The sequence below is a fragment of the Crassostrea angulata genome, chromosome 2 (genome assembly GCF_025612915.1).
Source record: "Crassostrea angulata isolate pt1a10 chromosome 2, ASM2561291v2, whole genome shotgun sequence".
In the NCBI taxonomy this organism is placed as follows: domain Eukaryota; kingdom Metazoa; phylum Mollusca; class Bivalvia; order Ostreida; family Ostreidae; genus Magallana; species Magallana angulata.
The window spans coordinates 3,365,940-3,438,028 of NC_069112.1; the positions used below are offsets into that span (position 1 = coordinate 3,365,940).

Consider the following 72,089-nt stretch of genomic DNA (forward strand, 5'->3'; position numbering starts at 1 on the left):
ACTAATTACCAGGGATGGGGTAATTTAAAAAAGTATTTGTAATTGAGTGTAATTAATTACATTTTTCAAAGTAATTGAAAGTAATTGGTAATTGAGTCTGTCTTCAATTACAAGTAATTGAATGTATTTAAATACATTAAAAAATATTGTGTATTTTCAATTACTTTTCAATTACATCTCATTGACAATTACTTTTCTCCAAGTTTAAGATATAATAAAGGTGTCTTATAATGATAAATAGATTTTATACATGTTTGGCATGGACTTTTGTTTATACAATAATTAAATGTCCCATAATGTTTCATATGTTTATACAGTATGACACACTGCCCAGAGCAATAGGTAAAGATCTAATTTTTTGGAGGTGTGAACTCCTCCAATACCCAAGAACCCCAATTGATTTTAGACTGAACTGATTTTAGACTCAAGAGAATCAAAATATCTCATTCTTGTGAATTATAGCAATTATTATTTATATACTGATATGCTGTACTGCCAAAAGTTGTACTTTCTCAATAAACATAGTTTTAATATGTGAATAAAAATTAATTCACTATAGAGAAAATATTATTCAGAACCAAAAATGAACTCAATGGTACTTAATGAATTTAATGTAGAGAAAATTTTCAAGAAATCTGAACTGAACTGAACTATACAACCTTTAAAAAAATAACCGTACATAAAGCATTGTATATCTTAATGTTGTTAATATATGTATATGTTCTCAAGATTTAAAAAAATAAAACTAAAGTAATTGAAATGTAATTAATTACATTTATCAAAGTAATTGAGAGTAATTAATTACATTTTAAAAATTCAATGTAATTGTAATTGCAAGTAATTGATAAAATTGTCAATGTATTTGAAAGTAATTAATTACTTTTCAAAGTAATTGACCCAAACTCTGCTAATTACTGGCCCATCAACTGTGACATGTACATTGTCAATATAACGACCTTACACTAATTACTGGCCCATCAACTGTGACATGTACATTGTCAATATAACGACCTTAAACTAATTACTGGCCCATCGACTGTGACCTGTACATTGTCAATATAACGACCTTACACTAATTACTGGCCCATCAACTGTGACATGTACATTGTCAGTACAACGACCTTACACTAATTACTGGCCCATCAACTGTGCCATGTACATTGTCAATATAACGACTTTAAACTAATTACTGGCCCATCAACTGTGACATGTACATTGTCAATATAACGACCTTACACTAATTACTGGCCCATAAACTGTGACATGTACATTGTCAATATAACGACCTTACACTAATCACTGGCCCATAAACTGTGACATGTACATTCAAAATGACTGTTTTTTCATTTACTCGAAGTTTCATTAAGGAGTCTCGGGGGAGAATGTTTCAAACATATGATTTCCTTTAATTTTTTTACAGTGAAATGTCAACTTACGAGTAAACTATGTGCAAAATATAAAGTAAATTGACCGGATAGTTTATCTGTTTGTCGCGCTCAAATTTTGGTCATATGTCCGATTCATCACCGACATTAGGATTAGGATATAGGATTATACAGGAAAATGAGGGTTTTCATTTTCAATTTCATATTAACAAAATTACAAACATACGATTTTCTTTCAATTTTCAGCGATGGAAGGTTAACGTATAAGTAAACTTTTTGCCAAATTAAAAACGAAATTGACCGGATGGTTTTTAGGCTATCCGTCCTCATAGATTGATCCAATAAACGTGCCGTGCCAGCCATTTTACATTATAGAATTGTTTAAAACAAAGGAATGTTTACGAATCAAATTTAATTTCATTTGTATTAGAAGAAAAAATACATTTCCACTCACACAGAACGTAGAAAGGTCGCGTATATGTTTTTATTTTGCAAATTATAGTTTTGATTTTAATTATTGACGCTGTAATAGAAAATGCACGACATTAATTTTACTGGCCCATCAACTGTGACATGTACATTCAAAATGACTGTTTTTTCATTCACTCGAAGTTTCATTAAGTTCATTTGAGAAGGTTGGGTTAGGTTAGGAGAAGGAAAGTTATACATTATTCAGCCATTAACAAAGATATGAATTTTTATTGCAAAGGTTTGTAAGTAACATGAAGACGAATGAAAACAAACCTTAACTTCATTCTATATACAAGACAAAGAGATTTTCACAGATTCATTCTCTACACAAAAAAGTCAAAAACTGATAAAGCATCACTTTCTACTCCGACAGTCAGGCATCATGCGACTTAGTTCTTGGATACATTCTGAGAGTTCACTCTCCGCGCCACAGACATTGTGATACAGGCGAGGAATGAGTTACCTACCTTAGATTTCTCCATGACGGAGTCCAGACATTCGAAATACGACAGGTCGGTCACTGGCTCATTGGCACTCTCCAGCATAGATTTCATCATCTACAACAATACAGCATCACAGCATTAAAAAAATACAGCATACTGAGCATAGAGAAGCATTGTACAGCATAGATTCTTACACGGCTCAAATATTTATAATAAAATACATATCTTTAATATTTTCACTTTCTGTTTGGAGGAGAAGAGGAGTATAAATCTGAGGAATCCTCTATAGATAATGATTTTGCTATGAGGATGAAGGAGTAATTCTTCTAATGTTAAATCAGAAGGATGAAAAGGTGGTTTTTAAGGATAAGTTATGTGATTTCTGAATCATACTTACAACAGTGTCATAAAGCCATACTCTACAACTTCTTTCTCACTCTTATCGTAATAATATTCTGAGGGCGTTATCACACTCCTTCTGCCCTTGGTTATATATAAACTACATACACATTGGAGGGTGTTACTGACCTGTATTTGTCTGAGGGCGTTATCACACTCCTTCTGTCCTTGGTTATATAAACTACATACACATTGGAGGGTGTTACTGACCTGTATTTGTCTGAGGGCATTATCACACTCCTTCTGCCCTTCGTTATATATAAACTATATACACATTGGAGGGTGTTACTGACCTGTATGTGTCTGAGGGCGTTATCACACTCCTTCTGCCCTTGGTTATATAAACTACATACACATTGGAGGGTGTTACTGACCTGTATCTGTCTGAGGGCGTTATCACACTCCTTCTGCCCTTGGTTATATATAAACTACATACACATTGGAGGGTGTTACTGACCTGTATCTGTCTGAGGGCGTTATCACACTCCTTCTGCCCTTGGTTATATAAACTACATACACATTGGAGGGTGTTACTGACCTGTATCTGTCTGAGGGCGTTATCACACTCCTTCTGCCCTTGGTTATATATAAACTACATACACATTGAAGGGTGTTACTGACCTGTATCTGTCTGAGGGCGTTATCACACTCCTTCTGCCCTTGGTTATATATAAACTACATACACATTGGAGGGTGTTACTGACCTGTATCTGTCTGAGGGCGTTATCACACTCCTTCTGCCCTTGGTTATATAAACTACATACACATTGGAGGGTGTTACTGACCTGTATCTGTCTGAGGGCGTTATCACACTCCTTTTGCCCTTGGTTATATATAAACTACATACACATTGGAGGGTGTTACTGACATGTATCTGTCTGAGGGTGTTATCACACTCTTTCTGTCCTTGGTTATATAAACTACATACACATTGGAGGGTGTTACTGACCTGTATCTGTCTGAGGGCGTTATCACACTCCTTCTGCCCTTGGTTATATATAAACTACATACACATTGGAGGGTGTTACTGACCTGTATCTGTCTGAGGGCGTTATCACACTCCTCCTGTCCTTGGTTATATATAACTACATACACATTGGAGGGTGTTACTGACCTGTATCTGTCTGAGGGCGTTATCACACTCCTTCTGCCCTTGGTTATATAAACTACATACACATTGGAGGGTGTTACTGACCTGTATCTGTCTGAGGGTGTTATCACACTCCTTCTGCCCTTGGTTATATAAACTACATACACATTGGAGGGTGTTACTGACCTGTATCTGTCTGAGGGCGTTCTATCAGACAAAATGTAGTAAAAGTTTAAATATCAAACAATGAAATTGAAACAAAACCCCTAAAATCCTTACTCAATTTAATTATTTCATGCTTTACAAAACTACACATAATTAATGACTCCGGGGCTATAAACTTAACAAAAGTTAAAGATAAAACTCAAACACATTAATGATTAGACTATGTAGAGTAACTCAATGTAATATTGGATTATATAAAGGTAATATTTGAGTGCCTACCTGGCGGCCTGCGAGAGCAGATTCTTGGTGTTGGGAGCGTTTGGATCGGCCGACACAGACTTGGCGGCCAGCAGCAGTTTACTGGAAACCATGGAGACGTTCTTCAGTCCGCCCACAATCTGGTTCTGTGTGTCTCCATCCTTGGACAGACCTGGAAACCGACCAATCAAAATCAATCACAGGTACCTACATTCTACAGTAATGTCACACCTTAAGCCTCGCGTCTGTTTTGATCAAACCTTAAATTTTTAGTATCTGATTTTGTTGGAATCTCGCTCTCACTGACCTGCCATGGTGAGTCCAGATTTGATGAACTCTGAGTAAGACGAGCTGTACTCGCGAGATGACTCGGCAAGTTGTTTGGGTGTGCCACGAGATGCGGTGACGATGTCACTGGCGGCCTGGTTGAGATTGACAGCGGCGTTGTTGTTCTCGATATGGATCTCCTGGAACGTGCGGTCTGTGCTCGGGTACTACAATGTACAGGAACGAAAAATTAAATCAATTCCTAATAATGATGCATAGATGAAGTAAATTTGTTAAGATTACTTTTTATGCGATAAGGATTTCTATGCATATGTGAAGTAATTTAATTTTGAAAGAATGAGAACTATTTCTGTTAAAAAGGTGATTTTTTATGAGCCAAGTTAAAATTTGAGATGAAGCTTGTGTATTGCTGACATAAGGTTGCCTATTCGTCTATTTCTAAGATAGATGTAACTATCTCGGTGGATGCCATTTGACTCTTAATCCACTTATTCTGAGATCAAATCTGCTTCCGACTTAAATTTTGTCTATTTCTGAGATAGACTTTGTCTGCTGAACAGACAGATCTGCGTACCTTGGTGGACGCCAGCTCCTGGCTCGAGTCTGTGATCTGTCTGATGGCGTTATCCACGTCTCTCTGTCTGGGAAGGGCGTTCACACAGCTGTTGAGCGCACTCGACACAGCCTTGGCCACCTGGTTAAGTCTAGCCTGGTTCTCAGGGTTTTCTGGGTCGTTCATGGCTCGCTTCGTCTCCTCCAGTAGATGCGTCGACTTGTCGATGACGTCACGGGCGCTGTCGATCACTTGCCGTCTGACCTTGATGTCTTCTGAGGTTGAGGCGACACCGCGTGTGGCTTCTGTCAGCACGCGGAGGGCGTTCGCGGTGTCCCTGGCTGCTACACCCAAGTAATTTTCATTGCCTTGAAAAATCACCATATAGTGGAAATATATTATATAAATAAATATATAGATAAATAAAATCCAATTCCCTGAGAAATGACCACAGGGAAGAATGTGTGAAGAAAAGTCACAACAGAATGAAATCATGTCATATATATATATCATACTGTTCACTCCGTTTTTTCTTCTATCACAAAAATTACAAAAATGGGGGTAAATACGTTACTTTTTCATTTGCATCAGTCATCTTGTTTCAATTTTTGCGTATCATATTTTTTGTGATGTCTTATTTTTTTACAACGATCATCTATTACCTAAATATATGAAATGCTCTATATATTCTACCAAATTTCTGTCTCCATTATACATTTATCTGTGTTTACCTGTGAGGCAGCCGTCAGTAGCTGAGCCATCGCCGATCCCACGTCCTTAGAGGTGGAGCCAAGTTTCATGGCCGACGCCTCCACCTAAAATATGTAACAAAATCATGTATCAACTCCATTCCACCATATTACAATAGAAAACCATGATACAATATCAAATCTCCCATTTATATAATAATCAAAAAATATCTGACAGTTTACACCGTTTACTTACTTTTTTAGTAATGATCTTATTCACTAAATACATGCTACTATCATTAAATACTCATGACCTTTAACCCTGGCCTGAACATAATACGAATGATCCACTTCACTTTACATATAATCCAATTAACAAATGCACTATGTATACACATGCTACTATCATTGAGTATTCATGACCTTTAACCCTTGACCTGACTATAAAATCACCATGACCTTTTCCTCTTGGCCTTACCGTTTCACCGGGTAGTGACACAAGGTTACCGCTGTCGGCGGCTCTGCGGTACTCCTCCAGCTCGCGGTCGAGTTCGGTCAGCTGATCAAGCGCAGTGTCAACCTCCAGTGAGATGCACATCTCCACTGCCTTCCCTGAGGCGGTTCTCAGCTCCGCGAGCGCGGTGGTCATTGTCTTCACTGTCTGGTTCATGTTCATGCTTGCGGCTTGATCTCCAACTGTTGGGGCTGCGGTGTTTGCAGCGGATACCAGCTGACTGGCAGGCTGTCAGAAGAAATGTGGCCAGTGAACCGAGATGTGAAACTAGTGTCTATCATAATAGCTTGCACATCATATTATTTTGATAAAATAAATAAAATAAGTTAAATATAGCACAGAAACCTTAGTTTTAAGACATTTTCCTTTCTCCCCCAAACACTGCAGCGAGATTTTACAGACATTGTACTACAATGTTTGATTTTTTTTCTTGCCAAATGGTCTCCCTTACAATTTGTACTTTATACCTGTATAAATTCCTTGCTGGCATTGATCAGTTGTAGCTGGGCTGTAGGGCTGTCCTGGTTTGTCTCAGATCCCCGGAATCCTTGGATCAACAGAGGCAGCTGTTCATTCATGATCTGTAGAAGGAGAACAACACGTGATAGTCTCAGCCAATAAAATACAACAATACAAGAAGGACACACTATTATTTCCTTAGCCAATCATATATGGTTTTACAAACACTACAGTCTTAATCAGCCAATCATACAGCAGTATTTGGAAGACACAATACAATATTCTTAGACAATTAGACAATACTTTAATACTCTGGGGGAACAGAAAGAATGCAGATACAACGCTTAGTCATAGAACACAACAGGAAGATTTGACCCCGCGACCTTTTGCCAATCAGTTATAACCCAGCATTTATCAGTGTTTCAACATTCAGTGTGTCTTGTTTGTCATCTAACAACTTCTGTAATAAGAATTATGGTATGAGAAGTGTCCCCTGTTTACCTGGCATTGTTGAGACAATTACAGCAGGATTTAAACCAAGAACCTTTAGCTTACTGGCCAATCTACTATACCTCCCATAGCTAAGTGTTTCCACCATTATGTAAATTGAATTGGGACTTCTTTTATTGATAAGAATTATGGAATGATGTCCCCATCACTGCTTACCTGGCATTGTTGAGTCAGTTGATGTTCCGAGGTTTTGTTAGTGTTGGATTTGTTAGCGTTCTTTGAGGCGTTAATCAGCTGTGTGGTGGCTGAGGCGGTATGACGAGCGGCGTTCTACAAAACATAGATATAATCTCTTACAGTCCTATCACATGATAAAGTAGGATTGAAATACATCAGAATTACAATCCAATTAAATATCAAAGCATGGTTGTAACCATAACACACCTAAATGACACAAGTAAAGTCTCATCACAAAACATGATTGTAATATCAAGCCATCATGTCGTATATCATTTACTGCAATTAAATTACAGGTTCTAGAGATAATTAAACGACACTTAATGAGTCTCTGACCTCTAGCCTCCTGATGAGTTTCTTTTTGAGGGCGTTGCTGGCGGCGATATTTGTGGCAGCCCGGAGATCCTCTGCAGCGCCTCGTAGTCTCTTCTGCTGCTCCGAGTCGTTCGGACTCGACGCACAGCCCTGTAATATTAGAATATGACACTTTACTTAAATTGATTGAACAGATATAGCTGTTTACTGTAATACACAATTCTGTATCAAATATAACAATTTACTTCACAAATGTTTAACATGATATTGCATTCTACAGTTTCAGCTGCTTTATCTTTACCATCATATGCTCTGCGGCCTACAAATGTCTACATAACCAGACACAGAGTATACTATTACACTTCCCATCTCATTGTACAATGCACACAATTTTTCCTTACCTTGGCAGCTTCCACCATGTTCGCGGTGGCATCAGCGAGTTGTCTGGCGGCGGCCAGTAGCCGCTTCTGCATGTCCGAGTCAGAGTGGCGCTCGGCTTCTCCCCTGATGGCCCCAACCAATGAAGAAGTCGCCTGAAAACAACAGATATCAAGGTAAAAAAATAATGTCATAAACAAGTAAATATATTGAAACAGTCAACAGTCTTAAATTTCTGAGCCATGTAGGTGCTAACCCAATTTAGCATTGACTTTTATAGAATTGAACTTATGAGAGAGGTGTGAGATATTTGCGAGCTTACCTGAGCTAGCTGCCTGGCCTGTCTCACCATCTCGTGGGCGTCGCCCACACTACTGAACAGTCTGTCTGTCACAGTCAGGATCGTGTCCACTGCATCCTCGTGGGATTCCCCAGCCTGTCAATCAAAAACATACATTTACTACCTCACTGCACAGAAGAGTTCATAATCTCAGTATCATAACAATATCAAATCATTGTACTGTCATTATAACCAAAACTTCAAATGTCATACGGCTCATACCTTTCTTCATTTAATATTGTGTAACAGGAGAGAGAGATAGAGAGAGAGAGGGATAGAGAGAGAGAGAGAGAGATAGAGAGAGAGAGAATAAAAGCTTAAGAAAAAGAAAACAGTGAAAATCCCACTTACCGCGGTGGGTCCTGCCCCCTTCTTGATGTGCTGTAGCAGGTCGTTAAGAGCCTGAGTAACCGCTGTGGCTGCGGCGCCTAGGTCGGCCAGAAGCTTATCATCGTGGCAGGACTGCTGGGCCGCCTCCACGATTCCCTCCACAGAGTGAGCCACACCCTTTGCGGCGTCTATAAGCTGTTCCTGACAGGCCAGGCTACTGATGGTCGGAGCCACCACCTACAACATATATAGTGATACAATATAAAACGGTGTTAGTACCAACAAGCAGATATCGATGTTATCCTATGAGGTTATCATTCCAACCAATAGTACTTATTGTAACAAATGGATTAATTCAACCAATAGGACTTATTGTAACAAATGGATTAATTCAACCAATAGGACTTATTGTAACAAATGGATTAATTCAACCAATAGGACTTATTGTAACAAATGGATTAATTCAACCAATAGGACTTATTGTAACAAATGGATTAATTCAACCAATAGGACTTATTGTAACAAATGGATTAATTCAACCAATAGTAGCCACCACCTACACCTCAATGGAAGACAGTATTTGCACTTAACACACAGGATCAATAAAAATCCAAGGTCCCAACAAATAGAATGATTTCCATCCTACTGGATCAATCCTACCCAATAGGATCAATCTCAGCCTAAAGGACCAATCTCAGCCTATAGGATCATTCTCAGCCTATAGAATCTATCCCACCCAATTTGATCAATCCCAACTCAAGGGATCGGCCGCATTCTTTTGGGTAATTCTAACCTATAAGATCATTTCGAGAAGATTTTGTCAAGCAAACGGACCTCATGAATCAGTCCCAAAAAGTCAGATCCAAACAAATAGGTTAGTCCAACCAATAAATATCAATCATAAAGAATTCAATAGTCCAACCAATAAGTATCAATCATAAAGAATTCAATAGTCCAACCAATAAGTATCAATCATAAAGAATTCAATAGTCCAGCCAATATCAATCATAAAGAATTCAATAGTCCAACCAATAAGTATCAATCATAAAGAATTCAATAGTCCAACCAATATCAATCATAAAGAATTCAATAGTCCAACCAATAAGTATCAATCATAAAGAATTCAATAGTCCAACCAATAAGTATCAATCATAAAGAATTCAATAGTCCAACCAATATCAATCATAGAGAATTCAATAGTCCAACCAATAAGTATCAATCATAAAGAATTCAATAGTCCAACCAATAAGTATCTATCATAGAGAATTCAATAGTCCAACCAATAAGTATCAATCATAAAGAATTCAATAGTCCAACCAATATCAATCATAAAGAATTCAATAGTCCAACCAATAAGTATCAATCATAAAGAATTCAATAGTCCAACCAATAAGTATCAATCATAAAGAATTCAATAGTCCAACCAATAAGTATCAATCATAAAGAATTCAATAGTCCAACCAATATCAATCATAAAGAATTCAATAGTCCAACCAATAAGTATCAATCATAAAGGATTCAATAGTCCAACCAATAAGTATCAATCATAAAGAATTCAATAGTCCAACCAATAAGTATCAATCATAAAGAATTCAATAGTCCAACCAATAAGTATCAATCATAAAGAATTCAATAGTCCAACCAATAAGTATCAATCATAAAGAATTCAATAGTCCAACCAATATCAATCATAAAGAATTCAATAGTCCAACCAATAAGTATCAATCATAAAGGATTCAATAGTCCAACCATTAAGTATCAATCATAAAGAATTCAATAGTCCAACCAATATCAATCATAAAGAATTCAATAGTCCAACCAATAAGTATCAATCATAGAGAATTCAATAGTCCAACCAATATCAATCATAAAGAATTCAATAGTCCAACCAATTAGTATCAATCATAAAGAATTCAATAGTCCAACCAATATCAATCATAAAGAATTCAATAGTCCAACCAATATCAATCATAAAGAATTCAATAGTCCAACCAATAAGTATCAATCATAGAGAATTCAATAGTCCAACCAATATCAATCATAAAGAATGCAATAGTCCAACCAATAAGTATCAATCATAAAGAATTCAATAGTCCAACCAATTAGTATCAATCATAAAGAATTCAATAGTCCAACCAATATCAATCATAAAGAATGCAATAGTCCAACCAATTAGTATCAATCATAAAGAATTCAATAGTCCAACCAATATCAATCATAAAGAATTCAATAGTCCAACCAATAAATATCAATCATAAAGAATTCAATAGTCCAACCAATAAGTATCAATCATAAAGAATTCAATAGTCCAACCAATAAGTATCAATCATAAAGAGTTCAAATGAAAAAAATTATATTATCTACTTTATATTACAATATTTATAGTTTGATTGCAGCACTAATTTTCAACTCTGATATTCAATCTTTAAAACAAATTTCATAGAAATTAAATTCAAACTAACAGCAAACTAAGGTTTTTCAAATAAAATTGTGTTACCAGTCAGCATAGCACTCTACCGGTCGCTAAAGGGTTAACCCGCTAGCCAGCGCTAGTAGGAATGCCATATACTTGACTCTACCACATTGTCCCCCTCCAAGGAAAGAGGCGTCCCGACTCTCCTGGAGTGCCAATGCCTGTGGGCCAAAGTTCTGGAAACAATCTCTCTCACCCGCCAGAGAATACCCAGGTCCCAACATGGGCGCCAAATGTAACGGGATGGGAGAAATAATGACGGACCAGACCGGGATTCGAACCTGGGCCCCCTGAATCTATAGTCAGGTGCTCTACCAACTGAGCTATCTGGCGCCGGTATTCGAACCAGTCTGACCGTCACATAATGCCCCAACGTTGGCGCCAAATGTAACAGAAACACTTATTGCCTCTGCTGGGGTTTGAACCCAGGTCCTCTGGCACGCCAGTCCAGCACTCTATCGGTTGAGCTAAAGGGTTAAGCCACTAGCCAGAGCTAGTAGGAATGCCATATACCTGTCTCTACCACAAGTCGTACATAAAATTTGTAAAAATTGTGTTATTTTAACGATATATTAAAGAGTAGTCAACTAACTGACTTGAAAATTCACAGGGTTTGTCCTTTTACCATGCCAAATAAGTGTACGAAGTTTGATAAGTATCCCTGCAAGAGTTTTCTTTTCAACTTGTTTCCAATCTGAACACACGCACAGCAGCGATGCTATATCCCCTTCGCACAAAAGTTACGCGAGGGGATAATAACAAACATTCAAACACACATTAAGCTATTAACTCTATTAACTCACCGTAACGTTTTTCTGTCACGCTACTTTCGCTCTGGGTGATTGATAACTTTAACTCAAAAATTTCGATTGATAACTCGTATACAAAGTTGATTATGACATTGATTTAATGAAATAATAATTTGTAATAGTATTAATGGTTTGGAAAGGCACATGCATTTTTTATTTGTTATTTTACAGAAGTGTGCAATCTATGATAAACATTTTTAGTTTTGAACGAATTTTGTCATAATGTATGCCCCCCTCCTTTACAATGGTTACCTGTACATATAGCAGATTGTATGTATAATTCTATGTTACCTGTACCTAAAGCAGGTTGTATGTATAATTCTATGTTACCTGTACGTATAGCAGATTGTATGTATAATGCTATGTTACCTGTACGTAAAGCAGGTTGTATGTATAATTCTATGTTACCTGTACGTATAGCAGATTGTATGTATAATTCTAGGTTACCTGTACGTATAGCAGGTTGTATGTATAATTCTATGTTACCTGTACGTATAGCAGATTGTATGTATAATTCTAGGTTACCTGTACGTATAGCAGATTGTATGTATAATTCTATGTTACCTGTAGATATAGCAGGTTGTATATATAATTCTAGGTTACCTGTAGATATAGCAGGTTGTATATATAATTCTAGGTTACCTGTACATATAGCAGGTTGTATGTATAATTCTAGGTTACCTGTAGATATAGCAGGTTGTATATATAATTCTAGGTTACCTGTACGTAAAGCAGGTTGTATATATAATTCTATGTTACCTGTACGTATGGCAGATTGTATGTATAATTCTAGGTTACCTGTACGTAAAGCAGGTTGTATATATAATTCTATGTTACCTGTACGTAAAGCAGGTTGTATATATAATTCTATGTTACCTGTATGTATAGCAGGTTGTATGTATAATTCTAGGTTACCTGTACGTATGGCAGATTGTATGTATAATTCTAGGTTACCTGTACATATAGCAGGTTGTATGTATAATTCTATGTTACCTGTACGTATAGCAGGTTGTATGTATAATTCTATGTTACCTGTACGTAAAGCAGGTTGTATATATAATTCTAACTTACCTGTACCTGTGGAAGCTGGGAGAGGGCTACTACTCCATAGGATCTCCGTAATGGTGCAAGTGCGGGAGTGATTCACTCCCGCAACGATTTCGTCTCAAATCGTTAATAAATGACAATAACATTTGCATTTCTTACCTGAACTCGAACGTTGTAGATGTCTATGGCATAAATTAATCCAAAAATATCAAGTATAGTCCATATATCGGTTATTTTTCGTGTATGTCAACAACGAAAGTTGAATTTGTCCGCCATGTTTACTGACCTTGACCGGTTTTATTTTGGGACAGCCAATGAGAAGTCAGTAGGTTTAAACATAATTAACGCGGTAAATATGAATTTTCCATTATATACAATTTCCTTAAATGATGCTTTAGTGATATAACGAGGTAAGATCGATTATTTTCACTGACATTCACATTATCAATCCCATCAAAACTCCAAGTGTACACAGGCAAAAGTGGCTCGCATGAATCTCATATGAAATTCGCATGAAGTTCATGTGAATTCTTCGCATGAGAAAGAGACGAAAAGTAACACGCATGAATTTCATGCAAAAACTTCATGCGATTTTGACATAATTTTCATGCGAATATCATATGATTAAAATTTCGCACAATATTCATGCGAAAATTATACCTCATGTTTCATGCGTATATCATGCGAATATCATGCAATTTTCATGCAAAATACTATGCAGCTTAATTTAATAATCTTGAAATCTTTATCTCTCTTTATCTAAATTTGAGAATATAAGCCGTTATATTTTGAAAAGAAAACTGAAGTCCTAATTAATTTGCTTCATACAGAATTAACGTTAACAGAAAACAATGACAGTAATCTTTTTAGGAAAATCTTCTTTATTTAGATGAGAACAAAATTCAAATTTCTTCTTCCACTTCTTGAAAAGGCTTGTTAGTTCATCAATCTACAAGAAAATATACATAATGCAGTGTTCATGAAATTTTCCTATTGCTGAATGGCATACCGGTATCTATTTTGAATGTGAATTATTAATATTGGAAGATAAAAACAAAATTCATTGATATATGACATGCAGTTGGTAACATGATAAATGCTCGTTAAAGCAGATTTGATCAAATACAATAAATTTCTGTTTTCTACGTGTCTCAATGTTAAACTTTGAACCGCAACTGAAGCCCCAGTTTAGGTCTGAGGGTCATGATTTTTATAATTTAGAATCTTCACTATATAAGCAAGCTTTTGTGTGAATTTTGTCATTTTAGGTGCAGTTGTTCTTGAGAATAAGATTTTAAAGACAGGGACGTAGCATCGTTTTTGAAAGTGGGGAGGCCAGACTCATCCAAAAAATCTTGACAAGCAAAAAAAAAAAAGGGAAATTTTCAGTTTTCCAAAAATCTTCAAAATCCTAATCCGTAGGGGGTGGGGGGGGGGGGGGGGGGGGGCTGGCGTACTATAAATTTCAATTTCACTCCTCATTTCCTTATATTCATATCAATTTTTTTCATACTCCCAAAAAAGTGGGGGAGCCAACTCCATGATAATTCCATTTTTTTAAAAAATTGTTCCTGCGAGAAAAAGTGTGGGGGGGGGGGGGCAGGCCCCCCCTGATGCTATGTGCTTGAAAGACACACACCCTATACTCACTGTTTCTCAATTATCTCCCTTTGAAAAAGGGCTGCACCCTTCATTTTCATAATTTAAAATTCCCTTACCATAAGAATGCTTTTTATTAAGTTTGGTTAAATTTTGCCCAGTGGTTTTAGAGAAAAAGTCAAAAATGTAAAAAGTTTACAGACAGACGGACGGACGCCGGACAACAGGTGATCAGTAAAGCTCCCTCAAACCTTTTGTTCAGGTGAGCAAAAAAAAAACTATAGTAGAAAAACAGTGTTTATAATACTGCTCAAGGATGAACCAAGCTGCCATATTAATAAATGGTTTAATTGACCCTGGGTACTTGGAAATCATTATTTCTAATTTATTGTCGAGTAATAAAAACATATCATTGTGAATACAAAAGGACATTGTTACACTCAACTTGACATGGTTCACCTCAATAAATAATGCTCTAGTTCTTGTACCTAAAGTTACAGTATTGTCTGAAAACGTTGAACTGTTAACAATGGTGGAGTCTGATTAATCCGTGTCCTCATTTTGTACCATGTATTACAGTACTGCCTGACTATGAAAAAAGACAAACAATATGGATATGTTACTTCAAGTTTATTGACTTTTATCTACAGCTCGCTACATTTCCCCAAACATCATTTGTATACAGGTATTATATTTTTCATGGTAAGCGTAAACACAATAAAAATAAACATAATACTATATATACGTTATAAATGTATTTCATCACGTTCATTGTATGGGTAAACACCAAAAAAAATAATCATTCTTAAACTTACGTACAATATTTCTCCAAATAAATGACATTAACTTGAGTTGTCCTATCTATCTGGTCAACAGAGATACAGAGTGTGAGAAATGTGCTTAAACAACATTAACAAACACATGGGATTAACAACATGCCTTACAAATTGAGGTCATCATGACCTACTTTCACATTGATATATACATGAGTATATGACTTCTGGTATAATTAATGGTACATCATTTCTAAAAACACACGTTTAGTTTTTTTTTCAAATAGATATGTTCTAAAATAGTTTCACCATAAACTACCATAATTCTAATTGGGTCATTGTGACCTACTTAGCACAACAGGCAATATATGATGCACCAATTGATACACAGGCACAGCTCAAACTTAATGAATTAAAAACTAACATCAACTATTAATATATTGAAATTAAAACTACATAACATTGTATAAAAAACCATCTTAAACTTATCAAATTCTTATCAAAAGCTTATCAGATCACTTCTTTCCAAATGATCACGATATATTGTAAAAATACATTAACTGATATTCAATCCTACCAATAAAACTGTCAGGGATAAACACCATCAAATTCATTTCTCATTCTCAAGGGGAATAACTGTTTTTTCATCCTGACTGAAAAATACAAATTTTGAGTTACTCTCCTTTGAATATAATGTTTACTACAACATACAAGATTATTTGTGTAAAGATCAAAATTGAAAAAAAACAATATGTGACACATCGGCTACAATTGTAATGGACATCCCCGTCCTAGCACCGAATGATACCAAAAATTTCAGGAGCTTAGATAGGTAAAACATATTATATACTGACAAAATTTACACTAAGATTAAATTGATAAAAAATGTATGATAACAAATAAGGTAGAGTTCACGTACACAAAAAAACCGATTCCATTGATGATGCCTTATTCATAAAGAGTTTAGGTACACAGAGCACAGAGTCTATTGAGGATGCGTTATATATGTAGAGTTCACATACACAGAAACAGAGTCTATTGATGACGCGTTATATATGCAGAGTTCACATACACAGAAACAGAGTCTATTGATGACGCGTTATATATGCAGATTTCACATACACAGATACAGAGTCTATTGATGATGCGTTATATATGTAGAGTTCACAAACACAGAAACAGAGTCTATTGGTGACGCGTTATATATGCAGATTTCACCAAAACATATACAGAGACCATTGATGACGCATTATTTTTGTGCAGAGTTCACATACACAGCAACAGTGTCCATTGATGACGCGTTATTTTTGTTCACACAGATACAGAGTCCATTCATGAAACGTTGTTTATGTAGAGTTCACGCACAGAACACAAAGTCCGTTGATGTCGGGTAATTAATTGGCTTCTGTAACTCCATTGGAATTATGGGTAATCCGGGAAGGTTTTCTACTGTCTCCCCCTGAAGGCTTTTAAAAAGCAGCTTGTCTGCAAGAAACAAAAATAATTAATTTATAATTGTATTAAATGATTAATACCAAATTCTTGGACAAGAAGGAAAGAAAAAGTGAGCAAGCTCAAATACCCTACGTTCTCCCATTACTTGAAAACGCTACACATCATGAATGGCAGAGTATGCATTAAGGTGGCATTCTACACAACTTTTTGATGACCCAGTACGCAAAAAAGTAAATCTGGAAGCATGTAATTCTGGTACTGGCTGATTGCAACTGATGCGAATTGTATGGGGACCGCTTTTTTGAAAAATTTGTTAAATTAATAGAATAAATCAAAATTTTGATAAAATTCATTCTTTACATGTAAGGTGGTATGGGACACCTTCATGTTGTGTCATATTATTTATCGAAATAAACAATAAATCAAGTGTAATTTTATAAATAGTTTCTTTCCCATCATTGTTACCTTACAGCGCAGTACAGTGGGTTAGAGCGCTCACTACGGTCCTGTAAGTCACGAGTTCGAGTCCGGTTTGAAAAATTTATTACTTTTCCAAAATTTTCTAAAACATATTTTTTGGTAAAATATTGTGAAAGAAAATTCTAAACCAATGAAAGTATTTCAGTAGTAATGTACTTTAATCCACATTATTATTGACAGATGTTCCATACCACCTTAATTAAAGGGATGGGAGGGTGGCTTTGAATTTCTCTCAGGTTGGGATACATAAATCCTAATTATCTCCCCTTGAAAAGGAGCATGTTTCTTAATTTTCACAACTTTGAATCTTCTTTGCCTAAGGCTGCTTTGTGCCAAGTTTGGTTGAAATTGACCCGGTAGTTCTAGGGAAGATGTTGAAAATGTGAAAAATTGACGGACAGAGGACAGACAAACAAACAGACAGACGACAGACAAAATGTGATCAGAAAGGCTCACTTGAGCTTTCAGCTCAGTTAGCTAAAAATGATAAAGGGCATTACTAGCAAAACATCATCAGATCAAAACTTTCTGCAATTATGCATATATTTAATCATTTGTCTTAAACAACAACATACTAAATTCTAATGGTTCAAAATTTGAAGACAAAACATTGTAATTAAAATTTCCTAGAAATGTGCAAATCAACACATTGTGTTCTAACTACCTACCAAAAAAATCATTGCTAAATTCAACGTTTGGACAAAATTCTAAGTTCAATGGGGCTAAAATTCCTAGAAAGATAAATGAATTGGAACTTCCTAGTAATAAGCACATCTACACATTGTGTCCTAAATACCTTAAAAGTTTCATATTAAACATGATAAAATTCTGTGCAGCTGTTGAATATAAGTTTTGCTTAAAATCCAGGACTGAATGAGATAGGTCGAAGTCATTATTCTCTAACAATTCCATTACATGGGGTATAATAATGGCACAATTAGCAAAACAAAGATACATATTCGAATTGATAAAGATCCAACATTTACAATGTTTAATTGTTCAGTTTAACATTATAGACTTCATGTGGATATTTGTTTTATAATATTCCACATTCAGAAAATGAAACTTGTATAACATGATGTTTCTCACTCAGCAACAGACAGCCATGTTTGGATGATCACAAAGTGTGAAATAAACAGGAGTCAGTATTACAGTCCATGTGAATTATACACAGCTCAATTTCAGCTGCAGATGTTGAACAAAGTGACAAACAACATGTGTGGTTTTGAGAGCAGACTAGATTTGTACAGAAACATTTACAACCTGTCAATATCCCAGCTATCTCCATTATACGGCTGGTGTTGAGCTGGACATGAGGTCCTCATCAGGACGGGGTGTGTGATCATCTACAACATGGCATTAATTAGCTGTTAATTAATCCATTCCATACATTATATGTAATGACAGAGCTACATCTACAAATTAAAACTTTAACCTGATTACCATGATACTTGGTCTATTATTTGTCTAATTAATTAAATTAAGTCAATTAACATGTAACAAAACAACTGATTACAAATACATGAGTCAGTGAGTTTTACTTTCGTTTAGTTGATGAGTTGTTGTGATGAGGTGTCCTGTATCGGGTGTCTCCATCAGGACGGGGTCTGTGTTCATCTACAACAAGTCATTAATTAGCTGTTAATTAATACATACAGTATATGTAATGATAGAGCTACATCTACAAATTAAAACTTTTACCTGATTACCATGACAATTTCTTTTATATTTATCTAATTAATCAAATTAAGTCAATTAACATGTCACAACATAACCAATTACAAATACATGAGTCACTCTATATATTTCATAATTAAATACAGCAACCTGCTATTTCTATTCACTAAATACAATGACATGTAACTGTACATTTAATTAATAAAATAATGTATCTAATTTGTCTTTATTTTAGATAAACACTGAATCCCAATGACTGGTAGATACAGCTAACCCTGTAACAATGAGTTGTTTATATTGACAAACAATCACACAGATAAACATGTCTTACATGTATCTTATTGACTGATAATTAACACGGACTGTGTGTCTTAGTTATCTATATCTAATTAATGTGAATGATAATGACTCAGACTTACCTGTCAGAGCGTCCTGTCTGGTGATATACCTGTAGACACGCACCTTGGTGTGTCCCCATGATACGACACAGAGACGGTGAGTGTTGACATCATAACTCAGGCCGCATGGTCTACCCATCTCTTGTGATTTTGTCAGTAGATGTGACAGGAACCGACCGTCCTTATTTATCATCTGTACTGTGTTGGTACTGAGATCACACACCAGGATGTGTGACAGCACGTCAGTACAGATTCCCCATGGCCATAGTCGTGATCCTGATGGATGTCCTGTGTAAGAGAAACGATGTCTTCCTCCACGCTCTGTCACCACTACAGCACCAGACCCAATATCTATATAGTCAGACACCACGACATCCCCATTGTTGTTCTCTGTTATATAGAGAGGTGATCTATACAGTCCCCGTCCTGTGTTGTGGTACTGTATGGTTTGTGTGAGTTGTCCACTCTGGTTGTACCGGGTTACCTTGCCTGTCTTTGTATCATAGTTATACATCCCGACCAGTAGATCCCCAGTGGACGGGGACCAGTACACACACCGTGGTTCCCACGTAGAGTCTGTTGTCTCTATAAATGTGGTGGTTGTTTTCATATCCTTTGACAGTTTGTTGATGTTAAAATTCCTATCTATATAAATCAGTTCACTCTCACTGTTCACTGTGTGTATTCCATATAAACCACTCCATGAATCCTCCACACGATGTAGAGGGACACCTGTTGTGTCTGTCAACATGAGATTGTATCCATCACTGACCCAGACCCGGTCTGATGTCACACAGGAAATGTGATAACAACGACGGACACCTGTCACTGTGAGAGATTGATGGAGCTCAGCACCAGACGTCAGTTTCAGCAGACACTGGTTTCCTACGCGTCGGTTTCCTCTCTCTGTGATTTGGATTGCACTCAGTGACTCCATCACATCCTCCTTGTTGAGTGACTCAGTCATGGAGAGCTGGCTGGTGTGGAGTGTAAGATGTACCTGGGGGAGGGCTGTCTTTATGTCTTTACGGAGGGCTGTCTTTGTGAAGGAGAGGAATTGTAGCGCACTGAATGTGAATGCTGGCTGTACATATCTGTGTTCATATCTCCTTAGTCTGACAATATGTCTGATCATTTTTATCTTTTGTTTTTTACATCTGTGTTTGAAATCAAAGTAACATAACACATTGTTCAATAGATCATATACCACATAGTCAATGAGATCCTTCAGTCTCTGGGCCTTTGTTAACAACTCTGATTGAAGGGGTGAGAATTCTGTGTGACAGGTTTTGTCATCAGCTTTGATTCCTGTCAGGAGAACAGGTCTGTAAAAGAGAGCCTCACTTCTGATGGTGTGAATGGTTCCTCTGTGTTGTTGTCGCTTTGTTTTATAGGCTGTTGTAACATCTATCTGAGTGTGTTTTCTATGTGTTTGGCAATTATTACAGGCAGGAACTTGACAAGGTTCACAGTACTTTGTATAAACATGGCTAGGATGTCTCACACATATCTCTTGTGTTGGGATGTAGTTGATTTTATCACGGTGTGACACAACATCATGGTCTATTGTTTGGAGATCTTTTACATGGTTCTCTTTACACTGGGGACACAGATCACATGGACACGATACACAATGGTACGCTGTGTCCCCCGGACACTTAGAACATTGATGTAGTCTATATGAGGAGCTTGCTGTGGTGTATTGGGAGCTTGCTGTGATGTATTGGGAGCTTGCTGTGATGTATTGGGAGCTTGCTGTGTCCATGATGTGGGCGGTCTGGGTCATAACCTGTTCAATGAAAATAAAGAGTTTTAGGATTATTATTGTTTGTATAAACATTCAATGTCAAATACTAAAAGAAATATATTTGGGTTTTTTTAAAGATTAATATATTTTCTCTACTTGGATAATTGATGGTCTATTATTCTGGTTCTGATTATAGAGACACTCAACCAGTAGAAAAATACAACACAAGATTGATGAGTGAGAAAGAGGTGCTCTCTCTCTCTCTCTCTCTCTCTCTCTCTCTCTCTCTCTCTCTCTCTCTCTCTCTCTCTCTTATCCCTTTCATTTCTTTCTCTCTGTTTCTCTCTCTTGGATGTGTACATAATTGAGTTCAGTTCAGTTCAGTTTATTTCACTCAACACCGTATAATGGTACAAGAGGTACATAAGAAGAACAAACATATTTACATATATACAATATAGTTGTAAAGTTCAAGAAAGTAAGTGGGGTGAACGAACAATATGATTAATTTTTGAAATAAAGAAACACAGTTTTCTTAATGTGATATAATCGACTGAAGACATGATGAGAAAGTGTACTATATGATTATCAAGCAGAGAAAGTCAGAGAGAAAAAAAAAATAAGATGTAAAGTACACATCACAATTAAGTTCAATTCAATTACCGGGTATTTACTGTCTCAATTTACCTAACATGTACTCCTGCTCTTTCTATTTCTTTCTCTCAATCTCTGTTTCTCACCATTTCAATACTAAACATGCACTCTTGTCCTCTCTCCTTTCTCTCTCTCGATCTTATTCCTCCTTTCTCTCTGATTTTTTTCTAACACATGCTTTTCCTCTGTCTCCTCGGATTTCTCTTCTAAACATGTATTTTTGCTCTCTCTTTCAGACAAACTCCATTAAACATTTACATGTACTAAATATATCTCACTCTCAAAGATGTTATTTCTCTCTCTCTCTCTTTCTCTCTCTGACCTATTCTTATGAACATGTGCATCTTACTATTGTAATTTCTCTCTCTCTCTCTTTTTCTCTCTGAGTTACTCTCTGTTAAACATATTCATCTTTCTATTTCTCTTAGACAAGTAATATCTCTCTCTCTCTCTCTCACACATTATTACTCCTTCAATTACTATCTCAAAATTTTGCAGCTAAGCAAGTACTTCTTATCTCTCATTCTTTCTCTAAGGCTCTGTCCCTCATTATTTCATATATAAACATGTAAACACTTTTTATCTTTTATGTAAACATGTGCATCTTACTTATTCTCTCAGACATGTAGTCTCTCTCTCTCTCTCTCTCTCTCTCTCTCTCTCTCTCAGATACTTACTCTTATACTTGTAAACATGTGCATCTTACTTATTCTCTCAGACACATAGTCTCTCTCTCTCTCTCTCAGCTACTTACTCTTATACATGTAAACATGTGCATCTTGTTTATTCTCTCAGACATGTAGTCTCTCTCTCTCTCTCTCTCTCTCTCTCTCTCTCTCTCTCTCTCTCTCTATCTCTCTCTCCTCTGACTTATTTTGTTAAACATATGCATTATTCTATTTCTCTCAGACATGTAATGAATTTCTTTGTTTTATTAAAATATGTATTACGGTGCGACCGTTGGGGCGAGCACAGCATGTGATAAAATAATGAATTATGATAAATCAATAAAAATAAAAGTAGCGACATAAAGTAAATACATTTGAATGAAGAATAAAATAAACATGCCTATTTTTCCAGTAAATTTTCATAATTCATAAGATTTTGTAATCCATTTATTTATAGAATTTATCTCAGATAAAATGTCGTTGAATATTATAGATTTTAACATAATGTACAATACAGTTTATTTCCTCTTTTCTTTGCGGCAGACATTTTTCTTAAACTTACTTTAAAAAAAATGGATTATCACAGAGTCCCCCCTCCCCCGTTTAAAAAAAATATATCAAATTTACGTATAAAAAAAAAATTGTTGATCATATTTAAGGAAAATAGATCCCCCGGGAGCATGTAATGAATGGAAGTGAAAATGAAGACACTATAGAGCAGCTAAAGAGCTAAAGGCATACTACTCACTTCCGATTCTTCACCTGGATTAGAATTTTTCTGATTTAGAAAATTTCTTTTTCTTTTTGCTTGCGAAGATTTTTCGAATGATATTGCCACGCCCCCTTTTAAAAGAAACATCCCTGGAAATTACCGTAATATATAGTGAATAAAATAAATGTGAGCATTCATCCAAACGAGAGCAAGTTACAACTGTTTCCTATCTTTGAAGAAATGTCCCCATTCGTTAGCTCTGCAAGATTTTGAGAAGATTTTGGTATTTATATTTCAGCAAATTTACAATAACTACTTAGAGTAATTTCCCCTTATTGTGACGTCAAAGTTCATGTCAGTCAAGTGTCATCTGTCTCTTTGAAAACACCCTAAAAAAACCCTACGTGAAATATACTGTTTTGTTTACTTAAAAGCATGATGTTCTTGAAATTACATATATAATTTATCTGTTTCTCAAAAGTTTTACTTTGATTCTCGCGAGATGGTATCCAGTCTAGTGAGATCGACCGACATTGAGGAATTGCATTGTGGGTCGAAATTTACTGACGCCGAAAACTTCTGTCGGATCAATGTGTAAGAAATCCATTGTGACGTCACTCAAAAGGACGATAACTCCGTTAGTCTTATGTTGTGTCAGCAGTACATTTACAATGCATGCATCTTGTTCTCGTGAGAGTGTGAAATGGGAAACCATAATTACAAGGAACTACTGGGACGATTTAAACAAGGCATTACTGGTCCGATTTACTGACGCCAAAAAAATCTGTTGAATGAATGTGCAAATAATCCAAATTTTCTATTAACACACGCCTTGCCGGTAGAGCTTGCTGCGCGCCGGCGAGCTGCACTCGCTATTACTTTCTTTCACTATCTCATGATTGTACAGCTAAACATGTACTTCTTATCTCTCATTCTTTCTCCAAGCCTCTGTCCTACATAATTTCCTAATAAATCTGTTCTCTTGCTTTCTATCTTTTCTCTCTATCCATCACTTTCACTACCAAACCTCTCCCTCTTTTCTAACATGTAATCTTATTTTCTATCACCCCTCTCTTCTCTCTATCTGTTTCTCTCTCTCTTTCAGATGAACTCCACTAAACTCTATCTCTTACTCCCTTACTCTTGTTGTTCCATATCTATCATTTCATATTTATTGTTCTGTATAACATGTCTGTTTGCTCTCTCTCTCTGAAACTTGGTCTTATACATGTAAACATGTACATCTTACTTAATCTCTCAGACATGTAGTCTCTCTCTCTCTCTCTCTCTCTCTCTCTCTCTCTCTCTCTCTCTCTCTCTCTGTAACTTACTCTTATACATGTAAACATGTGCGTCTTACTTATTCTCTCAGACATGTAATATCTCTCTCACTCTCTCTTTTCTCTGACTTACTTATTCTGTTAAACATATGTATCTTTTCTTAGACATGTAATCTCTCTCTCTCTCTCTCTTTCTTTCATTATTACTTTCTTTAATTGCTATCAAAATACAATTCACACCTAATCCTCAAATTTGTGCAAAATGGGAACCCACCAGTGTATACATGTTAATTACTGGTTTATGTCCCATGCTTTGCTATTCCCTTAACCCTGGTTGATTTTTGACTGCCCCCCTAGATAAATTAGCCCTGATATTACCACAAAGGTATGTTTCTCCTCGTCTAACACATCAATCATCAAATGGGAATGTGGGCAATAGTTATATTGTCAGTTCCTGGGTAAGAAGTTGATGTTGACCTCGGCCTATGCTCTCGAATAACAGTTCTTATCCCAGTACTAACACAATGACCACGGCCCTCATACCCATTTAAAAGATGTATACTACATGTAAAATGTCTATGAATGACACACGACGACAAACGTGAGATAGCAATGGGTCTCCTGAGTGACTCAGGTGACCTAAAAATACAGAGTATAGCTACATGAACATGGTGATATTACATGAATACTATACCACATATATTCTCTCTTTGATCTTTCAGTCAACAGCACAGCCAGAAACAACCTGGGAACCTGTAAAGAGACCATCAACTGTTACATTCTAGTACTTGATGATATCCCGCGCAATTGCGGGATTTAATATTACATACATTTATATGATACAATGCTTCACAAGATATCTGTGAGCCAATGCTCACTAGTGATACCCCCGCTCTGATGTAAATATGCAAAATAAGCAAAGTCGACATTTAACAGAAAGCTGGCATCCGATTGGTACAGAAATATATCCCATAATATGGCATGCCTAAACAAATAGTGTGTTAAAATTTCAAGCATCTGCGATAAATAGTTGCTGAGAAATCTTTGACGAAAATTTGTTTGAAAATTTTGGTTAAAAAATAAGCAAAGTCGTCATTTAACAGGAAGTTGACGTTCGATTGGTACAAAAATATATCCCATGATATGGCATGCCTTAACAAACACTGTGTAAAAATTTCCAGCATCTGCAATAAATTGTTGCTGAGATAAATGTGACAGAATTTTTTGTTACGGACGGACAGACAGACAGACACACAAGGGTAAAACAGTATACCCCCTCTCCTTTGGAGCGGGGGTATAATTATATGTTGATCCATATTTTTTGGTTTATTTATGTAAACATAGTGTCTGATTTTTTTCTTAGTTGCTTTATTAACCTTTTCTCAAACTCGTAAAAATCTACATTTATTATATTAATTACTGCTTACTCTCAAACATGTACCTTCAATCTATGTTTAGTTTACTCTCTCTCTCTCTCTCTCTCTCTCTCTCTCTCTCTCTCTCTCTCTCTCTCTCTCTCTCTCTCTCTCTCTCTCTCTCTCCACACACACATCACCATAACTTAGTTATAGAAATGAGGGCCGACACAGGATTTGCCTTCTGTCTGATTGGAATGAAACACTGTTTTTCAAATGTGACACATATCTTCAGTATGTTCTTATTTACAATTCACCTATGAAATACAGAATGTAACTTTTTATAATGTGGTTATAAAACATGGATAAAATGCAGTTGTGTCTTTACCCCATGTAAAGAACAGACTATAATTCACACCTTAATCCTCAAATGTGTGCAAAATGGGAGCCCACCAATGTATACATGTTAATTACCGGCTTATGTCCCATGCTTTGCTATTCCCTTAACCCTGGTTGATTTTTGACTGTCCCACAGGCAGATAATTGGACAATACCCCAGCCCTGAAATTACCACAAGGATATGTTTCTCCTCATCTAACACATCAATCATCAAATGGGAATGTGGACAATAGTTATATTGTCAGTTCCTGGGTAAGAAATTGATGTTGACCTCGGCCTATGGTCTCGGGCAACAGTTCTTACCCCAGGACTAACACAATGACTACTGCCCTCATACCCATTTAAAAGATGTATACTAAAATGTCTATGAATGACACACGACGACAAACGTGAGATAGCAATGGGTCTCCTGAGAGACTCAGGTGACCTAAAAATACATAGTATAGCTACATGAACATGGTGATATTACATGAATACTATACCACATATATTCTCTCTTTGACCTCTCAGTCAACAGCACAGTCAGACACAGCCTGGGAACCTGTAAAGAGACCATCAACTGTTACATTCTAGTACTTGATGATGTCCCGCACAAGTGTGAGATTCAATAATATATACATTAATATGATACAATGCTTAATTTTTCAAATATTATTTATTTATTTTTTGTTGTTGTATATATTGCGTCTGATTCTTTTCTTAATTGTTTTCTGAACCTTTTCTTTAAAATTGAAATAAAAAACCAACTGCATGGCTGGATATTTACAGGAGCAGGGATGAAAAATCTAAACTAAAATGGATGATATATACATATTATATACCCATCAATTATACTGTCAGTTTTACAGAGTTTGGTCTGATTTTCCAGATCACCACACTGTGGTTTTCAGATTCCGTATCACTACTGCTCTCTGAAACTGATAACGCCTGTATTTTAGCCTGTTTTTAAAAGTGTTCGTATAAAATACAGTCAAACTTCGCTATCTCGAACTAGATGGGACTGTTTAAAACTTTGAGATATCCGAGTATTTGAAATATCAAGGTACAATACTTAAAGCGGAAGGAAAGTCAAAAATGCATTCTATCTATATTAATAAAGTGTTTTAAATTATCACACATGGTCATGCTGTTTTGAAAATAAACTACATAATTAAGCTATAATGCACGTTTGAAGTGAGAAATTGTATTTACGGGAGGCTGACATGATGTAGAACTCTTTTGTATTGAAAACCAAGAAAATTAATTATTTTGACGTCCCACAATCTATTCTGGTTTGGTTTACATACATGCATACAACGTATACAATGCTCTGAATAAAACACTGGTTTAGGCCTAACAAAAAAAATAGTTTGTTTCCGCTTTCACTCTTTCATGATGAAAAAAAGTAAGGTCGGTTGGTCGGAATTTTTTTATTTTTTTAAATATGTTTTTTCCCTTTAATATTGCAGTATCCATACATGCCGGTTAGATACTAGTATGGTATAAATGGTATAAAATGAGAAATACTTTTAATATCATTCCTGACTATTAAGCTGGTCTTAAGAAAACACAAAAATGATATTATATTATATAGCAGATACTTCATCTGCTGCCAACGATGAGGGCATTAATAAAATCTACAACACATGGAAACATACAGCCATTTGGAAACAAAACGTTTAAGTTACACTGATTTGAGAAGGGTAACTGCCTCAAGCATTTTTGTGACCAAAATTTTGATCATTTTTTTTTCCAAATTGGATAAAAACGAAAATAAACGATTTTCCATCAAAAATCCTTAAAAAAAAGTTTTTAGTCGGGGGGTAAAAGCTAGGGTCGGTCGGGAAAGCAGAAACAAACAATTTTTTTTCTTAGGCCTTATGCCTTTAGGTTACTCAAGTAATCGACTGAACAAAAATAATGTTTAGGTTCACACTTCAATCTAAAGAATATTATATGTATGCATAAATATATGATTTTTTTTATTAAAGCACATAGTAGGCCAATTTATTTAATTTTGTATTCCTACAAATTTTCTCTATCAAATTAGAATGATGTCGATTATTTGTTTCAATGTTCAATTGTTCCGCCCCCTCCTTCTCAGTATTATATATTCAAATACATTAATGTATTAAATTAATCAAATTAGTTTATTAAAACATCCTACGATATTCATGATATTCACCTTTCTTTTAATGATCACTATTGATGTGTATCATTTGTAGCATAGGAAAACGGTTTAGGAAAAACAAAACATTTTTTAATGAATATTCATCACCCAGTCCCCTTTCAACCTCCCTATTTTATGTATTCATGATTTATTCATATAGACGTAGAACACAATCTGTTCATTGTTTACAAATTAATGTAAAAAGTTTGCTACCAATCTTTCCTGTATTAAAATGTATGAAATTAAAAGACGCTAGTGTATGCTAGTAATGCAACCGTGAACGCAGGACAGATAAGGCAACACATCGTTTTGATATGCTAATGAAGGGATAATGAGTTATGACGTCATAATATACGCCTCGCCTCTGTATTACCATATATAGAACATATACCGAAAACAGCAGTTTAAGCATAAAATACGGCTGATTTAATACTTCATAAGCAAAATATAACTACGAATCACTCATGTGTGTTTTCATAAGTTTACAACAATCAGAATATACGAAGAATTTCATTAAGGCATCTGTCGTATGGGTGTGAATCTGCGTCCCAAATGCGCTCGTCAGACGATGTAAACACGTATAGCTGGTATTCCCGATGATGGCGATCTTTTGATGATTCATCAGGTATGTAGAATAGATATACAGTGTATTTGTAATATAACACATAGCTCAATAACTATTTTATTGTGATTTTATACTGTTGATGCATTTCTGATCGACGTAATGTGTTGTTTCGTTCAAAACATGAGGAGAGACTGCATTGTTTACATTTAGGCCTATACAATGTACATTGTACATGTAGCTTTATTGCCAGTCCGTTAAATTGTTGATCATTTTCACCAATCGACACGAATCAGTTCATAGTACTTGTATTGACAATATTTAGCTTTACACAGCTTTTTGTTTTTATTTCAATTTGTAAGTAAACAATACAAAGACTGTGTGAAAACAGCTGATTTGATTTTCTGAAAATCAGTACAGTGCAGGCTAAAAGATGTTGATTTCATTTCCTGAAAACTGATGAACAGCTGATCAATAACACCTTTCTACTGTGTTCAAAATTCTTCCATGACAGTTCATTTATATTTTTTACACATTCATCCAGTTGATATATTAAGATGTTTATGCACATTAATTCTTAATTATTACTAGTTTGTTTTTAGAACTCAGTATATTACTACCATAACACTGTTTGAAATCTTGTCACCTGGGTTCATACTTATGATGCTGTACTATTGGTAATAAAAAAAACTCAAATGATAATAAACAAATGACTGCATGTCTCCATCTGATTTTCTCTAAATGAGGAATCTACATTCATGGTCATATATGGTATTGTTTGTGTAGAATGTGCATATGTAACTTTCAAATAAAATTTGAAGTGTTGGTCATTTTACCCATCCATGCATAATATATGTAGACCTTTCACAAAAATGTTCAAATTACTGTTGACATGTCCTTATATGCATGTAAATTAAATTGTATGACTTCTCATAATTATATTTTGTTATTTGCAGAGTAATTTGAAAAGCGTCACACTGATTTGAAAAAAAGGCTGGAAGAAAATGTAAGTAAATAACATACATGTATAAGTTCAATAATTTATCATTGAAATAATGACCAATCTGATTATTCTATGAGACAATTCAATTAGAAAAAGTATTTTCAAGTATGAATGGTTTCATTTAATGTTTTAAAATGATTGATATAAACCTGTTATTTATAAATCTACAATTTTGAATATTGCTCATCAACAAATCAACAATACATGGTATGTTTTAATTCACACTGACTGCACCAGCATTATATAATATCAATCAATCAAATCAGTTGTGTGTGTGTGTGTGAGAGAGAGAGAGAGAGAGAGAGAGAGAGAGAGAGAGAGGGAGGGAGAGAAGTGCATTTTTAAGGTCAGGCCGGCTAAAATAAAGGGGTGCAATTAAACTAATATCATGCACATATCAGGGGTGAGGATGCGAATAATTTCAAATCGATCAAACTGAAAAGCTGTATTTGAATTTGTGCAAAATTAAATGCACATCTAAAGCACCCCTAAAGGGTGCGTCTTTTAACCCCAAGGAACCCCAAGGAACCCCAAGGAAACCCCAACGAAACCCCAAGGAACCCCAAGGAAACCCCAAGGAACCCCAATGATTGAAATTAATAACTATTAATACCCAAGGGGTCTCATTGGAGTTCACGAGTCACCTCTTAGTACCCCAAGGACACCCCAAGGAAACCCTAGGATACCCCTACGAACCCCAATGATAGAAATTATTAACCACTGAAAATCCAGGGGTCTCATTCAAATCCAAGGCTCACCTCAAGGTACCCCCAATGATAGAAATTAATAACTATTAATACCGAAGGGATCTCGCTGGAATCCAAGGATCACCTTCAAGTATCCCAAGGATACCCCTAGGAACCCGAAGGATACTCATAAGAACCCCAATAATAGAAATTAGTAACAAGTGATACCCCAGGAGTCTCATTGATATCAAGGGTCACCTCAAGGAACCCCAAGGATACCACAATGATAACAAGAGGCCCATGGGCCATTTCGCTCACCTGAGGTATGATAAAGTCAGCTTAATGGAGTCATAATACAAACAATCTGGACAATGTACAATAATACATGTAGACCCTGTATTAATAAAATCCCTTTTTTCCCCTTGGAACTCGGATAGCCCTGATTGCTGCCAATATTTACAAGAGCAGACTTTAATCACCGCTCCTGCACATATATAGGGACTCAACATTACGCAGGCAGGGATGACCGCACACCTTCGCAACTCAACAGGTACCAACGTTTACGCAAGCAGGGATGACCGCACACTTGCGCCAACAGCTCAACCTAACGCAAGCAGGGAGTGCCGCACACATGCGCTAGAGAGGCATGGACACCAGCAGGGATGACCATACATTAGTGCTCCGCCGTAACCACCACCAATACAAGCAGATATGACTGCACACTTGTCTTAATGCAATACAAGGCAGGAATGACCGCACACTTTGTATCGAAGGTTAGAAAACACGTAGATTAGATAGAGCAGGGATGTTCACACACTCAATCTTTCCATACCTGTTCAAGTTTAACCCCAAACAGTCGCTTTTCCATATGCAATAGACACTGTCCCTATATATGTGCCGGCCTAAAATAATTCATAGTATCTAAAAATTGGAAATCAAAAATAAACAAACTAATCCGGCCTAACCCAAAACTTCTTATGCAGGACAACTTATATACATTGAATATTTATTATTGTATAAAAATAATCATCACAATAATTGGTTAACAGTAGATGCATTAATTAAAATAATCAAGAATCAATAAATCAAGGGCAATAACTCAATACAGTAATACATAAAGATTCTAATGAAAAAATAGCTGCCTGCTTCAATTTTATAGTCATATCACATGTTGAGTATTGCAGTTCTCAAAAAGATCCTTTACAATTGTTTGTATATGGGGTATTTAGCTACATCAAACTCTGAACCTTCTTGTGAGGCCGAAGAATTGTCCTGGAGCCAAAGTTTTAACAATTATAAAGAATCATCTTGCTGATTAGTTTCTGAGAAGAAGATTTTTAAAGATTTACTTTATATATTCCTATGTAAAACTTGTAACTATGTAACACCCCCCCCTCCCATGTGGCCTCACCCTACCCCCAGGGATCATGATTTTCACAACTTTGAATCTACACTACCTGAGGATACTTCCACACAAGTTTCAGCTCTCCTGGCTGATTAGTTTCTGAGAAGAAGATTTTTAAAGATTTACTCTTTATATTCCTATGTAAAACTTCAACCCCCCATTGTGCCCCACCCTACCCCCAGGGATCATGATTTTTACAACTTTGAATCTACACTACCTGAGGATGCTTCCACAAAAGATTCACCTTTCTTGGCTGATTAGTTTCTGAGAAAAAGATTTTTAAAGATTTACTCTATTTATTTCTATGTAAAATTTTAACACCTCCCCCCAATGTGGCCTCACCCTACCCCCAGGGATCATGATTTTCACAACTTTGAATCTACACTACCTGAGGATGCTTCCACACAAGTTTCAGCTTTCCTGGCTGATTAGTTTCTGAGAAGAAGATTTTTAAAGATTTACTCTATATATTCCTATGTAAAACTTCGACCCCCCATTGTGCCCCACCCTACCCCCAGGGATCATGTTTTTCCAACTACCTGAGGATGCCTCCTCACAAGTTTCAGCTTTCCTGGCTGTTTAGTTTCTGAGCAGAAGATTTTAAAAGATTTACTCTATATATTCCTATGTAAAACTTCGACCCCCCATTGTGGCCCCATCCTACCCCCCGGGGTAGTGAATTTCACAACTTTGAATCAACACTACCTGAGGATGCTTCCACACAAGTTTCAGCTATCCTGGCTGATTAATTTCTGAGCAGAAGATTTTTAAAGATTTACTCTATATATTCCTATGTAAAACTTCAACCCCCCATTGTGGCCCCATCCTACCCCCGGGGGTAGTGAATTTCACAACTTTGAATCTACACTACCTGAGGATGCTTCCACACAAGTTTCAGCTTTCCTGGCTTTCTGGTTCTTGAGAAGATTTTTGAAAATTTCTCGAAATTTTTCATTAATTTCTAATTATCTCCCCTTGAAAACGGGTGTGGCCCTTAATTTTCACAACTTTGAATCCCCTTTGCCTAAGGATGATTTGTGCCAAGTTTGGTTGAAATTGGCTTAGTAGTTCTTGAGAAGATGTTGAAAATGTGAAAAGTTTACGGACAGATGGACGGACAGACGGACGGACAGACGGACGACAGACAAAATGTGATCAGAATAGCTCACTTGAGCTTTCAGCTCAGGTGAGCTAAAAATTGATAACTATTGATACCCAAGGATATCTAGAGTCTACGGGTCAACTATTGGTACCCCAAGGATACCTGTAGGAAGTTAGGAACCCCAAGGTACCCAAATGATACAATCTAATAACCACCTCAATCACTGGATGAAAAATCAAGTTTCAGCAAAACTGAAACTATATGGAAACCTTGCTGAAACTTGAAGTTGAAGTTTCATGTATAGTTTCCGCAATGCGGAAACCATTATATCGATTCAGCAAGTATCCGTTAGGTTTCAGTCAGCAGAAACTTTAGTCTAAGATTCCTGATGGTTTCCGCAATGCGGAAACTAAATGTGAATCGTGTGAATAGTTGTGTAAATTATTATGGAAATATCAATCAGTTTCAGAACATTTCCGCTAGGTTTCAGTATGCTGAAACTTTAAGTTAAGATTCCTGATGGTTTCCGCAATGCGGAAACTAAATTTGAATCATGTGAAAAGTTGTGTAAATTATTATGGAAATATCAATCAGTTTCAGAACATTTCCGCTAGGTTTCAGTATGCTGAAACTTTAAGTTAAGATTCCAAATGGTTTACGCATTGCTGAAACTATTACTAAAATTGATTTGAGTTTAAATAGTGATATTATTTATTTTCAACAGGTTTAAGTTTAATTCTAGCCTAATGATAATGAATCCGTACATACTAAAATGTATAGTAAGGTTTCAGCGTGACTGAAACTATATGTATACATGTAACTATCTTCAAATGTGGCAAATAAGGCGATTAAGAACCTTAATAAGTAATTAATTGAATTTGAAAAGAAAAACTGATGTCTGATCTTGTTTAATGCATATGATGAAATCATTAATCTTAGGTACTCGGCCACGTGTATACATGTGTATACATTCTTTGTCCAGGTCACATCCTCTGTGATTTTCCTGTATATTCTGTGTGGATTGCAGGGTTTTTTCTGTCAGGAGTGAACAAAAGACTGTTACACAACATATACACAGTACGAAGCGTGAGTTTATAACTGGAGCCCGGCGGGATTTTTTTTTCAATTTGTGTGTACCTGATCGAGTTAGTAAAACTGATAAGTAAATTATAATTATTTAGTAAAATAAATTAATATACCTATCTTGTAAGACTCCTTCTTAAATCATTTAGTTATCATTTGAATGAACCTTGATGTACAGTAACTAACTAAGCAAACAAATTAAGGTAAAGTCGTTGTAAATTTTTACAAATCGTACCAAATATTCGTACAACCTGAAGTTTAGAGTTAATTCATTTCTTTTTTAATACCACGCCAACACATGTACACAGGATTTTTTTTTTAAATTCTACAGTTGATAATAACAAGTAAAACCCACTTGGAGTTTGAGTCTAATATAATAATTGTTTAATTATATTTACATGCATTTCAGACTGTACTGCATGTATGACTGTATCATGATTCACTGGCGTCGGAAGCAAATTGAAAGTGGGAGGGGGCTAGACTAATCCTCAGAAATATTGAGGAAAAACCCTAATTCCCAAAATCATGAAAATCCTAATCGCTGGGAGGGGGGGGGGGGGGTGGGGTGGGGGTTATACCTATACTATATACTTCCGAAAATAAATTTCCCTACCTAAACTTTTTTCCCCAAAATCATGAAATTCCAAATCCGTGTCGGGGGGGGGGGGGGGGGGGGGGGGGAGCTAGTATGCCTATTACTCCAACTTCTCAATCTTTCAAGGTAAATTTAGGAACAATGACATTTCCGGCGAGAAAAAGTGGGGGGAGGCGAGAAAAAGTGGGGGGAGGCTATATGCCTATTGGTTAAGTCTAACTTTGCACTAAGCCCCTAGCCCCCCCCCCCCCCCCCCCCCCCCCGGTTCGACGCCTACATGTATTTGATTCGTGCATTTCTTTACTTTGTATTTACTTTCTGTACTGTAAAGACAGATATTGATACATGTTTATGAAACATGCACATGTTTCTGCTACAAGATATAATAAGCATTATTTATAATTTTACTGAAGTTATACGTTATATTACAAAATCAGTTTAAAATCCAGCACTAGCCATGTGGTGCACGTGATTTTAATCCCATTTTTAAAATTTGATTATACATTCGTATACATTTGATGTAGAAAGTATACCAAATAATTAAAATTATATTTTGTTTATATATCAGTCCGACGTGTACGTCTTACTTCCCGGCTTGTTTAACGCGTTTGTATTTTAATTTCATAAGTATTCTTAACGTACTGTTCATCGTATGACCAATCAGTGCACATGTGTAACTGTAAAATAACTGCCATCAATTCATCGTAGTTGTAAATTTACCGTACGGGTGAACGCTGTTAACCGGACCCCGTTAATTGATCGGCATCTAATTATATTTGTGATTTCTGTGTGTTCATGCAGAACCTGCTCTGTGATGAACATAATATTTTCACACCTCTATATTTTGAATAAGAATTTGACCGTGCTTAGAATCGCGGTGAAAATTGGACAAGTGAAGACTAACTTGTCAGTAAACTATATGTGGCTCTATCATATTTAGTTTGGCAAAATCATCAGTACATGTAAATAAAATATAGTTAAAGACAAAATCTGATACATATGTCTCATTAAAACTTGTTTAATTTCATTAGACATTTGTAAACAAACGGTCGGCCATTTTTTTGGGTTAATCACGTGTTACAAATACAATTGTAACAAACACACGCCAATACTTTGTTGTATTTAACCAGGAAATACTGACTCCGACAGTTCTTATTTAAAATAAATATACATGTAAAAAGTATACTATTCGGTAAAAAATGATAATTTTGATTAAACCTTTTTCTTTTTAAACTATCCCAAGGTGCACTTTTCCAAGATTTAGCGAGTTCTGATTGGTCAGTATTGGCGCACTTTATGATTCCGAGCGAAGGTTAAAATGGACAAGAAGGTGCTGTTGTAAAATGGAAAATTGAGAAGCATTAATAGCCTCTACAACAAGAAGATAATGCAGGAACGAAGAACTCATGTCAAGGTAACTTAATTCACAATATAGATACTCCCAATAACATTTTCAAGGCTCTAATTTATCTCAAATTTGTAAACGAGATCTCGCGCCATCAAATCAAGATGGCGTCATTGTTTCAAACTTGGTTCGGCGTTTTGATTTTTATTACCGTATCTCTTTTAATATACGTTTTGACCAAGTTAACCATTAACCAACTTTATATGCATGATAATCGAGATTATCCACGGTATACACATATATAATTATATAAACGTCCCTTATATATGAAATTGAATGCTTGGTTGGTAAACAAGACGAACAATGAATCTTTCGCACATTATACAATTTACAAACTCTAAATGTAACGAAAAAAATTTATTAATTAAATCCGGAAAATGAAATCTTTCACGTTTTTCTTTTTCAGCATTGACAGCATACAAAGTCAATGTTTCCGGTGATTAGTTGCATCCTCTGTTCGGTGATTCGGGTGAATGTTTTGACCAGCTGGACGATGTGAACGCAAGGTATTGCTTTGAAATTGATTATTTTCACCATTAACTTATACATGTGTTGGATGTTTATTATTTACCTTAGTAATTTTTGGGAAATCCAGGTCTAAGTTCTTGAAAAGGAGGTTGATGGGGGGGGGGGTGAAACACACTTATTGTTGATAAGTTTTTCCATTGTTCAGCAAACAATAATTGAATCAAAATGAAAATAACATAGCCTCAAACATAAAATGAAACATTTTAGACCAGATACTACTGTAGTCATTATATGACATAGTTTAAACAGCAACTGGCAACTGCATAGTAGCTTCTGTATGCAGAATTTTATTCAGAATGCTTTTATTACATGTTAGGCTGAATGACTTATGTTTATTGTTTAACAATCTAAATGACACTTTATTATTCTTGTTTAAGATAAATAGAACAGACATAAAGTACAGCCAAGTGAAAGGAACAAGTTCACCGCAAGAAGAAGAATTTTAATGCTACCACTGTCCAGAACTACTATTAAAGTCTGCTGTAGCCATGATGTGATCATATGAGTGCTTCACTGGTCTGGACAATGCTCGAAAGTCCCCCAAAAAGGCCTATTTTCATAAACTACGACTCGGGTTACATCAACAACAGCCAAGGACACTCCTTATTGATTCGAATGGACACATCTCTACGACCCGACTAAACCTCTGCAGAACAAGACTTTTTAACTGTAAAGTATTCTCATTTCAAAAAACCTATAAACTATAAAAGTACTTTTTTATATGATCAAATACCAGTATATTACAATGTCTGTCTGTAAGCTAGAATCTTAGAAAATCACATGGTTTTGACTTATTAAATGATTGATTAAACCTTGCAGATATTAACTTTCATTTTCTTAAATAATTTGTTATATTTGCATATATTGCATAAAATATTAGACTCCATGTAACATATATCCTCACACCTCCAAGTTGATAAGTGTTAACTACTTTTTTTTCCATTTTCTTTGTTTAAACATTTATTGATAACTTAGTTTTTATTTGCAGCAATATATGAAAAATTAAGAAACCAATCTTAAATGTAAAAACACTGCATTAGGAGATGAATGCATGGGTCATAGAAATGATAAAATACACCAAACAATATTCAATTATGTCGTATATGAAAAAATATAAAGACAACATATACCCCATGTATTACAATTTTTATATAACAAAATTACTTGGATGGAAAGTTGTTTCCATGTGGGTTTTATTTTAATCTGTGTTATGTAACTAATATATGATTGGAATTAGCTTTTATATCATAAGTAAAATGCTGGTATTGATGAGAATTGTAAGGTGAATGATCTGTGTGATACTTTGTATTTTATACATTCATGCTACAAAAAGCAAGTACATGTACATGTAGTAATACTTGTCATATATAAACAATGTATATTTTACTCCATGTCTTGGATTTAAAAATATTAATGTAGGTAAAGTAGTGAAATGTAGGAAGGTAAACCGAGTGTAAAGAAGAATATTCATCAGGAATGAAGTGTGTTGCAATCAGCATAATTAATTAAATGTGTACATCATATTTTTGCACATGATTTGACAGACTGCTCCATTGTTAGCTTTTTATTGGCCAACAAGCTTTTCATATCTCCCTATGGGTCATCTATTAAATACTGACAGGCTTATGATATTAAAATCTGATCAGTTGGTACATCATGGGTGGAAATGAAAAGTTCACTTTGGACTTAATGGATTATCAAAAAAATGATATCAAATCCTGTTCTATTGTAAAACATTAGATTATATTACTAACAAAGAAAAGGTTTATCCCAACTTGTAAGTGGGTCACTTTGACCTCATTTTGGAATTTATTGACATATTCAAATCAAATCTGGGTCATACCTCTATAGTCAACTACTATCTTGTAGTGTACATTTTTTTTTTAAAGATGGATACTTTAGACTTTTCAAAAATATTTTATGGTGTACATATTCATTGTAGTTCAAACAAATTGAGACAAGTGTATCATGTTCATGTAACAGTGAAGTTTTCTTTGTTTATTCATGTACTTGCAGTTATTTTGTAAATTGCATTCATATTTTTAAAAAAGTAAGATCTTTGTTGCATTTTTAAAGGGAGATTTGATAGGCATTTAATCGAGATGAAAAAAATACAAATGTAAAGATTTCTATGGGAGTTTTTTTTCTTGTGCAATTTTATCATTTTTTAAATAAAAGTCCCTAATAAGGGAATTGCCATATGGATGTTCCTCCATTATTGTATCTTGGCTGTATTTTATTTATTATTGGAAACAATTTCAGATTTTTAAACAAAATAAATTTGGAACTGTTTGAAATTGTTTTTTTTTTACATAAAGTAGAAACCTTGCTCAGCTTTTGTGAAAGCAAAAATATAAAAAGTTTCAGTAAGTTTCAGTTGCGGAAACCCTTTGTAAACAATATGTTTCCCAATTGTATATGGAGGTTGAAACTATGCAGAAACTTCAAGTTTCAGTAAGTTTCCGTCGCGGAAACCATTTGTAAACAATATGTATCCCAAACGTATATGGAGATTGAAACTATGCAGAAACTTCAAGTTTCAGTAAGTTTCCGTTGCGGAAACCATTTGGATTCATGGACAGCCTAAGTTTCAGCACTGCGGAAACTTAATGAAACTTGAAGTTTCCGTGCTGAAACCTGTCGGAAACTTAAAGTAACCTTAAGTTTCCGCAGAGTTTCCAAAGGGTTTCCGCAGCGCTGAAACCAGATATTTCATCCAGTGAATGGTTTTACTGTAAAACATATTTCTTATTAATACCGAATGACTCAATGGAATATCATAAAAACATCTCTGGGTAACCTTATTTTTAAAAATACTTTATTTTTCAGCTTGTTACCATAGCAACGGTTTTCAATTTTTATTTTTGAAATCTGAATTGAAAAACCATGATAGTGTGTACCAAAAAACAGATTTACAATTATTATTCAAATTGAAAGATAAAATCATATTTTGAAATTTCTCTTTAGTTACCATGGAAACACTTTTAAAAGATGTGTTTCCCAATAAATGTTTTACTTGAAAAATGACAATTTTGTTCAATAAATTATTCATTCCTAAAAGCCCCAGGTTATGTACATTACTTACAATAATATCTCTAATAAGCATTAAAATGTCATTTTTACATCTTTATGCTCTGTTACCATGACAACAGGACCACATAGCAACAAATAAATGTTGTTAGGCTTTATTACTTATTAAAATCTATCAAATTTTAACATGTTTAAAGTACGAAGATAATCAGTGACTATGCGTGGCCACCGAATTTTGATTCTTAAATAGAATTGATCTTAATATCAAAATCGATTATGTAAATTGACAACCTTTTTAACTGATCAACGATTAAAAATTGTTCATCTTGACAACACTATTAACAATGCTTGTGCAAGTTGTGTATACACATCAGGTATAAACCATCTTATAATTCAAACTGTTTTGAAGCAATATAGAGAATAGATGAATTCATCTTCTTAAGTCAAGGGTTTCGATCCCTCCACTACTCGGAGTATGCCAGAAGCACTTGACATAGGGAGATGAAAAGAATTAGGCGATGAAAGGAAGATATGATGGAGCAATGCAAGTTTTGAGGGATATTCTACTTTGAGTTCATTTGCAGCATGTATACTAAGTTTATCTGACTTAAAGTACTTCACTACACCTTCAAATAGTTTCTCAAATCAGCAGAAAATTACTTGATTATGATAGAGAGCATGAAGGATAAGAAGTATTGTCAAATAGGTGAAAAAAAGTGCGATTTTGGATAAAAACAATATTTTAAAAAATTTCTTTGGTAAACATGAACAAAAGCCAGAGGCGGATTCGAACTCATGATCTGCTGTTCACAAGCCTGATACTTTAACCACAAAGCTACCGGTATGACGATATACATCTGAATGGATTGATACAAAATTTAAAAAAACATTATATCGCCATCTTGTGACTAGTGTCTTAAAAAGTATAAGTTTAGGTGTAGTGAAGTACCTTAAGAGGGCTGGATGGTCATTTTAAACTAAATTATTATTAATCTCCTTATTCGTAGTAGCTCTTGGACAGGGATTAAAGGGCCAACATCACCCTTTACATGTAGACACAATGGCTTCACCATCACTGTTGCAATATATTTACCTATACCTACATCTCCTTGTTTAGAAACTATTCATTGTGTTTTAATTTGAGTTTTATTGGGGGTAGACAACCCTCATGAAGTTTGGTTAGCTCCAATGGACTTTTTGTCTGGATTACAAGGGGAATTCAAAGCAAAAGCAGTACACAGTTTGGACCCAAGACAATCCTTATTAATTGTTGCTGAATTTGTATTGATTAATTATGTTTAATAAAAATGTACATCTGGAGAATCCCTACAGCAAATTGTTTATCAAAACTCAAATTAAAACACAATGAATAGTTTTAGCCCTTTTTCACAAAGATAAAATCTGAACTATTATATTACTCTCATTAACTAGTTTAGTCATAGACATGTAGGCCATTGATTGATAATTGACGATATCAAACAATTTTATTAATACTCTCTCTCTCTCTCTCTCCCCCCCCCTCTTCCTCTCTCTTACTTAAAATCCTTAAAAAAGGGTTTTTTTTATAAGACAATAAAAAATTTGAATAAAATTACAAGGAGAATGAATAATAAAAAGTATATACCAGCCTGGTTGTATTTGAGGTACATTAAACTTATGATGTGCATAAAAATCAAAGGAAAAGAGGATGCAAAACCTTGGAAAATATGTTTCAAGAAATGCTGTTTAAAAAACTGAACTTTTTTCTATTTTACAACGATTAATAAGCAAGTTTTACAACTTATATTAATATCTCTCGTTGGCACGGATGTTAACACGAGGGGGTCATTGGTGTGGGAAGAAGCCGGAGTACCCGGAGAGAATCCACGTGTCCAAGCGGGCGACCGCTATACCCTATCACATACAACCACTGTCGATCAGGGGGATCGAACTCGGGTTGCAGCGGTGAAAAGCGTGTGCAAGGAGTGCTGTTTACTGTGCGAAAAAAATATACCCCCCCCCCTTACATAGTAGAACTTTACATACTAAACTAAAGATAAGGATTAAAAAAAAAACCACATTGATTTATATCAACCATTTTAAGCTTATTATTAAAGCTTAAACAGATATCATCAGTAAATAACTTGTGTATAAAGACCGAGAGCTAGTTGTTCCTTTTTCCTAAAAGGAGTCATTCGAATAATCAATGCATCTTGTTTTAGTTTATCAATTTAGGTAATACTAGGTACATGTAAATACCATACAATTGGAGTGTTGTTCGAGTACATTAGAGTATATTTAAGGTTCTTCGGGTTAACATTTTTTTGAGAATGTCGTTTTTTTCATGTGTGTTTATCAAATACTGGAAAGCAATTAACTTTTACTTGCGGGAAAGAATTTTTCAAGAGGTCCCGGGAACCTCATCCTCACAAATATTTCTTGCTAAGAATCAGTTCTTGCCCTATAGGTGTTAGAACAACACAGTTGTAGATTAAGGTTGATCGCAAAAATAAGTCACCATAGATGAGTTTATCTTAGGTTATTTGGGAAATAAAGTTGTCACAAATAGGCATTGAAAAACAATGCATATAAAGCATATGATGTATTATGGTCTCCAATTGAACCAAATTACACAGAGTATTAATGGTATACACTAAGTGCCCTGGTGTATCAAAGGTCATAAATGTATGGATGTATCATTGGAGTTCCATAGGGTTCCTTCGGATACCTAGTGATGACCTATCAAGTGTTTGAAATTTGTATTATTAGGGTATCCTTTTCTATGGTGTATTAAGATTTATAAGTCTGTTTTATTAGGGTATCTTTTAGAGTTTCTTGGGATTTCCGTGGGGTTCCTTAGGCTTTTTTAGAGGTAAGTCTGGGATACCAATGAGTCCCCTTGGGGTTCCATTGGGTTCTATGGGGTATCAACTTTTATGAATCTGTATTAAAGGGTATCCTTTAAGTTCCATGGGGTATCCATGGGGTTCCGTGGGATACCTTGTGGTGTTTGGGATATAAAAAAGACCCCAAGGTGTATCAAGAGATATAAAATTGTGTTATTAGGGTATCCTAAGGGTTCCTTGGGATGTCAAAAATTATAAAATTTAAATTACTGGTGTACTGGTATCCTTGGAGTTCCTTGAAGTATCTGTAGGATGTGTAAGGGATAACAATGAGTTCCAAGGGGTATCAAGAATTTTAAATTTGTATTATTAGGGTATCCTTGGGGTAATTTTGGGGTTCCTTGAGATATCTTTGGGGTTCTATGGTGTATCAAGAATTATGATTCTGTATTATTGGGGTATTCTTGGAGTTCCTTGGGATATCCCTGTGGTTCTTACAGGTGTGTCTGGAAAGTCAATGAGTCCCCAGGGGTATCAAGAGTTTTAATTTTGTATTATTATGGTATCCTTTGGGTTCTATGGTGTATCAGAAGTTATAAATCTGTATTATTAGGGTATCCTTGGAGTTCCTTGGATATCCATGGGATTCCCTGGGGTTTTTAGAGGTGGGTCTTGGATACTAATGAGTCCCCAGGGGTACCAAGAGTTTTAATTTTGTATTATTATGGTATCCTTTGGGTTCTATGGTGTATCAGAAGTTATAAATCTGTATTATTAGGGTATCCTTGGAGTTCCTTGGATATCCATGGGATTCCCTGGGGTTTTTAGAGGTGGGTCTTGGATACTAATGAGTCCCCAGGGGTACCAAGAGTTTAAATTTTTTATTTTTAGGGTATCCTTGAGGTTCCTTTGGGTTCTATGGTGCATCAAGAGTTATAAATTTGTATTATTTCGGCATCTTTTGGGTTCCTTGGGGTATCCATGGGGTACCGAGGGGTGACCCTTGCACTCTAATGAGACCCCCTAGATTATTAATAGTTATTAAATTCTATAATTTGGGTTCCTTGGGGTTCCTTGGGGTTTCCTTGGGGTTCCTTGGGGTTCCTAGGGGTTAAAAGACGTGCCGCATCTAAACATAATGAAATGTTTATTAAGATAAATAAATTCCATTGACTATCAAATTGTAGAAAATCCTCCATTTCAGTCTTTCAGCCATTTTGATAACAAGTTAAACTTACTGAAATATATATAATTTTCATTTTAGCTGGTACCTGCTTTGTCTTGAGATTTACATAAATGATGTTCTTATTGGTGATCATTTACCAGCACCCTTATCCTGGTGTCATATACATGATGAAATGATGGAAAGAAAAACCTGAACTTTAGGAACAGGAAGACTGTGTTTTTGAAGAGAGAAGAGGACCAGAACTAAGAAGTCATACAATAAACACATTGACATCATAAAAAGAAATTGCAATTTTGAGTTTGCATGCATATGTCAGGTTAAAATGTTGTAATAGAATTTTTTTTCAGATAGTCCCTTTATCTTCTTGAATTAATAAAACAAATGAACCAAATATAATTGTTTCTATATATATAATTTTGTTTGAGAAGTGGAAAGGGGATGGTATGTAAATGGGCGGGAGAGAGAGTCTCTCACATAGGGGAATTCAGACTTATTTAAATTCAATATATTGATGTGAACCAAAAATGGCTTTTGATCGCCTTGTTGCAGGATTTACACACTCTCTTTCCTTTCTCGGTAATGAGAAATGAGTGTATAGAATTTATTTTGTGAATGAATAGATATGCTAACCCTCCCCCCTCTCCTTAATCTTAATCATTCTGCATGTGTTGAATAAAAATAAAAGTCAATTCTAATGAGTGTTTAAATTACAAGTGTAACATGTGTAATACAAAGGTGAATACTGTTGATTGCTTATGGGGGATGGGAAAAGGCCTCATACATGGGCAGATCTACATGTATAGTCCCCTTGGCAAATTCTAATTTAATTCACAATTTACATAGTAAAACACCATGGTACCTGGCCCCTGGCAAACAGAATAGAGTTACCCCTTTGAACCCCCTCCCCAGAATAATATTAACAGACCCAAGCAGTGCTATAGAATATGCAGTCATTGGGCAAAGGCTGCACATAAATAATGAAAAAAATACTCCATATCTTATTTTTTAATATATATTATGAGAACAATTTAGTTAGTATATTAATATCAGGGGCTTCATTTGTCTCTGTTGACATCTAATCCCTCAAATAATTGTGTACAATTAGCTCTTATATATTTTTCTCCCATTACTAAAAAAATATTAAGAAACCAATAACTCCGCGAATGCGGTTAACCAAGAGAACTGATACACAACGGTTTTTTGTTTACATCCATGATACAACAGAGGAAATGCGGACGATTCATCGTAACCATCTTGTCTCTTTTAAAATAAATAAAACAGAAGCACTATGTTTAAATAACCATTTACATAATGTACTGTTGAAACATATCTTAAAATTAATTCGGATTATGTGATGAAATGACATCGCGCCTATATCAAAAGAGTTATCGCTCAAAGAGTTACCTCCCCTTTTGGGATCACTTGTGCGTTTGAGATGTGTATTGATTTGAGAGGACTTCTAGATTGAGAAATTAAATGCAAAAGTTCAAGTGCAAGACGGCTATTGATATTATTAAACTTGATATGATTTTCTTCCCTTTTACGAGTGCTTTATAAAAACTGATGCTCATTTGTTGAGAGATGAAGGTTTACTTTGTAATTTTAATGAAAATATACAAAAAATGCACTATTTTAGGAACAAGTAGCCAGTTTTTAAAGAAATTTACATAACTAGTAAACTTTACAACTGAATGAGCATTGATTTCTATGATGTATGGATAATTTTGAATATGTTGCCATATTACTTACTCTTAAATTTCTCTGCCTTGCCCTTGAACTTTTTGTCTCATTTTAGCATTGACGATTGTTGTCTAAAAGACGCCCACGTGACCCTAAAAAGTCACGTGACCGACAAATTTAGACATGGTCAGGTAAAGGAGACCCATATCTTTACAATAACACCCAAAATAGTTTAGAACTATTCATTATGCAGAAATGAATAAACAAAAGCAAAACGACCTCCTTTTACGGCTGTTTAAAAGCAAAATGTTGCCTTAACTGTCCTGCGAAACGATAAGCACATGCCTTTATCATTGTGATGTCATGAAAAAAGTTCACACATTATTGAAATGATTCGCTATTCTGCAGGTTCATATAAGGAAACATTTTTTTGGTCACGTGTCATCGAGCAGGTCGGACGTGTCGATTTTTGCTCCGTGATTTTTTGACTTTTTTCCCTGGAAATAGGCGTCTTGTCTTTGTGATGGACTTTTCCAGGAGGTTTTTCAGTGTATATAAAGTTGTGCGTTGTGCATTGTGAAACCTGCGTAAGTGCAATTTCATTTTGTGTAAATAAGTTTTTCATATACTGTATATAAGTTCTACACTGTGATTGTGATTACTACTCACCTGTCAACTAGCACTACCTGTGTCTACCTGCGTCTACCTGTGTTCTTTGAAGCATGGCAAATACCCAGTCAGAGAATACAAGTTCATCTGTCGCGGTTGACCGCACTAGTAAACCGCTATACATAAAAAACAGCGATTTGAAAACCAGTCAAGGGAAACACCCTACTGATTACGACCTAATTGATCCCATCAAAAAAGTCATCGGTGATGACATTTTGTGTGTTCAGCTAGATAGAAATTTATGGCGCGTATATTTAAAAAATGTTGAAAGTAGAATCAAACTTTTAACACGGGGCATTGAGATCAATGGCGTCTCGTTTCAATTCTACGATTCAAATCCTTATGCAACGGGCGCAAATTCCACTGATCAAAAAACACTTAAAATACGGATTTGTGGCCTCCCTTTGTCAGTAGCAGACTCTGCCGTTCATGAAATGCTTGACAAACTTGGTGTCAAACCCACTAGCAAAATTTTATACGAAAAAATTCGTCATCCAGAAACCAATAGAATGACAAGCATCCTTAACGGTACAAGGTTCCTTTACATTGAACCACTGTCCGACGATAGAGTATTACCAAGACTCCACACTTGTGCAGGTCTACAATGCAAGATTTTTCATTTTGGTCAGCCAAAAAAAGCTTCAAACCCCATATGCACAAACTGCTGGAAAACCGGACACAATCGAACACGATGTACTTCTGATGCGGCGTGTAAAGTTTGCAAACAAACGGGACATCTTCCCGGGCAAAAGGACTGTCCATATTTCGAACAACAGAAACATCTTACACCTTTTTGTGGATCAGAGGATGTGTTATCAAATTTTTATCCATGTGAATTGGATATATGTGGAGTCAATCATAAATCTGCGGAGCACGCATTTCAATATATAAAAGCTGTGCGTTGTGGAGACCTTGAGGCGGCTAACACCATTAAGGAGGCTGACACCGCTCTCTCGGCACTTCGGTTCGGAAAGAAGGTCAAGGTGAACCAACAATGGGAATCTACAAAAGCAGAAGTCATGCAGGACATCCTTGAAAACAAATGTGTTCAGGTTCCTATGTTTCAGGAGAAGCTGCGTACCTCGAAACAATCCACCATTTTTGTGGAAGCAACATTCAATGACGAATGGGGATCAGGACTCGATCGCCAAGGTACCCTGAACACAAAACCCGAACACTGGCCTGGGTCTAACAAACTCGGTCTACTTCTGAAAAAGATCGCGAAAAAGGTCAGGAAAAGAAAACTTAGTGATAGCGTTAACCGCAAACAGAGAAACTCGAATCGGGACCAATCAAGGCAGCTCAACATCGTCCAGATGTTAAAGCAACTGAGAACAGCTTCAGACAGTGACGTTTCCGGCTGCAACCCAGACTCTGATAGCAGTTCCGATGAAGGGAAATAATCTGTTTGTGATTGTTATCGGTATGTGAATGAAGAACTCAATTATTCATAACAATTATATTTCGAAATGGTATAATTCTAATTTTTTTATTTAAATATTACTGGGGTTTTTTTCGTCTGCAATGATGCAAAATGTCAATATAACTTCTGTCAATGTACGAGGTTTAAACACTTATGAAAAAAGAAACAAATTTTTTACATGGGTTAATCAAAGTAAAATTGATGTTTTATTATTACAGGAAACACATTTTATAGAAAAATTTAAAGAAAAATATGATACTAACTGGAATGGTAAATCGATACACGCTTTTTCAGACTCAGCTTACAGTAGAGGTGTCTCTATACTTTTTAGAAAAGAACTAGATGTTCAAATACTTAATACACATAAATCAGAAGACGCACGAAAAGTTTTAGTAAATGTAACATTAAATGACGAGATATTAAGTTTTGTAAGCATTTATGCACCAAATAGTGATAATGCCAGAATACCCTTTTTTAATAGACTCAAAACCTTCATCACATGCAATATACCACAAGAAAGTAAAGTTTTTTTATGTGGAGATTTTAACTGTTGCATGGAAAAGAAAAATGATAAATCTTCGAAACGTTTGTTAGAAATTTTAAATCAGCTTGATTTTAAAGATCTTTGGCATTTTAAAAATCCGCATAAAGATGGACGCACGTGGTGTGATTCCGAGAATAACCCCAAAAGCAGAATTGATTATATCTTTGCTAAAAATATTAATCTAACCCAGATAAAAACTTTTGTTGTGAGGCACGTACCGGGAACGCATAATAATAACACAAGAATGAGTGACCATAGATATTTAAAAATATGTGCCAATTTCAATACATTAGAACGAGGCTCAGGCTACTGGAAATTAAATATTTCTCACTTAGAAAAAGAAGATTATAAAGAAGGTATTAATTCTATCTTTAATCAGTTAGATGATTCTCTAGACGCTACTTCTAAATGGGAATTATTTAAAGTAAAAGTTCGAGATTTCTCTATAATATATTCCAAACAGTCTAAAAACAACTTAAGATATAAGATTAAATCAATAGAAAAAGAAATAGATTATATTGAAAACTTACCTAGTTCAGCAATAGACATGAATTTAAAAAGGAGATTAGAATCAGATTTAGATGCATTATATAATGAAATAGCTAAAGGAGCACAAGTTAGATCTAGAACAAAATGGATAAGTGAAGGTGAAAAAAATACAAATTTCTTTTTAGGACTAGAAAAGAAACATCAAACAAATAATACCATATACGAGTTAAATAGAGGAAATGAAACCGTTACATCTAATTCTGATATTTTAGAGGAAATGTCACAATTTTATGAAAATCTGTATCAAACTAAAAAAATTGAAGACGAAAAAATATGTGATTACTTAGAAGATTTTAACTGTCCAAAATTAAAGAAGAATGAAAAAGATATACTAGATTCTAGACCTACACTCGCAGAATGCAAAGAAGCTATAGATAATATGAAAAATAACAAATCTCCTGGGTTAGATGGATTACCAAGTGAATTTTACAAATCTTTTTGGAAACTTATTAGTCCTTTATTTTATGATGTGCTCATGCAAATATTTGAAAGACGAGAATTGTCATTCTCACAACGTTTAGCATTAATTACTGTTCTTTTCAAAAAAGGAGATAATAAAAATCTAAAAAATTACAGACCTCTTAGTTTGACAAACACTGACTACAAAATTATTGCGTTTATATTAGCAAGAAGGCTACAAAAAGTTATTAATAATTTAATCGGTAACGAACAGACTGCATACATTAAAGGTCGTTTTATTGGCGCCAATGCCAGAACTATTTTAGATATTTACGAGTATTGCATGGAGAATGATAAAGACGGATTATTATTGTTGTTAGATTTCGAAAAAGCATTTGATTCGGTAGAATGGAACTTTTTATTTAAAGTGCTTAAAAAATTTGATTTTGGAGATAATTTTATTTCATGGGTAAAAATACTGTATACTAATCCAATTTTTAGAATAAAAAACAATGGCTGGATTTCAAAAACATGTGAAATGTCGCGTGGTATAAGGCAGGGATGTCCTATTTCAGCTTTATTGTATTTATTTATTGCAGAAATTTTAGCTATAAAACTTAAAACTAATAATGATATAAAGGGTATAAAAATTGCTAATATGAGTACAGAAATTAAAAATCTACAACATGCTGATGATGTTACTTTAGCACTTAGAGACATGCTTTCCTTAGACAAAGCCATTGAAACTGTAAAGTCTTTTTGTGATCATGCTGGATCCAAAGTTAACTTAAACAAAACACAATGTATACTTCTTGGAAAACTTAAAGATAAACATTCTAATATTGGCGAAATTAATGTCACAAACGATGCTGTAAGATGTTTAGGAATTTTTATTGGACATAATAAAGAACAATGTTTTGATTTAAACTGGAAAAAAAATTACGATGATATGGAAAAACTTTTTGAATCATGGAAAAAAAGAAAACTTACTATTTTTGGAAAAACTTGTATAGTAAATTCTCTAGCTATTTCAAAACTGATTTACGTAGGGTCGATTTTACCCCTCCCAAATCAAGATTTCTTGAAAAAGATCAAATGTAGCATTTTTAATTTTATTTGGAATAAAAGAGATAGAATAAAACGAGATACAATAATTGGCAAAATTGAGGACGGAGGCGTTGGTCTAGTAGACATAGAACTGAAACTTAAGGCTATAAAAGCATCATGGGTAAAAAGACTTGTAGATGAATCTTGCATTCTTAATAACATATTTCAAGGATATATAAAAAACACGGGGTTAGATACAGATTATATACTATCAATGTCTGAAAGAAAAGTTGAAAATATTGTATGTTTGTTACATCTACCTACTGTGTATAAAGAAATGCTGTGTTGTTTTAATGAATGTAAAAGGTTAATTAATATATCTGAACTTTCAAATGTAACATTTGCACAACAACCACTGTGGAATAATACTCTGTTTGAACATAAGGGAAAATCATTATTTTTCAAAAACTGGGTAATGAGTAAAATTTTGTTTGTTAAAGATTTATTCAACAAAAATGGTGAATTCAAAACACTACAAGAACTTTCAAATGATCTAAAGAAGAAAAATAATTGGTTGTGTGAATACAATATTTTAAAGAATGTAATTAAGAAAAAAAGTGAGTGTTTTGATATGAAGTGTTGTTTTTATACAAAAATACTGAAAAGAAATGTTTATAATTTTCATAAGGGAACATTTGATATATTCGATAAGAAATGTAAATTCTACTATGTAAACTTGCTTCATAAAAAATTCAAACCACCTTGTTACCAATCTGCATTTAACAATTTATTTAATATTGGTAGAGATAATTGGAAAGATATTTATGAAAAAAAGGTTAAGAACATGTATGACAAAAGACTTAGTGAATTTAATTATAAGTTGTTAAATAATATTTTGAATTGTAATTCCTTTCAATACAAATGTAAATCAAGGTCTAATGCAAATTGTGAATTCTGTCCGTGTGAAAAGGAGGACATTAAGCACCTTTTATTTGATTGTATATCTGTACAAAGATTGTGGCAAAAATTGAATAGTATTTTGAATTTCGATGTATGCTGGAAACACATCATTATAGGATTCTATTTAGAAAAAAATTCAAAAACAGTATTTTTAAATACAATTATATCATATGTATCATATGTAATTTATAAATATAAAATGACATGTAGAATGAATGAAAATTTTCAATCATGTAACACGCTTTTGAATTTTTTCAAAAGATCTCTCTCTAAGGAAATGGATTTGATGTTGAATTTTTCAAAAACAAAAATATATAGAGGTAAAATATTAGAACTTATTCGATTGTTATAATCTGTTTATTAGTTAAGATTTTTTAACTGCTTGTCCTGGCCCGGGGCAATCAGATATTGTAAAGGGTTGCGTATTTCTGAATAAAATATATTATCAAAAAAAAAAAAAAAAAAAAATATAAGGAAACATATTTGCAACTATAAATATCAAGTATCACCTTCTATGTAAATATCAAGTATCACCTTCTAAGTAAGTTCCCAGTAAATATATTCACTCTTTACATTTAATCATTCGATATCATTGCAAGTATATAATTTGATACAACTCCCACTGACTTGGATCCCCCAAAACATGTCCACCACCATACTCTCATTTTTGCTATTTTAGGCTGGTTTTAAAATATTGAAAATGAAAGTGGGTTTTAATTAATTCAACAATAATTACTTATCAAGTAAAATTCAATAATAGTTTATGGACATCATATTACACTTGTTAAAATACCAAAAGTGTAAGCAGTTACTCTGGTGCAGGCATTTTTTAGTTAATTGACAAAATGTAGTATAGATATTCTTACATGTAACAAATGCTAAAGTGGCAATAACTATATTTTTTTTTTCAAATTCTGGTAAGCGATTAAGACATTGATAAATGTTTTCTCATAAAATGTTGGTCTTTCAACAGGAAAACAAAATGTTACTTACTTTTTTAGACAAATGCCACCCCCCCCCCCCAAAGAAAAGCTATTCTAATATTTATTTTTTAATGTTTTAATCGGTCAACTTAGTTTTCATTATTAATTAATTTCATCTTTATATTACTTAACGTATATACTCCAAGTAAACATTTTTAAAAAAAAAAAGGGGGGGGGGTTCTGTGTCTGAACAAACGACTGGTACATTGAGCTGTTGGATTGAAACAACTTACCCCCTCCTCCCTTACCTGAACTAAGTTACAACAGTTTTTTCTTCAACACTTTACATATACACGAATGACATGATTTTGAAGGTTTGTTTTCGGGTCAGCCATTTTACATAGTTGATTTTTAAAACTATCGCGTTTTATCTCACCTAAATTGTCACGGGCATGATATATGGAAGAAGTAGACTACATTGTAGAATATATGATATGACAAACCTTTTTTTTCACGGGGAACAATTATCTAAACGGATAGAAATAAACTTTCCTTTCCTCTTCCCAAATCGGTCTGTGACTCTATCGTCTGTTCGACCTACGTCACAGCGATGCTTAGACGTTTCGCCACCTAGCAATTACGACCCCAAATGGTTTCGGTCCCAGATAATGAAATTACCGGTTTTCGAAAATAGAAAAAAGCTGTTCGAATATTTAGTTTTAAATGTATTAATCGGTCAACTTAGTTTTCATTATTACTTTATTTCATCTTTATACTACTTAACGTATACATGTATGTACTCGAAGTAAACATTTTTTAAAGTAAGGGGGTGGGTGGAGGGATCGGGGGGGGGGGGGGTAAAAATTGATTTGAGACCACGGATGACTTCTAAAGCAATCCTGTATTTCTACATATTTTGCAGAAATGTTTGCCAGAACAATTCAAGTGAATTTACTGGTCAGTTTCACTGTATGTGCTTTGTTTTATTAATCCATGTTAAATTTCATTATGCGTTTGTGAAAAAAAATTGTAGAATTATCTCTTGGACGGCAATCCTGCTATCTGTAGCGTTCCTGTTGAGTCACGAAGAAGTGTGTTTGTTTATAACAGAATGTCTGATTCTGACTGACACCGGAAATCGTGTTTATTTCAGCAGCAAAATCATCGCACTTGTTGAACTGAACACAAGCACATAACAACATGTCAAGGACATATTCGGTACACGCACTTTTGCACAAAATAAAATAATCAATGAAAGCAAAATATATACGGTAAAAATCGAATGACATAATGGTTTTTTTTATGAATTACAGCTAGAAATGTTATTCGCATTATAGACACAATCTATTTAAGAAATAGCATACATTAAACATATAAATTATAACAAAGCTATTAATATACATTAAACATATATAAGCAGCAATCACCAAGATATTATAATTTTCAACTTTTAACCTAAGGTGTGTTATTTTGTTTGTCCCCACCCTCCTCCCGGAGGAAGGGGTGGGAGGGGGGGGGGGGGTACAGAGGCGGATCCAGCAATTTGGAAAAGGGGGGGGGGGGTTCCAATTGATGAACATCATTGCGTACAAAAATCATTATTTGTCAATAAACAAGGCCTTTTGAACGTTTTCCATGCCTAAATTTAAAAAACAGTTATTTCGTCAATATCTATTTCATATCTATTTTAATATCAGAGTGCACTGTATTTATTAAGCGTTTTGGGTTTAGGTAAGGAAGATTTGTATAATTTCTAGCCTTAAAAAAAACAAGTCTACAGCCATGAGAACGTGCGTCTGTGCTAAATAGAAAGAAACACTAAGCAACAAAAAATAATTCAGACTAATTACGACAAGCTATAATTATAAAAAGGAATTTTTTTTTGGGGGGGGGGGGTATTTTTTTATGTTTTTGATGTGTACATTCTGAACTATTTATCGATTTTGATTTCTATCGATTGCCTTCTTAAAGAAAGGTCTAAATGATAGGATATGACAAAAAATTAAATTGGAATAGTTTATTTGCTGAATAGATGGAACATGTGTAATACAATTGTACAACAATGTCAATGATTACAAAAGATGGCGGCTAGTAGTAGTGGACGCGACGTATCGTCTCAATCCAAAAAACCCGTCCCTAACTTTTCAAAAAACTCTACGGATCACGAAACTGATACACAAGACGCATCTAAACGAGGTCTTTTGACAGATTTGCTGAATTGTGACATTTCAATGGACAATGATGAATTTACAGCGTTGTTTACTTCACAAACTTCACAAACTGTGAGTACTCCTTACGAAAGTCACTCTAGTATGTTGTGTAACTCTGTCTCGCAGAACTCGCAAATATTAGACGAGCATGAATGCCCCAATACGATAGATGCAATTGATGTTCATACTCTTGACACACAGTTGCAAAATTTACCAAAAGAGATATACATATCCAAGTTACTAGATATATGCTCAAATGATGAAAACTTGATTTGCTGGTACAGAAATGCATTGTGCTCACGCGCAAAATCCCAACCAGATTGTCCGTCAGGAAAACTTCTCACACGAAAAACTACATCAGGTGGCTCAAGTATCACTAAATATGCCAAAGATTGCTTCATTTTGCACATGTTTCTGCAGGGCGAAAAATCATGCATTAACGACATTTTCGGCAAAAATAAAAACACTCCCATCGTTGCTGAAATAAACAAAGTCAATGCAATCGAACTAAGGACAACAATTCAATCGCTTATTGAAAGAATATCGAACTTAGAAAGCATGGTTAATTCTAAGGATAAAACCATTAATTCTCTAACTTCCGATCTACAATCGCTTCAATCACAATTTGAACAGCTTCAGTCTGATCACGAACGTTTGCATGCAGAATCAACGGCCAAATTTACAAAATATGACTCTTTTCAAAAACTCTCGTCTGATATTTTCAAACGTATGGAGACAGATCATCAAGACTGTCAATCCTACAAATCAAAAACAAATGATGAACTAAAAAGGCTCTCAAAAGTTAGCATAAACTTCCAAAAACAACTCAGTTCAATAAGCCCATGCAAATCTTACGCCAGTACTATTAGTAATAATAGTCCCGTGAATAGCAGCAGTAGTGAAATTGAAAAGATACCATCACAGGCTAATGATTGGCCACAATCATCAACTACAGTATCCATTGAAAAAGTTGTTGCTGAAAAGGTGAAAAAATTACGCGAAGGCTTAGAACCATCGGACTTAAATCAAACACATTCAAAATTCCCGACGCACTCACCGCAAAATAAGAAATCCCCTTCTCGGACGTCTAACGGCTCACCTATACATGTAAGTGACAGCCCGCATAACGGTTTTACCCCGTCTCGCCTCAATGATCACGATACAATTCGACCACGGGTGTCGCATTCCGACAAACAAAAAACAGTAAACAGTAACGTGACAGTAGGCGGATCCCGAGAGGCGTCGGACTCTAGATCGGTGAAATACGACGGAATGTCTTGCGTCGTTACACTTAAGGACAAGCAAAACTCGAAGACAACCACAAGAAAAGAGGATGTTTTCGTTGGTGTTACTTACCGTAAGACAGCTAGATACTACTTATCGGGGATAGGGAGAGAATCATCAAGATCTGGAATAGCTAATTACATCGAAAGCAAAGGTGTAAAGATAACTCATTTAATGCTATTTCAACCCAAATACAACCAGTCTCGTCTATCCGCAAAAATTAATGTCCCACTAGAATTCGATCATATTATCGAATCCCCAAACTTTTGGCCTGAAGGCGTACGCTGTAGAAAGTGGATAAGTAATCGAGAATGGGAGCAAAAATGTGCTACACAGCGCGCTTCTGAGGACTGGAGCATTGAATACGACGAAATATAGAATATCAAAATGAGCATAATAAAAACCATTGTCCTTAGTTTACTGCTGCTAGTACTCTCATTTCATTTAGCAATAGCGATTCCAACAACATCCTCACTGCTCAAAATCGTAACGTGGAATGTTAGAGGCATCATCTCATCCACTTTACCGGTCTGTGCGTTACTGGATAAAACTCAATGTGACATTGCAATATTTTCCGAACACAAACTTAATAAATACTCAACAACCTATTTTGACAGTATTCATCCCCATTATTTCAGTGTTGTTAAACTTCACTCAGATTCGACTTACAACCATCCATATCCAGAACTAATTCACGGTAAAGGTGGTGTATCTCTTTTATTTAGAAAGAATCTTCGATTTTCCGTAAAAGAAATTGAAGGAATTCAAACGGACTGCATTGTGGGTGCTAAGATTATACTTAAAAATAGCCCCCCTCTCTATCTATTCGGCGTATATCTCCCAGCTGATAGTGACATAACTTATTATCAATGCACCGTTGATATAATGCACAGTTTATATGATCACTACTCCCAGTATGGACAAGTTATCTTTGCTGGCGACTTCAACGCTAGTCTGCTTCGTGAGCTACATACAAACAATATCAAGTCAGCCATCCTTTGCAAGTTTGTAGAGCGATGCAATTTTCTGACCCCCCTTGTTGACTTTTCTGTTTCTGGTCAATCGTTCTCATTTATTCCCAAACAAACTATGTTAGACTACATATTGCTCAGCCAGGACACATGTATAGCTAAATGCCACTACGAAATTCTTGAAGAAGGATCCATATCTTCAACATCCGACCACCTACCCGTCGTGTGCAACTTAGAAATACATACCAAAAGAACAAACTTGCAAGACTCTTGTTCTGTACTTCCAGCATGGCACAAAGCGAGTAGTGAAACCATATTGGAATATAAATTACGCACCAACGTCGAGTTACGAAAGCTAATCGATGTCAACATTGCGTCAAATGACGACATTAAAGTATACAATGAAACATTGATAGATATTCTATCTACCTCAGCTTCATCTTGTATTCCTTCATCGCGAACTAGCCCATATACAAAGCCTGGCTGGACAAAAGCTGTTAAAGAACTCCATGCAACAGAACGAGCAATGCGTCGAAAATGGATGCAAGAAGGCAGACCAAGAGGCTGGCAACACGATACCTACCGTAATTACAAACGCGCCAAACGTGCTTTCAGAAATGCTCACGATAAGGAATATGAAATCTTTATTCAGTCTGTCTATCGCGAAATAGACGAAGCCGCTGAACTTGACCTGCGACTTTTTTGGAGACTCATCAAGCAAAGACGTCCAAGATCTTCTCGATTTTATCCTGAAATCTGTGATGCAGCCGGAGAAAGCCACACAGAACCAAATGAAATTGCTAATGCATTTGCAGACTTTTATGAAAACATTTACCGTTTTAGCGAAAACGACTCTTTTGATAACGACTTTAAACATGTAATTCATTCCATGTATGATCAAATCAAAATAAATTCTGTTGACAAAGATCACATATTTCAAATCTCAAGCGATGATGTCATCACTGCCATATCCTCTTTAAAACAAAGGAAAGCGCCAGGAGCCGACAATATCACAAACGAACATATCTTATATTCTGACAATCTCATTGTTGAATGTCTATGCAAACTGTACAATGCAATTATTAGCATCGGCTACGTCCCACCCCAATGGAAACGAGGTCTTATCGTTCCGATTCATAAAGGAGGCTCTAAGCCTAAAAACTCTTGTAACAGCTACCGTCCAGTAGCCTTGCTACCAAGTATTTTCAAAATATTTGAAAAAGTGTTATCAATCAGAATATCCTCTCTGTCCTTATGTAAACCGTTTCCAAACTTACAACAACAAGGCTTTCAGAAAGAACTAGGTTGCCTCACTGCCTCATTTAACCTCCATGAAACACTGTATCACAACCTAGAAATGGGTAGTAACGTTTACATAAGCTTTCTAGACACAAGCAAAGCATTTGATACGGTATGGAGGAAAGGTCTCATGTGTAAATTGCATAAGCTAAACATTAGAGGAAAGATATGGAACATCATTGATGACTGTCATCAGAACACCGAGAATGCAGTTATAGTCAACCAAACTAAATCACGCTGGTTTCCAGTCCAACAAGGCGTCAGACAGGGAGGCGTGTTGTCTTCCTTCCTATACCTAGTATTCATCAATGACCTGCTAGACGAACTTCAATTAGTACATTCTAACCACCCAATAATATTTGACAAAAATTACCATTCACCAGCCCTTGCAGACGACATAGCCTGCATCGCATTATCTCCAAGCGCTCTACAATCTATGCTTGACACTGCCTCTACATATGCATCCAAATGGCGATTTGAATACAACGCATCCAAATCATCCATTCTCTCATTCCGCGCTAAAAAACAGAAACCACTTGCAGAAGTAGACATTTACTTAGGACAATCCAAAATTCAATGTGGAATAGATTATGAACATTTAGGTATACCCATCAATTCAAATACAAAATCGAAATCTCGAATTTCAAACGCATGCTCCAAAGGATGGAAATCCTTCTACGCTTTGTCCGATCTACATATTTCTCGTATTAACCCCGCGACGATGGCTCACCTCTACCGGTCAGTAGTATTACCATCTGTCCTCTACGGGTGTGAAACCTGGAACCACATGACTAAAGAAGACGTAAGACGTCTTAACTCTCTCCAACACGGAATCTGCAAGCAGATCTTTAACCTACCAAAACCTACCAGATCAGATATAGTCGAGCAATACATGAACATTCTACCAATCAAGGCAGAAATTGATACTAGAAAACTCCTCTTTTTAGGAAGACTTTGCCGGATGAACACTGAATTCCTTCCCAAAAAGATCTTTACCTCACGCCTGTTCTCCTTCCTGTACAACCTAAGTGAGACCCAGATGGGCTTTATTCCTGACGTCCTACAACTTCTCCAGACCTATCAACTTACAGATTACCTGAATACATGGCTTTCGGATGGATCATTCCCGTCAAAATCCGCCTGGAAATCGACGGTACGCTCATCTGTCTATACGCACCAAACTCTACAACGAATCGAACGAACAGCATACGATCCGGACTTCTTTCGCTTTAATGCTGTTTTCAGCACCTCTAATCCATTTATTATGTGGCAATACATCAATTCATATAGTGCAATTCAAAACCTCAAATTTACTTTCAAACTCATAGCTTCCAAACCTCTACAGACTTCGATAGCTTGTGTGTTGTGTGGACATTTTGTTACCGACGTATTTTCGCACGCTACCATCTCTTGTCCGGCATTAACAATACAGCATTCCAATTGGTGGAACTCGTTGACAAGGTCTTTTACCGTACACCTGGAAGCGGAACTCAGCGGCCTTCCGGAAGACGACCTTTTCCTAATACTCCTAGGAAAACAAACACTGACAGTTCTTTCTCAAGCGGAGGAAATAGAGTTTAGGAAATTGAACTCAAGACATGTTGTGACTTCTTGCGCGGTCTATAACAGACTCCTTGGGTAGCTCAATTCACAGCTCCCACCCCATCAACTTATTTAAAACTTTCTTACATTCAAAATATATGTAAATAATCTCATCCCTACATGTAATTTCATTCCTTATTACTACTTATATGTACATACATATCTTCATTTTATAATTTTGACTCGTTGACTGTAATTTACTTGTTGTTTGTATTATTCTAATCTCCATAATGGAGGAAATAAAAGATGAATGAATGAATGACTGGTCAGTTTCACTGTATGTGCTTTGTTTTATTAATCCATGTTAAATTTCATTATGCGTTTGTGAAATAAAATTTTAGAATTATCTCTTGGACGGCAATCCTGCTATCTGTAGCGTTCCTGTTGAGTCACGAAGAAGTGTGTTTGTTTATAACAGAATGTCTGATTCTGACTGACACCGGAAATCGTGTTTATTTCAGCAGCAAAATCATCGCACTTGTTGAACTGAACACAAGCACATAACAACATGTCAAGGACATATTCGGTACACGCACTTTTGCACAAAATAAAATAATCAATGAAAGCAAAATATATACGGTAAAAATCGAATGACATAATGGTTTTTTTTATGAATTACAGCTAGAAATGTTATTCGCATTATAGACACAATCTATTTAAGAAATAGCATACATTAAACATATAAATTATAACAAAGCTATTAATATACATTAAACATATATAAGCAGCAATCACCAAGATATTATAATTTTCAACTTTTAACCTAAGGTGTGTTATTTTGTTTGTCCCCACCCTCCTCCCGGAGGAAGGGGTGGGAGGGGGGGGGGGTACAGAGGCGGATCCAGCAATTTGGAAAAGGGGGGGGGGGTTCCAATTGATGAACATCATTGCGTACAAAAATCATTATTTGTCAATAAACAAGGCCTTTTGAACGTTTTCCATGCCTAAATTTAAAAAACAGTTATTTCGTCAATATCTATTTCATATCTATTTTAATATCAGAGTGCACTGTATTTATTAAGCGTTTTGGGTTTAGGTAAGGAAGATTTGTATAATTTCTAGCCTTAAAAAAAACAAGTCTACAGCCATGAGAACGTGCGTCTGTGCTAAATAGAAAGAAACACTAAGCAACAAAAAATAATTCAGACTAATTACGACAAGCTATAATTATAAAAAGGAATTTTTTTTTTGGGGGGGGGGTATTTTTTTATGTTTTTGATGTGTACATTCTGAACTATTTATCGATTTTGATTTCTATCGATTGCCTTCTTAAAGAAAGGTCTAAATGATAGGATATGACAAAAAATTAAATTGGAATAGTTTATTTGCTGAATAGATGGAACATGTGTAATACAATTGTACAAGCAATATAGTCGTCCCAGGGAACTTAATTGATGTGACCTCTGTAATAGGTGCGCCACATCATTCGGCACTAGTGTAGATGCGATCAAATTCAGGAACGTTTTGAAAAGTTGTGCATTTTCATAATGGTTTACATATAAACCCCTTACACGGTATTTTTGAAACATAATATCCGATTCTCGGAAACAAAACAAAAAAGGCTTTCTTTTGTGTTTCATGTGGGTATGAACGTATCTAGCATTCCAGAAAAATAACAAAACCCGCATAAGCGGGTGTAATTTTCTCTGTATTTTTCTTTCTTTTTTTTTTTTAGTATGAAACGAAGTAAAACTTTTTTATTATAATTACTTCAGTTAACTAAACAATACATTTGAAAGCAGCTTTTAAAAGTAAAAGGAATGTTTGTACTTGTACTTGAACGCCGTTTTACTCGATGGCTTGTCAGTTCAAACTGTATGTTTTCTCATGGAAGTGAACACCGGATGCTGAAGGGGAGTATTTTTTTCGATTAAAATATAGTTAGGGTTTTTCATATCAGAAATACATGTAAATTACGGTACGTTGTGAGAAAATCTTTAGATAAGCAATTCTTAAAGTATTTATTTGATATAATTACAGTATTTATATTACAAATGGGAAAAATTGCCTTTAAATATGCATTAGAAGTTTTCAAAAAAAATCATATGTCCCAGAGAAAGGAAGGGGGGGTTTCGACCCCCGGAACCCCCTCTCTGGATCCGCCAATGGGGTATGAGGTCTATTTTTGGTAGCTTTACTACACTGCTTTAATAAGTTGGTTTTTTTTTTTTAACTAAAACCACACCATCGTTTAAAAATCGTCAGCGTAAGACACGTCCTTTACTTCCTATAATTAGGCAACTTTCAAAACAAAGAAATGTTTGCAGGCTTCAGAATCGGGGGCGGATTATGGGAGGGGGTGGATGGGGCCTGCCCTCCCCCACACTTATGTGGTATTTCTTACTTATCAATAATGCATGCGTAAGCAAGAGAGAGAGAGAGAGAGAGAGAGAGAGAGAGAGAGAGAACACATGTACAAGATCAACCCTGACTCTTAATAAAAATGTGAAGTATGGGGGTTCGAAACTGGGGAGCATTTTAAATTTAATCTTCTAATAAAACACATAATTTCCGCTGAGTACTATTTGGAGTATGCTCCAAAAGCTGGTGGAGGAAATTTTTACGTCTTTAGAGGAAGACAGAGCACGGAAATTCATGTAAAAAGTCCTGACATGTATACAAACTGTACGTGTATTCAGATCAATTATTTCTCAACAAAATATACCACATTATATACATGTATATTATGCCCTTTATCATCTGCAAGCATGGAGATGTGTCTGCACCTATAACTGGTGAAATTCTCTTTCTATCTCTCTATCCCTCTCTCTTTTTTTTCTCTCTCTCTCATAATTTTTAGCTTCTATCATGCGTGTTTTAATTAATTAAAGTACTATCATTATTTTACATAAACAAGCTTAATTTTCATAAAAATGTAAAATAAATACCCAGGTTCCAAAGCAGAATATATATCACATCGATCATACTTAATTTCTTTTCATAAATGTTTACTTAAGAATAACATTTGAGAGAGAGAGAGAGAGAGAGAGAGAGAGAGAGAGAGAGAGAGAGAGAGAGAGAGAGAGTTATACAGACTGTTAATTACCTCGTTCTTTTAAAAGTTGTTTATATCTACGCTCCCTACCCTCTTTTCCTCTAACATTTGACATAAACACAGTTTGTTGATGAATTCCCCAATAACACTGGATTTATCGTCTTGGTTGCTCAACAATTCATCAGTGTTTAAATATAACCGTACACGCCTAATTAAGTGTATCAAATAGGATAGACCAACAAAATACAAAAGCCACCCCACGTGCTGAACCTATACACTTCTATTCAATCAAGCCATCGCCTTTCATGTATGCATGTTTTAGACTTTCCAGATCTGTTCCAGCTCGCCCATTCTTTTCACAAATTGTTTATAAAATATGTTTTCGGAATTTCATAAGTTAAAGTGACAAACACTTATAAATACACGTGTCTACACCACATTAAAATCCCTTAGTAAGTTCACACGCACCGTTGTATTTTGTGATGCGATTTTTATAAACCATACTCTTTGAAATAATTAATTAAACATAAGCATTATTCACATTTTATTCTCAAAATGTAAGATTTCATGTAACTTTCAATAAGACATCTGCGTTAATTATGTCCATTTTTTGCACTAATCGATAGTACAGTGCCGATAGATGCAGCTTATACTCGTTGAGGAGTAAGATTTTTACATGGTGTCTAAATTTAATTTCCGTATTATCGATGTTGCACAACGAATGAATACATCTCTCTCTCTCTCTCTCTTTCTCTCTCTCTCAATGAACAATGAATACAAATATCGGCCAAGTGATTATCTATTTAAAAAAATTAAATAATAGTCATTTATAGAGTGCATGCAGTTGCATACGTTAATCTGAAGTTTTGATAAATTTCGCGATTCTAAGATTTTTTTTTTTATTGCTGTACATTGTACATTGTAACAAACACACATAAACATTGACTTCAGTATCATCGAAATTTGTTTCTTGTATAAAAAAGAAAAGATGAAATATCATTTAAGCTTACATCTAATGCCCTTTAACATGCGTTTTATTACTTACTGCTAATTCTTGATTACTTTCTATATTTCCAAGTAAGATTGCTTTTTGTTAACTTTCAGAATAGGTTTTTATTATTCTTAATGGTCTTGATATTTCAAAATAAAAAGAAATGAACCTTGTACAATATAATTCTAAATTACACAGCATTTTTGACACTAAAGAAAAAGCCAAAATTTTACATAGACATTAGCTGTTCTATGAAAATTAAATATTAAAAAACAACAACAACAATCGTATAGATAAACCACAAAAAAGATAACTATGCCAGCTTGTATTATAATAACCATGGAAGAGTCGCTAAAACACTAGCTAGTATAACCAATTTGATTCAGAGTACTATCATGTCATCTAAAATAATTGTTGTAAATTATTTACAGGATATGCCATAACTTAGTGTTATAAGGGAGATAACTCAAATTATCAATCTCTTCATAACTAACCTTACACACACTCTCTCTCTCTCTCTCTCTCTCTCTCTATCTCTCTCTCTCTCTCTAAGTTAAATGTGTTGTCATGATAATCAGTCCCTCTACATCTAACCACCCACCACGCATTATTCACAACCTTTCACCTCGCATGTTTTATCATTAAAACACGGCGATAAAGCTCTGCCATTCGTTCAACTGTATTTGAAATCATGAGCGTGATGAGTTTTTATACATACATCAGGTGATCAGGTAATATAAGTAGTAGAACCATGCAGTGACGTGGCGCGCTAGGCTTGCTCGTTAGTTGTATGTGTTTTAAATAAGGTAAACTGGCAGATAGAATGGAATGCAGTTATATAGGACTATAGAACGATGAGAAAGTTTCATTATTTTACTTCCTTACTAAACAAAGCGATAGAAAAACAGAGTTGTTTAATCATAAAAACATAACGGGGCTTACTCAGAAACTTGCAAAAAAAACCCACCACGGTGAGCAGTGCTGTGCACGTGGCAGAGACCGGACCAGCATTTGAATTTAAGCACGAGGGTCGAGGTCCCAAAAGTTGGCTGAATTTGAAGAACTGTTTCAGGAGGGAAATTTAGCGAAGGCCGCGCTCGTTATTGACGAGGAGAAAGCCGTTTACAACAAAGAAACAAAGTCCTTAAGGTGGAATTTCCTTACCTGGTAACTAACAATAAAGTATTTAGTAATAAAATATATTATGATATATAAACTATGCGTATGTCAAATAAGCGAAAACTGAGGATAAACAAATGAATAAAAATTCAATTCAGTAAGTACATGTAACATCAAAAACCCCTGCGAGATTCGAACTCGGAAAGTACGGATCACAAGCCCGACACTTCACTCGGCTATGTAGTAAGTTATATGTGTTTTCTATTAAATTCTTTTTATAAAACAAAGTGTCCTTTCGATCAGAGGTCAGACATTTTGTAATGATGATGTTACTAGTTTTCCACCTTAAAATCGCTGACTGGGACACACTTCACGGATATCTGGACGTCCTGCTGACAGACGGTACTGAAGATGCTGCTAAGCTTCGTTACGCTGTGGGTCGTGCTGCAAGGAAAAACGCTTACAGAAGTTGACCGGACTACAGGCGCAGGGGCGGTTTTGCACCCAGTGACTTTTTTCGTGGCTTTAGCCAGTCGTATAGCTCTAACGACAAATCAGCAATGGAACCTCCAAAGTCAGACTCACGGAATTTTGATCACATGGTTAGGGGAATGTTTCTATCTTAAAGGACAACCAACCCGACCCTGTCATCACTTAATACTAGTGGAGTCCCAAAACACTGTAAATGGTTAAGTTAAGAATATGTTTGAACTGCATGAAAAAAATGAATAAGAAGAAAAAATGTTAAAGTTATCAGCGTTAAATTAAAGCTAAACAAAATATTTGTAATGCTAATAGTTTCATTTTGAATGTCATAAAATTTGGGTATACAATTCCTTTAAAAGAATTTCCAACGAGAATTAATTGAGTATTAATTGAAAATCAAAGTACTGAAGTACTGATGGGAGTTGATTTTATCAATTATCATTTATTCAAAATCAACGATATGTGATTTTGCCTGGCAAGTAGTATCAGTAATCGAAATATTTCTGAGAAATTGTATGGATCCAGGCAAGAGTGAACTCTTGTCATGTTCAACCAAACGCTCGCCTCTCTCCGTTTATCTCCGCAAGAGAGACTGTTTTGTCGGATATTACGGGAGACAGCCAAGCCTCTGTTTGAACGAGACTACATTGAACTCTAGCGTAGGAATATATACGACTTTAAAAAATAACACTGTTTGTACAATTTAAAATCTTATTATTTTCTTGGTATTAATAAATAAGATTTCTTGAAAACAATGCTTCAGAATAAATAGCATCGAATTTATCGATTATTTTCAAGAACTAAGTGTTGTCAGCGGTATTGATTTGTGCTTAGGTCCAAACACTGTTTCACTTTCGCTTTGCCCCAATAAGTGTATAGGAGAGTTGATTAAAATCAACTCCGAAAAAATGATCATTAAAAATGCAGAATTTGTTGATAACGCTGTTTTAGATCTTCTTGATAATGGGTGTATAAATATATCATAAGGTTTAATAAGCCACTATCAACAATTCTGTTTTCTGATCTTAGTGATTTTGCAGGCATAGGCTAATCTTTTGAACAAAATACAAATATTGTACATCATATGTGGAGTGGCATTAATTTATTGCACGGCGATATCACAGTCGTAAAACGTATTGAGCAATTATATCATTCTAAATTAATAAAAAAGGAATTAAAATTGTGATCAAGAAAATGTTGGCACCTCAAACCTCACCTACAGCCCTCATGACAAGCGTGGTCCATTAAGTGAATTGACTTTTAGATCCCCCTTATAGTTTTACATGCCCCTTACTGATATAAAACAGGTTAATGAATAGTATATAACTAACATTCAAAGATATACATGATCTGTACTCAAGGCAGAAGAAGAGAGAGAGACGCCTTGTAAGCAAGTTGAACGAGGACGGCTGGACGAGGCGGCGCCTAGACAATTCGTACCTCGTACCTAGTGTCACCAGGACCACTATCACCTATCATTTTTAGACACATAAATACGAGTGTTCATTTTGTATTGGGGGTACCATGTTATATATTATACCCTAATTTCTGTACGTAAATATAGTATGGTACGTATAGCAAAACACAAATGTATCAATTGCAAGAAGTGAGAATGTGGTGCTTTGTTAATAATTAAATAAAGTGCACGTGTAACTGTTCGCTCTTTTCTCGAGATCAATCTGTGGAGTGACACGGCAAAAAGGAAAGGAAAATAGACCCACAATTCAAAGCCGTCGTCACGTGATGTAGTGGTGTTCCCCATATTTTTAAATGGAAGATGATTATGGTATATTTGTAACATATCACTCATTATTCTGAGTAAGCGCCCGTAAACTGATTCATGAGATATCGCATTATACACATGAATTTATAATGGTTTTCTCTTTCGTTTACTAATATACCAACACATTGATACACTTAACCCCCCAACCCCTCCTAAAAATGAGAAAAGCAACAAAAACAAAACGAAACAAAACAAAAACAAATAAACAAATCTTAAGAGAAGATTATTACGACCAAATCAAATCAATTCATGGATACGTGCCTTTTTATGCTGATAGATTGCATTGAGGTGCATAAATATTAACTGTGTCGCTTGGTTGAATCTTTGTGCTTATCCGTTTCTTATGCTATAAATATTGATTATCTTCCGTATTAAATTCGATTCTTTAGTTGTTATGGAAAACACATTATACTATAACAAATACCACAAATACGTTGCTGTGAACAAATGACATTTTGCTCACCATAAATAATTTACAGCAATGTTATTTCCTATTTATAGTTATTGCATTGATTTATTTTAGTTATTACAATAATTGATGAGAGAGAGAGAGAGAGAGAGAGAGAGAGAGAGAGAGAGAGAGAGAGAGAGAGAGAGAGAGAGATATTCAGTTTCGAAACGAAAGCCTGAAAGAAAGCAAGAATGAAAGAAAAAAGTTTACTGTACATTGACAGTTCATTTATTCAGCAATTCCATAATAACAATTTTCATTTGAATTTGGAACTAAATAAAGCATGTACTGATGTTTTTAGAGAGCCGCTTATTCAACTAAACCAGACGAGAAAACAACTTAGATCTCTTGTGTGAAGAAGCTCTTTCCTGTTTTATGGGCCGTAATAATGTGTTAGAGACACATTGTGGTAGATACAATGGATGCAGGTCGATGTTCAAATCTGACTCATCCTTCCTCATACTACATGTTACTTCCTTATTTCGCTCAGAGATTATCAAAATATTTGACAGTTTAAGACAAACCACGTATACTATATATTTAGTTTCAGTTTCAAGTTTATTTTTTTAACTCACCAGTTGCTTTTAATATGTTATATTTATTATACATGTATATATTTATATTTTGTATAGCTGCCTGTGTAAATGTGCGTTTCTTTTCTTTTTTCTCTTTTTTGCACAGTATTGTCTATATTGTTCTCCAAGTGCAGTGTTATTGCCGCTCTCTCTCTCTCTCTCTCTCTCTCTCTCTATCTCTCGCTCTATCAATCAATCAATCAATCAATCAACCCATCTCTTTTTATAAATATCTCTTGTTTTATTTCTACAACATACATGCAATACCCCATTACTGATTTTTCGAAAGATAAATTGTGGGATTGGATCTTCATTGTGAGCAAGCTATTCCATGTCCTATAGCTGCAACTGTTCCTTTATGGCATTTTGATAAAATGAATATTTGAAGGAGTTTGCCAGAAGTTAAGAAAAGAAAAGAAAGAGTAACAAGTGTACGGCTTTGAAATTTAATAATATATATCATAACATATAGCACAATAATGCTATCATTGGTGCTATTTTTTTTTCGGGAATTTGTTGTGCCAATCTCCTTTTTTAATACTTCAAATATATTGCAAAAGTTAGTGCAAATTTAAATTCAGATGACACGTAAGCGCAATTTTAGCAATTTGCACAATGAAGGCATGAAATCAGACATAAGAGTAAGACAATAAGAGTATTCATGGTAGCATAACACACAAAATGTATTCTTTATCAAACCATAAAATGAATAATTATCTCAACGAGCTGAACTACTTTCTCTTCAGCAGGGGGTTTTTTGGTCGCCATTTTTGATCGAGGAAACTGAGTAATAAGAGAGGGATGAATGGCCATGCACGTACCTACTTTATAAAGTCGTGAAATATATCGACATTTTAGAATTTATTTTAGTCGATAAATACGGTTGGCAATACATGTATTCAATAAAGATTAAGGACTACTCTAAATAAGAATATACATAAACGTGCAATAACTTATATATAAGATATATAATTTAACTTCCGTATTGATATTATATGCAGATGTAGAGTTGTGTTTCAAAATCATTAAAAAATAAATACTTTTTACTTACCGCTTTAGACTTGTTAAAGACACACTTGTTACTTGTAGAACAGAGGTAGAGGTTATTCGAGATTTTGTAGCGCAGTTAGGTCAGGGCTTTCTTTGCGTACACCAAAGTCTGTTGGTCGGAAGTTTGTATGGTCACGTGACTTTAACAAGCACAGTCTGTATTCGGAAACTGCTTGTATAAATAATAAGTTGATGATAAACAGCTACAGATTCAGTACAGCAGTACTCTTATTTTTTTAAACAAGCTGGATTTGTATATATTTTGATTTCTTTTTTGGCAATTTTTACGGGGGCTTGATTTTACTAGGGGATAGGGTGTTGTTAATATTTTATTTAACGCTTATTAATTTCCTCATTTGAGCATAGGTGATCAATTTTCCTCGTAGCTTTTCTTTTTAGGTTTTATCCCTAAATAAGGTCAAAGACGGACTATTACCTTTTTTTGAAATCTTCAAATATAAAAGGTGACGCACACAAACACTCCATTATTATCTACAGTATGTATGTTTGTTTACATTTATCTCTCTCTCTCTCTCCCTCTCTCTCTCTCTCTCTCTCTGAGACTTCCTCTTATACAAGTAAACATGTGCATCTTACTCTCAGACATGTAGTCTCTCTCTCTCTCTCTCTCTCTCTCTCTCTCTCTCTCTCTCTCAGCAGGACATGTTATAATGATGTTCTTATTTGTTTGATATGTATGTAGGTATGAACGTTAAAGATAACCAGATAGGCCAAACATTTAATATTGTGGTTAGGTTTGCAAATAAAACTCATGCTTAATCAGACACATTTATCTCGGACTATTGTTAAGACTGATGTATTTGTCTGATAATTTGTTTTGACTTTTTTAATTAGAATTAAAACAATCCCCCGGGGGATGGGGGTGGGGGTATGATTTTGATTCTCAGTGAATTTTTTTTACAATGGACGGACAGCTCAATGTAGTCAATAAGATCAAACAACGTGATCTGGATTTGGACGTTAAGTGTGTAGTAGATGAGATTTTGATTAAAAAGTAATAAATGAAAATATAATATAAATGTAAATTAATAAAAGTGTATCAAATTACAATAAATAATATCTAATTCTTTCTTTTACTATTTAGTTAGTGCTTTCTACCACTTTAGATCGACACACATACACTCAAACATTTTACATTTGTGACAGTGGGTTGTCCCAAAGATCAACAAGTCCATTTAAGGGTTCTTCATTTATTCAGATACACCTATAGGGATTATAGGATTGAACCCTGTAATATGACTAATAGATATCAGCATAAAAATGATCAATGTTTACAATAAGTTTCAGCATAAAAATATACAATCATATTCAAATATATATTCATGAAATACATTACTGCTCAGAGTTCACTAATCAAAGTATTTGTAAAGAAGGATAACTATGAGTATAATGCATAATTGTTACAGTGTCAAGAAGAGTTACTGCTCTTGAACACAATTTACAAAAATATAGAAATATGTTCTACATCATTATCAATATCAATATTTGATTAAATAAAAACAAGTTTTTAATGTAGCTCCTTTGTAGATTGCACTATATCATGATACATATAATAAACATAAAAATATAACTTTGCAACGATCACCTGTTTGTGGAACAATGTTTCACAATTCTGATCACTCTGATAATGGTAGTACTCTCTAACTACAAGTATTCAATATGGTAACAATAACTAACTTTTCACATATATTAGAAATAAAATACTATAGCTTAGATATCAAAACTATGAGTTACTGGGATAATTTATAAAATACATTCTTTCATAAATAAGATATTGTAACCTCAAAAAGTAGAATTAGCTAATGGGCTAATATCTTGCTTCAATAGCATTAAAACCATGGATTTTGCTCAGATGCTTTCCCACAATAAAGAGCCTATTTGTTTTGTGTTTGTTGGTTGCTTAATAATTATTTTTTGTTTACTATTGACAGGTTCATAGATTTTTATACAAACCTGGTTGACTTTAAAAGGAGGTTTAACAAATAAAACTAAGTCCATATTTTAATATTACCAGTGCCATCCTCATTCATTCTTTATGTTCCTTATTTACTTTAACAACAATAAATATCAGCAAGCGATCATCTAACTTTCTTAGACTTATAATGGTAACGTTTCTCCAAAAGTATTGTTAAGCTATATTTTAATAAAGAAAACAGTTAATTATCAGATCTACTTTAAGGATGGCCAATAAATCCACCCTCAGATCTACCTCAAATATTCAGATACAAATTGTTAAACTATAAACTATAATTTGGTAAAGAAAACATCCATATACTTTACCTTTGGATGAGTTTCTATATTTTTATATGAAGCTCCTTTTTTAAAGGAGATCAATATAGTCTTAAAATGGTCACAGCCATTGAGCCCTCTTAATACTGGTTGTGACACCTTGTTGGATTCACTGTAGAAATTGTGTTACAGCGATGGGGATTCATAATTGATATCATGCTAGGGTAATTATTCAATGGTGGATCTAAAGATAAATGTAGATAGGGGAGTGTGAACAAAGTTTTATATGTCATTTGTGTTGTTTATTTGTTAATGATGGGTACTCTCTATAACCATGAACATCTAATGTTACAATAGTAAGTATTGTTGTCTAATCTAAAGTATTATAGACAAATTGTCTGATTGTACATCAGAAGGAACAGCTTTGTTACCTAGCCTGTAGTAAGTATTGTTGTCTAATCTAGAGTAATATAGACAAATTGTGTGACAGTACATCAGAAGGAACAGCTGTGTTACTTAGCCTGTAGTAAGTATTGTTGTCTAATCTATAGTATTATAGACAAATTGTCTGACAGTACAACAGAAGGAGCAGCTGTGTTACTTAGCCTGTAGTAAGTATTGTTGTCTAATCTAAAGTATTATAGACAAATTGTCTGATTGTACATCAGAAGGAACAGCTTTGTTACCTAGCCTGTAGTAAGTATTGTTGTCTAATCTAGAGTAATATAGACAAATTGTGTGACAGTACATCAGAAGGAACAGCTGTGTTACTTAGCCTGTAGTAAGTATTGTTGTCTAATCTATAGTATTATAGACAAATTGTCTGACAGTACAACAGAAGGAGCAGCTGTGTTACTTAGCCTGTAGTAAGTATTATATACAAGTTGTCTAATCTGTAGTGTTATAGACAAGTTGTCTAATGTGTAGTAAGTGTTATTGTCTAATCTATAGTATTATAGACAAATTGTCTGACAGTACAT

At 34.9% G+C, this 72,089-nt stretch overlaps 3 protein-coding genes, 1 non-coding gene and 1 pseudogene across 4 annotated transcripts; 1 reads left to right on the forward strand and 4 right to left on the reverse strand.

Moving 5' to 3' along the window:
* Positions 1 to 2,064: 2,064 nt before the first annotated feature.
* Positions 2,065 to 6,833, reverse strand: LOC128171450 (talin-2-like). The gene is made up of 8 exons (XM_052837237.1): positions 6,723 to 6,833; positions 6,220 to 6,483; positions 5,788 to 5,867; positions 5,074 to 5,425; positions 4,519 to 4,705; positions 4,233 to 4,383; positions 3,813 to 3,903; positions 2,065 to 2,413 (listed from the first exon to the last, which is right to left on the reverse strand). Exons 1-8 carry the CDS (start codon positions 6,831 to 6,833, stop codon positions 2,246 to 2,248), a joined length of 1,404 nt encoding a protein of 467 aa, XP_052693197.1. The 3' UTR covers positions 2,065 to 2,245.
* A 517-nt stretch (positions 6,834 to 7,350) lies between these two features.
* Positions 7,351 to 13,392, reverse strand: LOC128171966 (talin-2-like). Its single transcript, XM_052837742.1, has 6 exons — positions 13,253 to 13,392; positions 8,786 to 9,001; positions 8,417 to 8,530; positions 8,118 to 8,249; positions 7,738 to 7,866; positions 7,351 to 7,494 (listed from the first exon to the last, which is right to left on the reverse strand). The coding sequence occupies exons 3-6, from the start codon at positions 8,444 to 8,446 to the stop codon at positions 7,351 to 7,353; spliced, it is 435 nt and encodes a 144-aa protein (XP_052693702.1). The 5' UTR covers positions 8,447 to 8,530; positions 8,786 to 9,001; positions 13,253 to 13,392.
* Positions 11,496 to 11,570, reverse strand: Trnay-aua (transfer RNA tyrosine (anticodon AUA)). The gene has a single exon. It is a non-coding gene; the product is annotated as a tRNA-Tyr (tRNA).
* Positions 13,393 to 17,012: 3,620 nt separating the features above from the next.
* On the reverse strand, positions 17,013 to 25,945 carry LOC128171370 (uncharacterized; annotated as a pseudogene).
* A 20,547-nt stretch (positions 25,946 to 46,492) lies between these two features.
* LOC128171400 (uncharacterized) lies at positions 46,493 to 47,602 on the forward strand. Its single transcript, XM_052837197.1, has one exon. The coding sequence runs from the start codon at positions 46,633 to 46,635 to the stop codon at positions 47,599 to 47,601; it is 969 nt and encodes a 322-aa protein (XP_052693157.1). The 5' UTR covers positions 46,493 to 46,632; the 3' UTR covers position 47,602.
* Positions 47,603 to 72,089: the final 24,487 nt, after the last annotated feature.

What these genes read in the sequence shown, in the direction of transcription:
- LOC128171450 (XM_052837237.1), bottom strand. Translation starts at nt 6,833, where the DNA reads ATGAATGAACAGCTGCCTCTGTTGATCCAAGGATTCCGGGGATCTGAG. An exon ending in TGTCACTACCCGGTGAAACG is followed by an intron (nt 5,868 to 6,219) that starts GTAAGGCCAAGA and finishes TACATATTTTAG; the next exon opens with GTGGAGGCGTCGGCCATGAA. An exon ending in ACGCCCTCAGACAGATACAG is followed by an intron (nt 2,414 to 3,812) that starts GTCAGTAACACC and finishes GTATTGTTGTAG; the next exon opens with ATGATGAAATCTATGCTGGA.
- LOC128171400 (XM_052837197.1), top strand. Translation starts at nt 46,633, where the DNA reads ATGCTTGACAAACTTGGTGTCAAACCCACTAGCAAAATTTTATACGAA.
- LOC128171966 (XM_052837742.1), bottom strand. Translation starts at nt 8,446, where the DNA reads ATGGTGAGACAGGCCAGGCAGCTAGCTCAG. An exon ending in ACATGGTGGAAGCTGCCAAG is followed by an intron (nt 7,867 to 8,117) that starts GTAAGGAAAAAT and finishes CTAATATTACAG; the next exon opens with GGCTGTGCGTCGAGTCCGAA. An exon ending in AACTCATCAGGAGGCTAGAG is followed by an intron (nt 7,495 to 7,737) that starts GTCAGAGACTCA and finishes TATGTTTTGTAG; the next exon opens with AACGCCGCTCGTCATACCGC.